This window comes from Pseudophryne corroboree (genome assembly GCF_028390025.1).
Source record: "Pseudophryne corroboree isolate aPseCor3 chromosome 3 unlocalized genomic scaffold, aPseCor3.hap2 SUPER_3_unloc_56, whole genome shotgun sequence".
Lineage (NCBI taxonomy): Eukaryota > Metazoa > Chordata > Amphibia > Anura > Myobatrachidae > Pseudophryne > Pseudophryne corroboree.
Genome location: NW_026967548.1, coordinates 21,719 through 82,666, shown reverse-complemented (window position 1 = coordinate 82,666; position 60,948 = coordinate 21,719). Strand labels below are relative to the sequence as shown.

The following is a 60,948-nucleotide window of genomic DNA, read 5'->3' as shown; positions in this document are numbered from 1 at the left end:
GCTGCCTTGTGGGAATGATAGAAGGAAGGCGGAGCTCAGACCAGGGGAAAATGGCCGCCGCTCCTGACGTCACTACACGGCCAGGGATCCTATTGCTGCTGCCGGACTGGTCTACAAGAAAATGGCCGCCGGCCTCCTGCACTGAGGACATATATGTTAATAGTCATTACAGAGGGCTGGGGTGTAGGAGGGGAGGCACCAGTCACTAGGAATCAGCTTGTGCCAATCACTCTTTACTTCCGGCCTGTGCATTCCACCTTACTTCCGGACTGTGCGTTCCACCTTACTTCCGGACTGTGCGTTCCACATGCAGGAAGTGAGTTTTCACCGACAGCTGCAGCCTCCCAGTGTCCGTGGAGATCAGGTAATGGCGTCTTACTATACAGGGGGAGCAGCCTGTGGTGTCCTGTTATTATTATTATACAGGGGGAGCAGCCTGTGGTGCCCTGTTATTATTATTATACGGGGGAGCAGCCTGTGGTGTCTTGTTATTATTTATATACAGTGGGAGCAGCCTGTGGTGTCCTGTTATTATTATTATTATTATTATTATACATGGGTAGCAGTCTGTGGTTTCATGTTATTATTATACAGAAGGAGTAGCCTGTGGTGTCCTGTTATTATTATACAGGGTGAGCAACCTGTGGTGTCCTGTTGTTATTATTATTATTATTATTATGATGTCAGCTGCAGAGCATTACTACACCACTGGCAGTGTGACAGCTGCAGAGCATTACTACACCACTGGCAGTGTGACAGCTGCAGAGCATTACTACACCACTGGCAGTGTGTCAGCTGCAGGCTGAGCCCCTCATTTCCGTCCCCCCAGCAGTCACGTCACTATAATGGTGTAAAATGTGAAATGCCCGCTAGGATGGCGCCACGCGTATAACGACGGCCATCTGCTGTAGAGACTCCGGGTTGTATTATATAATGCCAGTATCAGAAGAGACTGATACATTTATTTATACTCATTATCATCTATACCTGAGATATCATACACCTCAGCGTAACACCCATTAGAATATGTTTTGGTCTATATTACTGTTTATATTGTTTTTATTTTCTTGGTTGCATCATTTGGATAGAGCGCTTACCTGGTATTCCCCACATTTGTCTCTGTATGAGGAGGCCGGCTACCCCTCTCCAGGTGGCTGCTAATCCTAAGGTGTATTCCATCACAGACCTGCCCAGCGCCAACAAACCTTGTGTTTTCATGCTGTGTGTGCTGCCAACATCTGCACCCATGCAGCAAGTAGGGGAGGGCAGCATCTAGAAGCAGGCACAGAGAGAGCTGCACTTACTCCTCCAGGGGGCTTCCTCGCTCATCCGGCTCAGGGGGCTCCCAGCAGCTCATCCTTCCTAGGCTGCAGAGGGTGTGGGTAGGAGGCAGGGGGCTGCGGGTCTAGCATGGTAGGAGCCTCTGGTATGAGAGGGCCGGGTTATAGCCTGCAGGCAGCTGGCACTGTACCCCGCTCGTGGCTGCTGCTGCTGACCCCGTCCGAGCCCCATCTCATGTTACTCCATGCGGCTGCTCCCCTGCCTGTCTCCTGCCGCCTTTCCCCTGCCTGTCTCCTGCCGCCTTTCCCCTGCCTGTCTCCTGCCGCCTTTCCCCTGCTTTGTCTCCTGCCGCCTTTCCCCTGCTTTGTCTCCTGCCGCCTTTCCCCTGTCTGTCTCCTGCCGCCTTTCCCCTGCCTGTCTCCTGCCTCTTTTCCCCTGTCTGTATCCTGCCTCCTTTCCCTTGCCTGTCTCCTGCCTCCTTTCCCTTGCCTGTCTCCTGCCTCCTTTCCCTTGCCTGTCTCCTGCCTCCTTTCCCTTGCCTGTCTCCTGCCTCCTTTCCCCTGCCTGTCTCCTGCCTCCTTTCCCCTGCCTGTCTCCGGCCTCCTTTCCCCTGCCTGTCTCCTGCCTCTTTTCCCCTGCCTGTCTCCTGCCTCTTTTCCCCTGCCTGTCTCCTGCCGCCTTTCCCCTGCCTGTCTCATGCCGCCTTTCCCCTGTCTGTCTCCAGCCGCCTTTCCCCTGCCTGTCTCTGGCTGCCTTTCCCCTGCCTGTCTCCTGCCGCCTTTCCCCTGCCTGTCTCCTGCCGCCTTTCCCCTGTCTGTCTCCGGCTGCCTTTCCACTGCCTGTCTCCGGCTGCCTTTCCCCTGCCTGTCTCCTACTGCCTTCCCCTGCCTGTCTCCTACCGCCTTTCCCCTGCCTGTCTCCTACCGCCTTTCCCCTGCCTGTCTCCTACCGCCTTTCCCCTGCCTGTCTCCTGTCGCCTTTCCCTGTCTGTCTCTGGCTGCCTGTCTCTGGCCGCCTTACCCCTGCCTGTCTTTTGCCGCCTTTCCCCTGTCTGTCTCCTGCCGCCTTTCCCCTGCCTGTCTCCTGCCGCCTTTCCCCTGCCTGTCTCCTGCCGCCTTTCCCCTGCCTGTCTCCTGCCGCCTTTCCCCTGCCTGTCTCCTGCCGCCTTTCCCCTGCTTTGTCTCCTGCCGCCTTTCCCCTGTCTGTCTCCTGCCGCCTTTCCCCTGTCTGTCTCCTGCCGCCTTTCCCCTGCCTGTCTCCTGCCTCTTTTCCCCTGTCTGTATCCTGCCTCCTTTCCCTTGCCTGTCTCCTGCCTCCTTTTCCTTGCCTGTCTCCTGCCTCCTTTCCCTTGCCTGTCTCCTGCCTCCTTTCCCCTGCCTGTCTCCTGACTCCTTTCCCCTGCCTGTCTCCTGCCGCCTTTCCCCTGCCTGTCTCCTGCCGCCTTTCCCCTGTCTGTCTCCGGCTGCCTTTCCACTGCCTGTCTCCGGCTGCCTTTCCCCTGCCTGTCTCCTACCGCCTTTCCCCTGCCTGTCTCTTGTCGCCTTTCCCTGTCTGTCTCTGGCTGCCTTACCCCTGCCTGTCTTTTGCCGCCTTTCCCCTGTCTGTCTCCTGCCACCTTTCCCCTGTCTGTCTCCTGCCACCTTTCCCCTGCCTGTCTCCTGCTGCCTTTCCCCTACCTGTGTCCTGCTGCCTTTCCCCTGCCTGTCTCCAGCCGCCTTTCCCCTGCCTGTCTCCTGCCGCCTTTCCCCTGCCTGTCTCCTGCCGCCTTTCCCCTGCTTTGTCTCCTGCCGCCTTTCCCCTGTCTGTCTCCTGCGGCCTTTCCCCTGCTTTGTCTCCTGCCGCCTTTCCCCTGTCTGTCTCCTGCCGCCTTTCCCCTGTCTGTCTCCTGCCGCCTTTCCCCTGCCTGTCTCCTGCCTCTTTTCCCCTGTCTGTCTCCTGCCTCCTTTCCCTTGCCTGTCTCCTGCCTCCTTTCCCTTGCCTGTCTCCTGCCTCCTTTCCCCTGCCTGTCTCCTGCTGCCTTTCCCCTGCCTGTCTCCTGCTGCCTTTCCCCTACCTGTCTCCAGCCGCCTTTCCCCTGCCTGTCTCCAGCCGCCTTTCCCCTGGCTGTCTCCTGCCGCCTTTCCCCTGCCTGTCTCCTGCCGCCTTTCCCCTGCTTTGTCTTCTGCCGCCTTTCCCCTGTCTGTCTCCTGCCGCCTTTCCCCTGCTTTGTCTCCTGCCGCCTTTCCCCTGTCTGTCTCCTGCCGCCTTTCCCCTGTCTGTCTCCTGCCGCCTTTCCCCTGCCTGTCTCCTGCCTCTTTTCCCCTGTCTGTATCCTGCCTCCTTTCCCTTGCCTGTCTCCTGCCTCCTTTCCCTTGCCTGTCTCCTGCCTCCTTTCCCTTGCCTGTCTCCTGCCTCCTTTCCCCTGCCTGTCTCCTGCCTCCTTTCCCCTGCCTGTCTCCTGCCGCCTTTCCCCTGCCTGTCTCCTGCCTCCTTTCCCCTGCCTGTCTCTTGCCTCCTTTCCCCTGCCTGTCTCTTGCCTCCTTTCCCCTGCCTGTCACCAGCCGCCTTTCCCCTGCCTGTCACCAGCCGCCTTTCCCCTGCCTGTCTCCGGTCGCCTTTCCCCTGCCTGTCTCCGGTCGCCTTTCCCCTGCCTGTCTCCTGCCGCCTTTCACCTGCCTGTCTCCTACCACCTTTCCCCTGCCTGTCTCCTGCAGCCTTTCCCCTCTCTGTCTCCTGCAGCCTTTCTCCTCTCTGTCTCCTGTCGCCTTTCCCCTGCATGTCTCCTGCCACCACCTACCCTACAGCCTCATGCCAGTTTACTGCCACCCCCACCCTGCCGCCCCCCTGCCTGTCTCCAGCCGCCTTCCCCCTGCCTGGCTCCTGCCGCCTTTCCCCTGCCTGTCTCCTGCCGCTTTCCCCTGCCTGTCTCCTACTGCCTTCCCCCTGCCTAGCTCCTGCCGCCTTTCCCCTGCCTGTCTCCGGCCGCCTTTTCCCTGCCTGTCTCCTGACGCCTTTCCCCTGCCTGTCTCCTGCCGCCTTTCCCTGTCTGTCTCCTGCCACCCCTTATACTAACAGAACAAAATCTAAGTTGCTCAAATCAATTAGGAAGTACAATTCAGGTGCATGAAAGGGAGGGGGTAGTCTGGCTAGAAATACATTGGGGATAAACCCCTGGTGTCCCCCAGCACACCGAGCTGTACCTGTACCAAGACATGAAAGACTATATATATATATAATAGAAATCCAGAGGTCTTAGTTACATACAGTTTGGGTGTGGGGTGCGGTTCCCCCTGGATTGGTGGGGCTGGGCTGCTCTGGGGTAGCACACTGCGAGATCTTATTTAGCACCCCCGTAACACATTTATTAATCCTTCTGGTCTTTTAATTACACTCTCACTAGTATATTAATTTTTGTATATAGATTTTGTTTTCCTTTTATTAACACATACTAACACTTTACCTTCTCGCGTTGTGCTGCCCTGGGGTAGCTGGCCTTTGCCGGTTTGTGGGGTTCTGCACCCCGGGCCCAGACCTAGAGATAGGGACCACCAGCATCAGAGGAGCCATGTCGGGGCCTGGTGGCTTATCATACGTTTGCAAACTGTATGTAACTAAGACCTCTGGATTTCGATTATATGTATATATATATATATAGTATTTCATGTCTTGGTACAGGTACAGCTCGGTGTGCTGGGGGACACCAGGGGTTTATCCCCAATGTATTCCTTCCACCCCTTGCCTGTCTCCTGCCGCCATTCCCTTGCCTGTCTCCTGCCGCCATTCCCTTGCCTGTCTCCGGCCGCCATTCCCTTGCCTGTCTCCTGCCGCCTTTCCACTGCCTTTCTTCTGCAACCTTTCCCCTGCCTGGCTTCTGCCGCTTTTCCAGGAGACCCTATCCCTTCACAATGTACTGAACATCAGCTCATTGTGACTGCACCCACAATAGTGCTACAATCTAGATCAGGCCCACTATACAGTACAGCCTTATGGGGCTGGGTCACAGGAACCTCGGAGACACTGACCAGGACTCTATAGCTATAAGGGAATAGGAGACTTAATGGCCGCTCTATTCCACATTTACTATGTTACATGTGCAATATGTTTTATGTATTATGTTTATTCCAAGGAACTCCAACTGTGAGGAACGGAGTCTTTATTACACATCACACGTTCTGTATTCTCTCTGATTCACCGAGGATGGACAAGGACAGGAGTCACAGGACTGAGAGGATAATAAATATCACCCTGGAGATCATCTACCTGCTGACTGGGGAGGTGAGTGGATCTGGGAGCGTCACAGTGACCTTATATCTATAGTAATAATACAGGGACATGACTGGGGAGGTGAGGGGAACTGGGAGCATCACTGTGACTACTTATATCTATAGTAATAATACAGGGACATGACTGGGGAGGTGAGGGGATCTGGAAGCGTCACAGTGAACTCATATCTATAGTAATAATGCAGGGACATGACTGGGGAGGTGAGAGGATCTGGGAGTGTCACAGTGACATTACTTATATCTATAGTAATAATACAGGGACATGACTGGGGAGGTGAGAGGATCTGGGAGTGTCACAGTGACATCACTTATATCTATATTAATAATACAGGGACATTACTGGGGAGGTGAGAGGATCTGGGAGTGTCACAGTGACATCACTTATATCTATAGTAATAATACAGGGACATGACTGGAGAGGTGAGGGTATCTGGGAGTGTCACAGGGACATCACTTATATCTATAGTTATAATACAGGGACATGACCAGGGAGGTGAGAGGATCTGGGAGCATCACTGTGACCTTATATTTCTAGTAATAATACCGGGACATGACTGGGTAGGTGAGAGGATCTGGGAGCATCACTGTTATTTCTATATTAATAATACGTATACGACTGAAGAGGTGAGGGGATCTGGGAGTGTCACAGTGACATCACTAATATCTATAGCAATACAAGGACATGACTGGGGAGGTGAGGGGATCTAGGAGAGGCACAGTGACGTCACTTATATATAGTAATAATACAGGGACATGACTGGGGAGGAGAGGGGATCTGGGAGCATCACAGAGACATCACTTATATCTATAGTAATAATGCAGGGACATGACTGGGGAGGTGAGGTGATCTGGGAGCGTCACAGTGACATCACATATCTATCGTACCAATACAGGGACATGAATGGGGAGGTGAAGGGATCTGGGAGTGTCACAGTAACATCACTTATATCTATAATAATAATACAGGGACCTAACTTGGGAGGTGAGGGGATTTGGCAGCCTCACTGTGACATCACTTATATCTATAGTAATAATACAGGTATATTACTGGGGAGGTGAGGGAATCTGGGAGCATCACAGTGACATCACTTATATCTATAGCAATAATACAGGGACATGACTGGGGAGGTTAGGGGATCTGGAAGTGTCACAGTGACATCACATATATCTCTAGTAATAATACAGGGACATGACTGGGGAGGTGAGGGGATCTGGGAGCGTCACAGTGACATCACTAATATCTATAGTCATAATAGAGGGACATGACATGGGAGGTGAGGGAATCTGGGAGCGTCACAGTGATCTAACTTATATCTATAGTAATAATACAGGGATGTGACTGGGGAAGTGATGGAATCTGGGAGCGTCACAGTAACCTAACTTATATCTATAATAATAAGGGGACATGACTGGGGAGGTGAGTGGAATTGGAAGCGTCACTGTGATGTCACATATATCTATAGTAATAATTCAGGGACATGACTGGGGAGGTGTGGGGATCTGGGAGCGTCACAGTGATGTCACTTTTATCTATAATAATAATTCAGGGACATGACTGGGGAGGTGAGGGTATCTGGGAGTGTCACAGTGACATCACTTATAGCTATAGTAATAATACATGGACATGACTGGGGAGGTGAGGGGATCTGGGAGCATCACAGTGACTTCACTTATATCTATAATAACAGGATTTTAATACCTACCGGTAAATCCTTTTCTATAAGTCCATAGAGGATGTTGGGGACACCAAAAGAAACGTGGGATATAGACGGATCCGCAGGAGACATGGGCACTTTAAGACTTTTAAAGGGGCGTGACCTGGGTCCTCCCTCTATATCCCTCCCCAGACTCAGTTTGGAACTGTGCACGGTGAAATGGACATTTTGAGGAAAGGACTTAACAAACAAGATGAGCATCATACCAGCTCACGCCATAAACATGCCGAATAACATGGCATTCAACTGAACACATTTCAACGGACATGAACAAAATTCAACAACAAGCTGAAGAAACCATAACACAGTATGTGTGTAACCAGAACTAAACTGCAGATACAGTATGCACTGGGACGGGCGCCCAACATCCTCTATAGACTTATAGAAAAGGATTTACCGGTAGGTATTAAAATCCCATTTTTTATTACGTCCTTTGAGATGTTGGGGACACCAAAAGAACCATGGGATCATACCAAAGCTCTATAACGGGCGGGAGAGTGCGGACAACTCTGCAGCACAGATTGACCAAACTTTAGGACTTCATCGGCCAAGGTATCAAACTTGTAAAACTTAGCAAACATGTTTAACCCCGACCAAGTAGCTGCTCTGCAAAGTTGTAATGTCGAGACACCCCGGGCAGCCGCCCAGGACGAGCCCACCTTTCTAGTGGAATGGGCTTTTACCGATTTAGGTAACGCCAAACTTGCCTTGGAATGAGCCTGCTGAATCGTGTGACATATCCAGCGGGCAATAGTCTGCTTGGAAGCAGGATACCCAAGTTTATTGGGAGCATATCGCACAGACAGAGACTCTGTTTTTCTAACTGGAGCTGTTCTGGCAACGTAAATTTTCAAAGCTCTTACGACATCCAGAGACTTTTCCTCAGCCAAAGTGCCAGTTGGTTAATATGAAAAGAGGAAACCACCTTTGGCAGAAATTGTTGCTGAGTTCTCAATTCTGCCAGTTTCGAAGAAGATGCTTCGCTTGTAGAAGGCCATTGTAAATGGCCCTCAACTCCAGCACGTTTATGTGAAGAAGAGTTTCCTGACTTGACCATCTTCCTTGGAAGGTCACCCCTTGTGTGACTTCTCTCCAACCTCGGAGACTTGCATCCGTGGTCAGTAGGATCCAGTCTTGGATCCCAAATCTGCGTCCTTCTAAGAGGTGAGAGCTGTGGAGCCACCACAGGAGTGAGATCCTGGTGTTGGGGGATAGAACTCTCCTCCGGTGCATATGGAGGTGGGATCCAGACGATTTGTCTAACAGGTCCCACTGAAATACTCTGGCATGGAACCTCCCAAATTGGAGGGCCTCGTATGCCACCACCAGAGACTGTTGGTGGTTTCAGAATGAGTTTTACCAAACTCTGAATTTCCAGTGCTTTCTCCGTAGGGAGGAACACTCTCAGCTGGACCGTGTCCAGAAACATATCCAAAAATGACAACCGAGTTGTTGGAACTAATTGTGATTTCGGCAGGTTCAAGAGCCAGCCGTGCTGTTGTAGAAGCGACAGAGACAGTGTAATGTCCTGTACCAGTTTTTCCTTGGCTCTCGCCTTTATCAGGAGATCGTCCAAGTACGGGATAATTGTAATCTTTTTCTGAGGAGAACCATCATTTCAACCATGACTTTTGTGAAAATCCTCGGAGCCGTGGACAGGCCAAATGGCAACGTTTGAAATTGGTAGTAAGTATCCTGGATTGCACACCTGAGATAACTCTGATGAGGGGGATACATGGGAACATGAAGGTAGGCATCCTTTATGTCCAAAGACACCATGAATTCCCCCTCCTCCAGGCTGGAGAACACCGCTCAGAGAGATTCCATCTTGAATTTGAATTTCTTCAGGAAAAAATATAGAGATTTTAGGTTGAGGATTGGTCGTACCGAGCCATACGGCTTTGGCACTCCAAATAGGCTTGAATAAAACCCTTCCCCTTTTTGCTCCCGGGGGACCGGGATCACAACCTGATTTTGACATAATTTTTGTATTGCTCCACAGACTAGAGCTCTGTCTGGAAGCGAAACTGGTAAGGGTGATTTGAAAAAACGACGGGGGGGGGGGGGGGGGGGGGTGACGTCACGTCTTGAAATTCCAGTTTGTACCCTTGGGTCACAATTTGTAACACCCAAAGGTCCAGGTCCGAGCGAACCCAAACCTGACTGAAAAGCCTTAGACGTGTCCCCACCGGTGCAGTCTCCTGTCGGGGAGACCCGGCGTCATGCTGTGGATTTGGCGAAAGCCGAGGAGGACTTCTGTGAACTCGAGGAAGCGGGAGTTCTCTTGCCCCTTCCTCTACCTCTGGTTGCGAGGAAGAAGTTACCTCGGCCTTTTCTATATTTGTTGGGCCGAAAGCACTGCATTTGATAGTGTGGTTTCTTCTGTTGCGCAGGAGCATTAGGTAAATAAGTAGACTTACCTGCAGTGGCCGCTGATACTAAATCAGTAAGGCCATCACCAAACAGTTCCCCACCCTTAAAGGGAAGGGACTCCATGTTTGTCTTGGAATCCGCGTTAGCATTCCATTGATTAGTCCATAGCGCACGCCTAGCCGCAATAGACATAGCATTAGCCTTAGCCCCAGGAGGCAGCATCTCTTGCAGCCTCTTTCAAGTACGCAGCCGCGTCCCTGATATAACCAAGCGTCACTAGGATGCTATCTCTATCCAGAGTATCCAAATCAGCAGATAAACTTTCAGCCCATTTTTCAATGGCGCTACTAACCCACGCTGACGCAATAAGCGGTCTAAGCTGCGTCCCCGTGGTAGTAAATATAGCTTTTAAAGTAGCCTCCTGCTTACGATCAGCCGGCTCCTTAAGAGTCGTCGACTGAGCTGCAGGGAGCGCTACCTGTTTTGACAAGCGTGCTAGGGCTTTGTCTACTGTGGGTGGTGTTTCCCACTTATCCCTATCCACTGCGGGAAAGGGGTACGCCACCGTGGTCCTGTTAGGAATGAGAAATTTCTTATCTGGTGTATTCCAAATGCCATAAAAAAGGTCATTTAGTTCAAAACAAGGAGGAAAAGAAACCGAGTGTCTCTTTTCTTTGTAAATAAGGACCCTCGTTTCTGGTGTAAAGGGGTCCTCGTCAATACGTAACATGTCTTTGACAGCCACAATCATATATTGAATACTCTTAGCCAATTTAGGATCTAATCTAGAATCGGCATAATCGGCACCGGTATCAGAGTCCGTGTCGGTATCTGTGTCATCTAATTGATCAACACTACGTTTCAGTGACCCTTGTAATAAAGCGTCATCTACTGATCTCTTCCAAATCTGCAGTTGAGAGTCAGATTCAGTAAACTTTTAATTTAACAGTGTAACATTAGCATTTAAAGCATTTAACCAATCAGCTGTCGGCGGTCCCGAAAGGACCCCTAAAACATTTGGTGTCTCCAATAAATTATCCCCCTGAGAGGAAAATTCGGCCTCAGACATGTTGTCTCCCTAACAGCACCCAAAGAAAAGCCTGTGAGGGAACAAAAGGAAAGGAGCCAGCTCACACCCCAGCGCCAAAGTGCATGTCTGAAAACACCCTCAAGTGTCACAGAGCTGCAGCGCTATATATCTGTATAGAAATAATCTGCTCCCCTCATTTTTATAGCCCCTGGTACTTGTCTGCTGTGAGGAAGGACCAGCGCTGCTGCTTGGAGGAGGAAATGGCGCTGAGTGAGCCTGGAGGAAGAAGCCCCGCCCCCAACATGGAGCGCTTCTTCCCGCTTATTTTTACATGTTTATCCTGGCGGGGGTTTTGCGGGCAGTGCCAGGGCACTGTACAGATTTGCCAGCCTTATTTATGAGGTATTTCTCTTACATTCTAGAGGATGCTGGGGACTCCGTAAGGACCATGGGGATAGACGAGCTCCGCAGAAGCCATGGGCACTTTAAGAAAGACTTTAGGTATGGGTGTGCACTGGCTCCTCCCTCTATGCCCCTCCTCCAGACCCCAGTTTGATACTGTGCCCAGAGGAGACTGGGTGCATTACAGGGGAGCTCTCCTGAGCTTCCTGTCAGAAAGTATATGAAAGTATATTTATTAGGTTTTTTATTTTCAGGGAGTCTGCTGGCAACAGACTCCCTGCATCGAGGGACTGAGGGGAGAGAAGCAGACCTACTTCTGTGAGTTTCAAGGTCTTGTTTCTTAGGCTACTGGACACCATTAGCTCCAGAGGGAGTCGGAACACAGGTCTCACCCTGGAGTTCGTCCCGGAGCCGCGCCGCCGTCCTCCTCACAGAGTCGGAAGATAGAAGCCGGGTGAGCATGAGAAGAAGACTTCAGAGGCGGCAGAAGACTTCAGATCTTCACTGAGGTAATGCACAGCAGTAAAGCTGTGCGCCATTGCTCCCACACACCTCACACACGGCAGTCACTGTAAGGGTGCAGGGAGCAGGGGGTGGCGCTCTGGGCAGCAATATAACCTCATTTTCTGGCAAAAGTAGACATATACAGCTAGGCACTGTATATATAAAGAGCCCCCGCCAGTTTTTTATATATTTTAGCGGGACAGAAGCCCGCCGCTGAGGGGGCGGGGCTTCTTCCTCAGCACTCACCAGCGCCATTTTCTCCACAGCACAGCGCTGAGAGGAAGCTCCCCGGACTCTCCCCTGCTTATCCACAGTGAAAGAGGGTTTTAAAGAAGGGGGGGGGGCACATAATTTGGCGCAAAAATAAAGTTAGAGCGCTATCTTGGTAAACATATTGTGTGTTTTTCCCTGGGTCATTAGCGCTGGGTGTGTGCTGGCATACTCTCTCTCTCTGTCTCTCCAAAGGGCCTTGTGGGGGAACTGTCTTCAGATAAAAGGATTCCCTGAATGTGTGGTGTGTCGGTACGCGTGTGTCGGCATGTCTGAGGTAGAAGGCTCTTATAGGGAGGAGGTGGAGTAAATGACTGTGGTGTCTCCGTCGGCAACGCCGACACCTGACTGGTTGGATATGTGGAATGTTTTAGTGCTAATGTAAATTTATTGCACGGAGTCTTGGGAATGTACAGGCGTCAAACCCTGCCTTTCCCCTATGTCACAGGGACCCCCGGGGGCTCAAAAGCGCCCACTATCCAAAATAGTAGACACTGACGCCGACACGGATTCTGACTCCAGTGTCGACTAAGATGATGCAAAGTTACAGCCACATTTGGCAAATAGTATGCAATATGGACTTTCCAATGGGACCTACTGGACAAGTGGTCCGGGTCACATCTAAAAATGTATCAGTTGATCACTCTGTCCCTCAGAGCCAGGGTATCTCTCCTGTGGAGGCAACAGAGTGCTCACCTTCTAGAAGGCCGCAGGTTCGGCATTCAGGACTGGATCCTGGTGACCACGGACGCGAGCCTCCGAGGTTGGGGAACAGTCACACAGGGAAGAAACTTCCAAGGTCTTTGGTCAAGTCAAGAGACTTGTCTTCACATCAATATCCTGGAACTGAGGGCCATATACAACGCCCTACATCAAACGAAGACCTTACTTCGCGACCAACCAGTTCTGATCCAGTCAGATAACATAATTGCAGTAGCTCATGTAAACCGCCAAGGCGGCACAAGGAGCAGAGTGGCAATGGCGGAAGCCACCAGGATCTGTGCGGAAAATCATGTAAGCGCACTGTCGGCAGTGTTCTTTCCGAGAGTGGACAACTGGGAAGCAGACTTCCTCAGCAGAAACGACCTGCATCCAGGAGAGTGGGAACTTCATCAGGAAGTCTTCGTACAGATTGCAGGTCAGGGGGGGACTGCCCCAGATAGACATGATGACATCCCACCTCAACAAAAAGCTACAGAGGTATTGCGCCAGATCAAAAGACCCTCAGGCAGTAGCTGTAGATGCCCTAGTGACACCGTGGGTGTTCCAGTCGGTCTATGTGTTTCCTTCTCTTCCTCTCTTACCCAAGGGTTGAGAATAATAAGGAAAAAAGGGGAGTGCAGACAATTCTCATTGTACCAGATTTGCCGCGAAGGGCCTGGTATCCTGATCTGCAGAAGATACTCACAGAAGATCCGTGGCCTCTTCCTCTAAGGGGCCCTGTCTGTTCCAAGACTTACCGCGGCTGCGTTTGACGGCATGGCGGTTGAACGCCGGATCCTAGCGGAAAAAGGTATTCCGGATGAGGTCATTCCTACTCTGATAAAAGCTAGTAAGGACGTGACAGCTAAACATTATCACCGTATATGGCGAAAGTATGTTTCTTGGTGTGAGGCTGGGAATGCTCCTACGGAAGAATTCTATCTGGGCCGTTTCCTTCACTTCTTACAAACTGGAGTGAATTTGGGCCTAAAAGTAGGCTCCATTAAGGTTCAGATTTCGGCCTTATCCATTTTCTTTCAGAAAGAATTCGCATCTCTCCCAGAAGTACAGACTTTTGTCAACCAGTTCAAACGGTGGAGTTAAAATATCTCACTTAGAAAGTGGTCATGTTGTTAGCCTTGGCTTTGGCTAGGCGAGTGTCAGAATTGGTGGCTTTGTCTCATAAAAGCCCCTATCTGGTTTTCCATATGGATAGAGCGGAATTGCGGACCCGTCCTCAATTTTTACCTATCTTTTCATATGAACCAACTTATTGTGGTGCCTGTGGCTACACATGACTTGGAGGATTCCGAGTCCCTTGATGTGGCCAGAACGGCTAGAGTCAGAAAAACAGAAGCACTGTTTGTCCTGTATGCTGCCAACAAGGGTGGCGCTCCTGCTTCAAAGCAGACTATTGCTCGCTGGATCTGTAACACGATTCAGCAGACTCATTCTACGGCTGGATTGCCGTTACCAAAATCGGTCAAGGCCCATTCCACGAAGAAGGTGGGCCCTTCTTGGGCGGCTGCCCGAGGGGTCTCGGCATTACAGCTGTGCCGAGCTGCTACTTGGTCGGGTTCAAACACCTTTGCAAAATTCTATAAGTTTAATACCCTGGCTGAGGAGGACCTCCTGTTTGCTCATTCTGTGCTGCAGAGTCACCCGCACTCTCCCGCCCGTTTGGGAGCTTTGGTATAATCCCCATGGTCCTTACGGAGTCCCAGCATCCTCTAGGACGTAAGAGATAATAAGATTTTAAACCTACCGGTAAATCTTTTTCTCGTAGTCCATAGAGGATGCTGGGCGCCTGTCCCAAGTGTGGACTACTTCTGCAAGACTTGTATATGGTTTTGCTTACTAAAGGGTTATGTTATAGTTTAATCGGTCTCGGACTGATGCTACGTTGTTTTCATACTGTTAACTGGTTAGTATATACACAAGTTATATGGTGTGATTGGTGTGGCTGGTATGAATCTTGCCCTTGGATTAAAAATCCTTTCCTCGTACTGTCTGTCTCCCCATGGCACAGTTTCTCTAACCTAAAGTCTTTCTTAAAGTGCCCATGTCTCCTGCGGAGCCCGTCTATCCCCATGGTCCTTACGGAGTCCCCAGCATCCCCTACAGACTACAAGAAAAAGATTTACCGGTAGGTTTAAAATCTTATTTTTTTACCTCCCCAGGGCGCCCCCCAGCGCCCTGCACCCAGCGGTGTGTACAGTCCAGGAGCCTGGCGCGCACTGAGCAAATCATGCTGCGCGGTACCTCTATATGCCGTCTTTGTTGAAGAGAAGATGTCTTTTCCTCACATACTCACCGGTCTTCTGGCTTGAAGAGGGGGGACGGCAAGCTGTGGGAGCGTGCATCCAAGAGAGCCTGGCGTTCATCTCCCCTCAGGAGCTGAAGGCATCCTGTCAGCAGCAGCAGAGCCCTGAAACTCATTAGAAGTGGGTCTAGACTGCTCTCGCCCCTTTCCCTCGAAGCAGGGAGTCTGTAGCCAGCAGACCTCCCCAAAATAAAAACCTAACATTAAGTCTTTTCAGAGAAACTCTGGGAGGGCACATTTTCTAAACTGAGTCTGGGAAGGGATATAGAGGGAGGAGCCAGGTCACGCCCCTTTGAAAGTCTTAAAGTGCCCATATTTCCTGCGGATCCGTCTATATCCCATGGTTCTTTTGGTGTCCCCAACATCCTCAAGGACGTAATAGAAAATAATAATAATTATAATAATAATAATAATAATAATACAGGGACATGACTGGGGAGGTGAGTGGATCTGGGAGTGTCACACTGACATCACTTATATCTGTAGTAATAATACAGGGACATGAATGGGGAGGTGAGGGAATCTGGGAATGTCACAATGATGTCACATATAGCTATAGAAATACACAGGGACCTAACTGGGGAGGTAAGGGGATCTGGGAGTGTCACAGTAACATCACATATCTATAGTAATAATACAGCGACCTGACTGGGGAGGTGATGGAATCTGGGAGCGTCATAGTAACAACTTATATATAGATTGTAAGCTTGCGAGCAGGGCCTTCCTACCTCTATGACTGTTATCACCCAGTTTGTTATTGTTATTTCAAATTGTAAAGCGCAACGGAATTTGCTGCGCTATATAAGAAACTGTTAATAAATAATAAATAGTAATAATACAGAAACATGACTGGCGAGGTGAGGGGATATGGAAGCGTCCCTGTGATGTCACATATGTCTATAGTGATGATACAGGGACATGACTGGGGAGGTGAGGGGATGTGAAAGCGTCACTGTGATGTAACTTATATCTATAGTAATAATACAGTGACATTACTGGGGAGGTGAGGGGATCTGGGAGCGTCACTTTGACATAGCATATTTATAGTAATAATTCAGGGACGTGACTAGGGAGGTGAGGGGATCTGGGAGAATCACAGTGATGTCACTTTTATCTATAGTAATCAGGCACATGATTGGGGAGTTGAGGGTGTCTGTGACTGTCACAGTGACATCACTTATATCTAAAGTAATAACACAGGGACATGACTGGGAAGGTGAGGCGATCTGGGAGCGTCACTGTGACATCACATCTATCGTACTAATACAGGGACATGACTGGGGAGGTGAGGGGTTCTGGGAGCACTACAGTGACATCACTTATCTATAGTAATAATACTGGGACATGACTGGGGAGGTGGGATATGGGAGCGTCACAGTGACATCACTAATATCTGTAATCATAATAGAGGGACGTGACTTGGGAGGTGAGGGAATCTGGGAGCGTCACAGTGACCTAACTTTTATCTATAGTAATAATACAGGGACAATAATGGGGAGGTGAGGGAATATGGTAGTGTTAACTGTAACATCACTTATTTTTAGTAATAATACAGGGACATGACTGGGGAGGGTGAGGGGATCTGGGAGTGTCACAGTTACATCACTTATATCTATAGTAATAATACAGGGACATGACTGGGGAGGTGAGGGGATCTGGGAGTGTCACAGTGACTCACATCTATAGTAATAATACAGGGACATGACTGGGGAGTTGAGGGGATCTGGGATTGTCACTGTGACATCACTTATAGCTATTGTAATAATACGAGACCATGACTGGGGAGGTGAGGGGATCTAGGAGCGTCACTGTGAAGTCACATATCTATAGTAATAATACAGGGACATGACTGGGGAGGTGAGAGGATCTTGGAGAGGGGCAATGATGTCACATATCTATAGTAATAATACAAGGACATGACTGGGGAGGTAAGGTGATCTTGGAGTGGCACAGTGATGTCACTTATATCTATTGTAATAATACAGAGACGACTGGGGAGGTGAGGGGATCTGGAAGCGTCACTGTGAAGTCATATATCTATAGTAATAATATAAGGACATGACGGGAGGTGAGGAGATCTGGGAGCGTCACAATGACCTCACTTATATCTGTAGCAATAATACAGAGATGTGACTGGGTGGGGTGAGGGGATCTAAGAGTGTCACAGTAATGTCCCTTTTATCTATAGTAATAATTCAGAAACATGACTGGGGAGGTGAGGGGATCTGGGAGCTATACAGTGACATTACTTTTATCTATAGTAGTAATACAGGGACATGACTAAGAAGGTGAGGGGATCCGAGAGCATTACAGTGACGTCACTAATATCTATAGTCATAATACAGGGACATGACTGGGGAGGTGAAGGGATTTTGGAGCTTCATAGTGACGTCACTCATATCTATAGAAATAATACAGGGACATGACTGGGGAGGTGAGGGGATCTGGGAGGGTCACTGTGACTCACATCTATAGTAATAATACAGGGACATGACTGGGGAGGTGAGGGGATCTGGGAGCATCACTGTGACATCACTTATATCTATAGTAATAATACAGGGACATTAATGGGGAGGTGAGGGAATATGGTAGCGTAACTGTAACATCACTTGTTTTTAGTAATAGTACAGGGACATGACTGGGGAGGGTGAGGGGATCTGGGAGTGTCACAGTGACATCACTTATATCTATAGTAATAATACAGGGACATGAATGGGGATGTGAGGGAGTGTAGTAGCATAACTGTAACATCACTTATTTTTAGTAATACAGGGACATGACTGGGGAGGTGAGGGGATCTGGGAGGGTCACTGTGACTCACATCTATAGTAATAATACAGGGACATGACTGGGGAGTTGAGGGGATCTGGGATTGTCACTGTGACATCACTTATATCTATTGTAATAATATGAGAACATGACTGGGGAGGTAAGGGGATCTGGTAGAGGCGCAATGATGTCACATATCTATAGTTATAATACAAGGACATGACTGGGGAGGTAAGGTGATCTAGGAGCGTCACAGTGACGTCACTCACATCTATAGTAATAATACAGAGACGTGACTGGGGAGGTGAGGGGATCTGGGAGCGTCACAGTAATGTCACTTTTATCTATAGTAATAATACAGGGATATGACTGGGGAGGTGAGGGAATCTGTGAGTGTCACAGTGACATCACTTATATCAATAGTATTAATACAGGGACATGACTGGGGAGGTGAGGGGATCTGGGAGCGTCAATGTGACATCACATATCTATAGTAGTAATACAGGGACATGACTGAGAAGGTTAGAGGATCCGAGAGCATTTCAGTGACGTCACTAATATCTAAAGTCATAATACAGGGACATGACTGGGGAGGTGAGATGATTTAGAAGCGTCACTGTGAAGTCACTTATATCTATAGTAATAACAAAGGGACATGACTGGGGAGGTGAGGGGGGGTCTGGGAGTGTATATATTGATATTTGATGTCTCCTCCATTACTCAGGATTACACAGTAGTGAAGAAGACATCCAATGAGTGTGAGATACTCAACAGCCATCCCCGTGTGTCAGGAGGACTGAGTAGAAGCCAGAGCCCCATCCCAGTGCCTCCACCTGACTCACTAATACATGAGAGACCCAATGACCAAAAGATCCTGGAGCTCACCAACAAGATCATTCAGCTGCTGACTGGAGAGGTGACTGCTGGGAATGGGGCATTATACAGTAACACCAGGGGATGTGTCTGGGTGATGACTGGAGAGATGACTGCTGGGAATGGGGCATTATACAGTAACACCAGGGGATGTGTCTGGGTGATGACTGGAGAGGTGGCTGCTGGGAATGGGGCATTATACAGTAACACCAGGGGATGTGTCTGGGTGATGACTGGAGAGGTGACTGCTGGGAATGGGGCATTATACAGTAACACCAGAGAAAGTGTCTGGGTGATGACTGGAGAGGTGACTGCTGGGAATGGGACATTATACGGTAACACTAGGGGATGTGTGTGGGTGATGACTGGAGAGGTGACTGCTGGGAATGGTACATTATACAGTAACACCAGGGGACGTATCTGGGTGATGACTGGAGAGGTGACTGCTGGGAATGAGGCATTACACAGTAACACCAGGGGATGTGTCTTGGTGATGACTGTGTCACTCTGTGTCAGGTTCCTATAAGGTGTCAGGATGTCACTGTCTATGTCTCCATGCAGGAGGGGGAGTATATAGAGGAACACAGGGGTCTGTACAAGGACGTGATGATGGAGAATCACCGGCCCCTCACATCTCTGGATAAGAGGAGACTGTCATGTATTGTACAGGGGAGAGCAGGTATGGGGCCCCTTATATACACACACCATTTGATAATCACATATATACACCATACTCATTCACTGTTTGTCTCCTACAGATGGGCCCAGTAACAGAGATACCCCAGAGAGATGTCCCTGTCCTCTGTATTCCCAGGATTGTACAGAGGAGAATCACAGGACCCCACAGGAGGATCAGGTAGGTGGGATCTAGGGTCTCCCCAATAAACCAAAGTGACTGTCACTATATTTGTGTAGAGGAGCTGTGTGTCATTATATTTGTCTTGTTTACATAGGGTGAAGCCCAATTAAATAATATTAAAATCAAAGCTACAGAGGGAGAAGAAGAGACGTATGTGACTGATAAGGAGGCAGAAGATATAGAGGGAGAAGAAGAGACGTATGTGACTGATATAAAGGCAGAAGATATAGCGGGAGAAGAAGAGACGTATGTGACTGATATGAAGGCAGAAGATATAGCTGGAGAAGAAGAGACGTATGTGACTGATATAAAGGCAGAAGATATAGATATAGAAGGAGAAGAAGAGACGTATGTGACTGATATAAAGGTAGAAGATACAGAGGGAGAAGAAGAGACATGTGTAACTGATATAAAGGCAGAAGATATAGCGGGAGAAGAAGAGACGTATGTGACTGATATAAAGGCAGAAGATATAGAGGGAGAAGAAGAGACGTATGTGAGGGGTGATCTGCAGTGTAAGGAGGAGGAGATCCCTACAGATATCAGCACAGGTGAGTAATAAACACTTATTACAGAAAAGAGTCACATATTCTCCTTGCTCAGTCACTACAGCAATCTCTTATCCTACACCCTCCTCTGTCAGTACAAACTAATGAGGAATTTGTTTTTTCCCAGTATGGAGTCAGGAGCCATCACCTCTATTATACTCCTGCTCTCCCCCCTCACATCATGTCACTGTGCGTTACCAGCCCAAAGATCTGACCATTCTCTTCCCCACACTCTCTGGGGTATATTGTACATCAGTAGCCATCAGCCCCTATTATACTCCTGCTCTCCTCCTCACATCATGTCACTGTGTGTTACCAGCCCAGATATATGACCAGTCTCCTCCCCACACTCTATGGCAGGCATTCCCAACCACGGTCCTCAAGGCACACCAACAGTGCAGGTTTTAGTGATATCCAGGCTTCAGCACAGATGGTTAAATCAAAATAACTGAGGTACTAATTAAGTCACCTGTGTTCAAACCTGGATATCACTAAAACCAGGACTGTTAGTGTGCCTTGAGGACCGAGGTTGGGAAACACTGCTCTATGGTGTATCTCATACATCAGAAGACTTCAGACCCTATTATACTCCAACTCTCCCCTTTACATCATGTCACTGTGTGTTACCAGCCCAGAGATCTGACCAGTCTCCTCCCCACACTCTCTGGTGTATCTCATACATCAGGAGCCTTCAACCCCTATTCTACTCCTGCTCTCCCCTCACATCATGTCACTGTGTGTTACCAGCCCAGAGATCTGACCAGTCTCCTCCCCACTCTCTCTGGTGTATCTCATACATCAGCAGCCATCAGCCCCTATTATACTCCTGCTCTCCCCTCACATCATGTCACTGTGTGTTACCAGCCCAGAGATCTGACCAGTCTCCTCCCCACACTCTCTGGTGTATCTCATACATCAGGAGACTTCAACCCCTATTATACTCCTGTTCTCCCCTTCACATCATGTCACTGTGTTACCAGCCCAGAGATCTGACCAGTCTCCTCCCCACACTCTCTGGTGTATCTCATACATCAGGAGCCTTCAACCCCTATTATACTCCTGCTCTCCCCTTCACATCATGTCACTGTGTTACCAGCCCAGAGATCTGACCAGTCTCCTCCTCACACTCTCTGGTGTATCTCATACATCAGGAGCCTTCAACCCCTATTCTACTCCTGCTCTCCCCTCACATCATGTCACTGTGTGTTACCAGCCCAGAGATCTGACCAGTCTCTTCCCCACACTCTCTGGTGTATCTCATACATCAGGAACCTTCAACCCCTATTATACTCCTGTTCTCCCCTTCACATCATGTCACTGTGTTACCAGCCCAGAGATCTGACCAGTCTCCTCCCCACACTCTCTGGTGTATCTCATACATCAGGAGCCTTCAACCCCTATTATACTCCTGTTCTCCCCTTCACATCATGTCACTGTGTTACCAGCCCAGAGATCTGACCAGTCTCCTCCCCACACTCTCTGGTGTATCTCATACATCAGGAGCCATCAGCCCCTATTATACTCCTGATCTCTCCCTCACTGTGTTACTAGCCCAGAGATCTGACCAGTCTCCTCCCCACACTCTCTGGTATATCTCATACATCAGGAGCAATCAGCCCCTATTAATCCCATGGTCTTCTTATCATGTCACTGAGGTCAGGTAGGATTTGTTTTCTATAACTAACATGGTGTTGAGTCTCCGCGATAAGAAGACAAGCTGAGAACTGAGCTCTCTGCCCTAGAACGCCAGTCTCCTTTTTCAAGTAGGCCGTGACATTGGTCTTCAGCACACGGATGACTAATGCATTATAGGAGGTCACTGGATTCAGTGGACCATGCTGTAATTAAGAAATGGAACCTTTTAATAGTTCTTATTTTCTAAAGCAGAGTAATGTGAAGTGTATGTGACAGGATGGTCTTCATTCCTTAATATAGGTACTCCATTCCTAGTATGTCTGCAAGTAGAGACCTCATAGATAGAAAACTTCATACTTCATGAGCAAACAGATTGATTATGGGGAGTGATATTCTGTACAGATGTCCTGGAGAAGGTATCCAGACAATCCCTGTTATACAGAGTGGAGATCATGTAAAGAGGGATAGACACCTTGATAGAAGAATGGTCCGGTTACGCCCCTTGGCTAGAGGATCGGTCCGGTTACATCCCTTGGCTAGAGGATCGGTCCGGTTACGTCCCTTGGCTAGAGGATCGGTCCGGTTACGTCCCTTGGCTGGAGGATCGGTCCGGTTTTGCCCCTGCACTAGAGGATCGGTCCGGTTTTGCCCATGCGCTAGAGGAACGATCCGGTCAGGCCCCTGGGCAGCAGGTGATCACTAAAAAAGCCTAGTTATTCTCCCATTTATAGCGGATCTTTCTCCTGGAGAAAAATAAAGTGATACTAAAATTCTCAGGTGAAAATGACTGTGTATTCTCATTATCTATAACGTCCGCAATTTAAAGACCTAAGAAACTGTAGGTTAGTAAGACAGTACAACAGGAGACTACTTAGAAAGCCCTTTCGAATGTGTTCTTCTAGCACCACACAACTGCACAGTACGCAGACATTTGGCCGCTTTATCAAAAATCAGTGAGAAATGGATGAAGTATTGAATTCCATCAGTATTCAAAGGGAAAAGTCTTTATACAGGACTCCATCAATCCTAGATTAGAGTTAATGTCTATGCACGGTTGTCGACTGAATAAGTCTTCTCTACATCCTACAGATCAGAAAGGCTGAAAAAATACTCTCTCTAATATCCATTAAGGGATATTGGGGAATTAGTACGATGGGGTATAGATGGGGACCAAAGGAGCCGTGCACTTTACATTTCTTCCACTGGGTGTGCTGGCTCCTCCTCTCTGTGCCCCCTCATACAGGCAGTTTATAACAATGTGCCCTCAGGAGAGGATGCCACTCTGGAGCTCCAGAAGATTTTCTTCAGTTTTATTTTGAACTTTATTTTCGGGATGCTGTTTGGGCGTCAGTATACCTGCACCGTGTGAGTTGGGGGGGGGGGGGTTCCGGTCTCTTCAGGCGTCAGAGCTGCCTCCCCGCTGCAGGACACTGTCCTGAGAGGTTGTTGGTACCGCAGGGCATTGCGCCTTGTTGGTCGCAATTGCAGCACGCCGCACACCCCTAACGTAGCCTGAAGGTCAGAAGAGTGGTGAGTACAAACTGGGGGCCCTGCTAGGGGAGTCCCCTGGTTCTTGGTGCGGTGCTATGGCAGGGGCGGCATACGGGACCCTCCCTTAGGGGGACCTGCTATAGCCCCCCTGTGTACACTGGCAGCGGTGGTGAAATCAATGTGATGTTTCACACTTATAAGGAGACTTTGCCAATATAAATATCTACACAGCTATGGCGCCATTACACGGTTCGGAGATACCCCAGAGCGGGACCAGCAGCGTTTTGGCACCTTCCTCTGCTCACTGCTGCAGCAGCAAGGACACACAGTTCCTCCAGACAAATGGGGGAGAGCCGCTATTATTACACAATTAGAGTCCTGAAAAGGACAAGAACTCCGGTGTTCACCGTGATATAAACACAGCCTGCAATCTTACTGAGTCTGACAGGCTTGGGTGTGCTGTCCCTCTCACTCTCTGTCTCCTCACATACAGTAAGGGCAGGCTTGCTATGTAATAACGTGTGTGTGTGTGTGTGTGTGTGTGTGTGTGTGTGTGTGTGTCTGAGTGTTGTCTACTGTAAACATGGTAAAACACCAATTATGCAGTGTATGTCGCAACAGATTCTCTCCCTCTATAGATGGTTCCCTATCATGTGAACAATGCAGTCAGTCTTCCCAAGTTAGTGAGGAAGTCAGGCGTCATCCTGGCTCGGTGCCATAAAGACTATGATGGCAGACATGTCATCTCAGCTTACTGCTAATACTCAGAAGACAACTGCAGCAGGCTGTAACAGACCTGATGCAAATACCCCCCTCCCTAATTCAGGGCCACATAAACGTGGGCTGCCTGAGTAACTCTCAGAATCTGAGGAAGTGGTACAGGAGGAGGGGGAGGAATTAGATCCTACTACTGAGGATTCTACTTCTGCACATGGTATTGAACCCCTCATTGCTATCAGGAATGTATTAAAAATCCCTTTGGATGATGCTGCAGTACCGCAGTTGTTTTTCCTAGCACAGAAAAAGCTCAGTGTCACCTTCCCTGATTCTCCGGAACTAGATGACATATTTAAGAAAGCCTGGAAAAACCCTGATAAAAATAAAAAATATCAGGTTACAAAATGGTTTTTGCACACTTCCCCATTTACACCTGAAGGTAGGAAGAATTGGGAAGAACCCCCAGCTGTAGACATATCAGTCTCCCGTTTCTTAAAAAGAGGTGGTACTACCAGCATCTGGCTCCTTTACATTATAGATCCCTGGGGATAGGAAAATAGAGACTACACTAAAGTCTATTTACACAGCGGCTGGTGTATCACAAAGACCCGTGCTTGTGGGTTCCTGGATGACACATGCCAGTCATACATGGCCAACTCAAATTCAAGAGGGCCTTGCTGGGAATATGTCCCTGGTCACTACGGTGACCCTCATAAAACACATTCAAGAGACTGCAGGCGTCCTGTGTGACTCTCAAAGAAATAGGCGCTATTAATACTAGGACTACTGCCATGGCAGTGTCAGCGCTCAGAGCTTTGTGGCTGCGTCACTGGATAGTGGATGCAGATTCCAAGCACAGTGTGGAGTCTCTTCCTTAGGGGAGTTGGATACATGGATTTCTAAGGTTACTGCAGGAAAATCCACATTTCTCTTTTCTGGGGCCGTCTAACCAGTCCTTTTGGACAACAAGGTTTAGATCAAGAGTCAGAGGCGCCTGCACTGCAGCGAGAAGCACCAGAAGTAAGGCAAGAAAACCAGCCACTGCATGTTCTCAGGAACAAAGCACCAGTTCAGCTTCCACGAAGGCCTCAGCATGACGCCCCCCCCCCCCCCACACACACATACACACCGAGGGGATCTCAAGGTGGGACCTCGACTGCGTCACTTCAGCTGCATCTGGGAAAGCTCCTGCCAGGATACCTGGGTACATGACCTCATTGCTCAGGGCTACAAGCTGGAGTTCAGCAGTGCTCCTCCCCAACGATTTTTCAAATCAAGCTTACCAGCTTTGGAGGATACACGAGTTACGATGCAACAGGCCATCCTAAAGCTGGCCCAGTCCCAAGTCATTGTTCCAGTGCTGCTACTACAACAAGGAAAGGGTTACTACTCCAACCTGTTTGTGGTACCAAAACCGGACGGTTCGGTAAGGCCCATTCTGAATCTAAAATCCTTAAACCGTTACCTAAAGGTTTTCAAGTTCAAGATGGAATCCTTGCGAGCAGTGATTGCGGGTCTGGAAGAATGGGAGTTCATGGTCTTGTTGGATATAAAGGATGATTATGTCCATATCCCGATTTGGCCACCTCATCAGGCCTGTGGTTTGCCCTGTTGATCGATCACGACCAGTAACAGGCACTACCCTTCAGCCTGTCCACAGCTCCGAGGGTCTTCACGAAGGTGATGGCGGAGATGCTGTTCCAGCTACGAATCCAGGGTGTCAATATTGTCCCTTACCAGGGAACTTCTAGTGCTCAATATAGACTGCACTATTCAGCTTCTGTCACAACATGGGTGGATCCTCAATTTACAGTCCCACCTGGAGCTTACTCAGCGGCTCCTATTCCTGGGAATGTTTCTGGACACCGTGGCTCAGAAAGTGTTCCTCCCAGAGGACAAAGCAAGGACACTCCAGGAGATGTTCCGAGTGGTCCTACGGCCTACTCTGATATCCATCCATCTTTGCATAACATTGTTGGGAAAGATGGTAGCCTCATACAATGCCATCCAGTATGGAAAGTTCCATGCCAGAACATTTCAATTGGTTCTCCTGAGCAAGCGATCCAGATCACATCTTCAGATGCACCGGATAATACGTCTGTCGCCTCATGCCAGGATCTCCCTCTTGTGGTGTCTACAGTTCTCAAACCTGCTGGAAGGTTGAAGTTTCGGGACTCAGGATAGGAGTCTGAGAGGATGGGGAGCTGTCACCCAAGGGGCTTAGTTCCATGGCAGGTGGTCAGCCCACTAAGCCCTACTTCCAATCAACATTATGGAACTTTGAGTGATCTACAATTCTCTGATTCAGGCCTCTCTCTACTCAGGGATCGAGCGATCCAGGTTCAGTCATACAAAGCCATGGCTGTGGCTTAAATAAATCGCCAAGGAGGGACATAAAGCAGAGCCTGCATGCGAGAAGTGTCAAAGATACTCCTCTGGGAAGAAAGAAATGCAATGTCCACCATCTTCATTCTGGGGGTGGACAACTGGGAAGCGAACTTCCTGAGTCGTCACGATCTCCACCCGGGAGAGTGGGGTCTCCACCAACAGGTGTTTTAACAGATCATCGACCTGTGGGGCTGCCCACAGATGGACATGATGGCTTCTCTACTCAACAAGAAGCTTCGCTGGTATTGCTCAAAAACCAAAGACCCTCAGGCGAGAGCAATAGATGCGCTGACGTCCCCTTGGCCTTACCAGATGGTCTACCTGTTGCCTCGATTCCATTGCTCCCGAGGCTGCTAAAGCGATTCAGGAATCAAGGAGTCCAGGCAATTCTGATTGCCCTGGATTGGCCTCTAAGGACGTGGTATGCAGATCTTCTGGACATGTCCGTCGCAGACCCTTGGCCTCTGCCAATGAGAAGAGATCTTCTGCAATAAAGACCGTTCGTCTACCCGGACTTACGGCGAATTCGTTTGACGACTTGGAGGTTGAACGGAACATCCTAGCTCACAAAGGCCTTTCCAAAAAGTTTACTGTAACTATGGCTCAGGCCAGAAAGCCTGTGACGTCAAAACACTATCATCATATCGGGAGAATATATCTTTTAGTACGAGGAACGCACGTATCCACCTGCAGAATTCTTACGTTTCCTGCAGGCTGGTGTGAATAAGCTCTCTCAATTTTCTTTCAGAAGAAGTTGACAGTGTTGCCAGAAGTTCAGACCTACTTGCACGGGGTACTACACATACAACCTCCGTTTGTGCCGCCCACGGCACCTTGGAAATTGAATGTGGTGTTGGAATTTCTACAGTCCTCCTGACTTGAACCTCTGATGATGGTAGAAGACTAGTACCTCGCGTGGTTACTTGCCCAGGCTTCTGCTAGGCGTCTCTCAGAATTCTGGGCCCTATTGTGTAAAAGTCTCTACTTGGTCTTTTATGAAGACAGAGCGGAGCTCAGGACTAGTCAACAGTTCCTACCGAAGGTTGTCTCTGAGTTCCACCTGAATCAACTGATTGTTGTCCCATCAAGTTCTGGTGCTGCTGCTCCTCCGGAGAAATTGGATGCTGTGCGAGCCTTGAAGATCTATATCAAGAGAACGGCTCTAGCCAGAAAGACAGATTCACTGCTTGTGCTCTATGATGTGCAGAAAAAGGGTTGCCCTGCTTCTAAGCAGTCCATTGCTCATTGGATTAGGCAGACTATCCAACAGGCCTATGTGCCGGCAGCCTTACCTGTTCCACAGTCTTTGAAGACCCACTCTACAAGATTGGTGGGGTACTTTTGGGCGGCTGCCCGTGGAGTCTCGGCCCTGCAACTTTGCCGAGCCGCTACCTGGTTCGGGAAGAACACCTTTGTGAAGTTCTACAAGTTTGATACACTGGCAAAAGAGGTTACCCAGTTTGGGCAGGTGGTGCTGCAGACGTCTCCACACATTCCTACCCTTTCTAGAAGCTTTGGGACGTCCCCATCGTACTAATTCCCCAATATCCCTTATGGATGTTAGAGAAAAGAGGATTTTTACACCTATCGGTAAATCCTTTTCTCGTAGTCCATAAGAGATATTGGGTGCCCGCTTCAGTGCGTGGACTTGTCTGCAGGTTTCTCTTCATAGTTACCTGTTCATCTGTTGCTGTTTTTGTTACCAGCCATTGCTAGTCATTTTATGTTGATGGTGTGCTGGTGTGACCGCGGGTAACCCCACCGCTGACCGCAAAGTTCCCACCATTGAAACTAATGGAGGTGCTGTGCGTTGCGCTGTCTGCCAGCTCAGACGCGCATAGGGAATCGGGAAAGTGCTAGGATGTGGCGCTCCCTGATTGCCCGAAGAGACTCTCTGTGACAGGAGTCACAGGGGGTCTCAGCATTCGGAGAAAGGGGTCCCATGTGTAAACATGGGACCCCTTTCAGTCCGTGTGGAGCGGGTATGCGTTTTTTTGTTTTGCCAAGTACGTGGATTACAATAAAAGAACAGGACACTGGATCAGGTAAGTATATAATTTTATTTTCAGGTACCACGGACGTCGACAGACGGAGACGTGGCCATAGTCGGCGTGTCAACATAGGTAAGTATGTATGTGTCGGCATGTATGTAATAAAGTTTTACTTTCAAGGTGTGTGTGTCCTGTTTTTATTTGGGTATTTTTTTTTGCAGTAGAACTACAGGTACCAGCGGGCCCGTTTCCCCCCGCATGCTGGTACTTGTGGTTCTCCAAGTACCAGCTTGCGGGGGAGGCTTGCTAGGACTTGTCGTTCTTCGGCAAAAAACAATATTCTTTCATTTTTACACATGGCTATCAGCCCTCCATCCGCATCACTTGGATGGGGGGACAGCCTCGGGCTTCACCCCTGCCCTTGGGTGGCTGGGGGGGACCCCTTGATTGAAGGGGTCCCCACTCCTCCAGGGTACCCCGGCCAGGGGTGACTAGTTGGATATTTAATGCCACGGCCGCAGGGAGCGGTATAAAAGTGTCCCTTGGCTGTGGCATTATCTGTCCAGCTAGTGGAGCCCGGTGCTGGTACAAAAAATACGGGGGACCCCTACTCTTTTTGTCCCCCGTATTTTTTGGACCAGGCGCAGAGCCTGGTGCTGGTTGTTAAAATATGGGGGATCCCCTGTAATTTTTTTACCCATATTTTGGCAACCAGGACCGGCTTGAGCCCGAGGCTGGTTATGCTTAGGAGGGGGGACCCCACGCATTATTATTTTTTTGGTTTTTAACCCATTCCATAAAAAAATATATATATTTTAAAAAATATATAAATAATACTTGTGCCTCCTAAAGAGCCAACCCAAGTACCTAATCCCTTCTAATATAAGTAGATATGCTATTAACAAAAAAAAACATGTTTTTTAAAATTTGTATTACATTCTGCCAGCAAAGTGAGGCGGATTGAAAATGAAGAATGTACTATCAAAAAGCACTGTTGTTGAATTTACATTCTTCAATTGAATATACTTTTGTCGAAAAGCCGCGTTTGTACCATTGCAGAAATGTCGAATTTGTCAAATGTCGAATTTTAAAAAGTCGAATTTTAAAAGCCCTTTTTTTTTTCTGACGAAAAGTACTGTATTGCATTGTCTAATTTTTTTTGGGGGGGGGGGCAAAAATTCCAGTTTTTCGACATTTTCGGGAATTCGACCGCAATTGCATATACCCCTAAGTGTCCCAGAGAGTCGTCTTCTCCTCTTGTTTACAAGATTAATATTGTTACAGAAAATGTCACATTTCCATAATGTATTTTATTTCCAGCAGATGGACACACAAGCAGGAATATCTCAGAAGGACATCTAATGTTATCCCCGGATTGTGACATAAAAGATAATGACAGTAGACAGGATTCTCCAGGAGATAACGCCATTACCCCAATTATACATCCAGCTCTATCAGCTGGTCCCACTGATCCTGGGAAATGTTCTCCTGATCACTCTGATATTGGTGCATCTGTTCCAGCTCTGACAGTAGATACAGAGTTTTTCTGTTCTATAGATGCCAAATGTTTTACACAGAACACAAAACCTATTACCGCACACACAGGTAAGGCAGGTGAGAGGCCACTGAAATGTTCAGAGTGTGGGAAATGTTTTACATACAAATCACAACTTGTTATACATCAGAGAAGTCACACAGGTGAGAGGCCATTTTCTTGCTCTGAGTGTGGGAAATGTTTTATCCTGAAATCACAACTTGTTACACATCAGAGAGGTCACACAGGTGAGAGGCCATTTCCATGTTCTGAGTGTGGGAAATGTTTTGTATGCAAATCAGATCTTATTCTACATTACAGAAGTCACACAGGTGAGAAGCCATTTTCTTGCACTGAATGCGGGAAATGTTTTGCACAAAAATCACCTCTTGTTACACATCAGCGAAGTCACACAGGTGAGAAGCCATTTTCTTGCTCTGAGTGTGGGAAATGTTTTATCCAGAAATCACAACTTGTTAAACATCAGAGAAGTCACACAGGTGAGAAGCCATTAGCATGTACTGAGTGTGGGAAATGTTTTGCATGCAAATCAGATCTTGTTCTACATCAGAGAAGTCACACAGGTGAGAAGCCATTTTCTTGCACTGAATGCGGGAAATGTTTTGCACAGAAATCATCTCTTGTTCTACATCAGCGAACTCACACAGGTGAGAAGCCATTTTCTTGCTCTGAGTGCGGGAAATGTTTTATACGGAAATCACAACTTGTTCCACATCAGAGAAGTCACACAGGTGAGAGGCCATTTCCATGTTCTGAGTGTGTGAAAAGTTTTGCACACAAATCAGCTCTTGTTACACATCGGCGAAGTCACACAGGTGCGAAGCCATTTTCTTGCTCTGAGGGCGGGAAATGTTTAGAATTCACAACTTGTCACACAGGTGAGAAGCCATTTCCTTGTTCTGAGAAATAAATCAGCTCTTGTTGCACGCAATAGACATCACTCAGGTGAGAAACCATTTTAGTCTTCTGGAGTATACTAATTGCCATGCATTCAAGGTTCTTCTCCTATCTCCTATGCTTTTTGCAATATACATGCTACCACTGCTATGTCGATGACCTGTCTCTTGCTCCGGGTACTGAGAACCCACTACCAATCCTAAATGGTTGTCTAGCTGAGCTCCATCTGTGGGTGATGCCAGTTGGCTGTGACTCAGTCCTGGTGAAACAGGTCTTTATGGTAGAAGCTCACCAACAAACGGCAGGGCTACAGCTCAGCTTTGTTACCAACCATACTTAAACTTGAGCGTTCAGAGTTACAAAATGCTGATCCTTTGTGGAATCTTGGTGTCCTGGTTAGTGGAGTGACACTTAGACATCAGTATCTGCCAAAATCAGATCCTCATCTGAGGAACATAGCCAGACTCCAGCACTTATTTCCCTCAGAAGATCTACCTACAGTCATACATGTACTTGTATCATCACACATAGACTACTGCAATGTCCTCTACCTGGGTCTCCCAGCAATAGAATTGCACCGCTTGTAGCTTGTACAGAATGCAGCAGCCAGGCTGTTACCTAACCAGCCCGTTCCTGCCACATAACACCCATTCTCTGCTCCCTCCACCGGCTGCCTGTAAGATGGTGACTCTGGGCCTAATTCAGGTTGGATTGCAGTGTGTGATCCAAACAGAATCATTGAGAAAAAGTTGCGGACGCAGAAAATGTGATTGGTTCTTGTTAATCAGGCAGAGGCGGTCCAGGGTAAGGCGGCAATGCTCCATTTCCATGGAGAAGATGGATCATTGCAAGTGCAGTGTGGCGCAAACAGGTGTGATTACGGTGGCTGCATGACATCACAATCGAGAAGAACGCAGTGGGGATCCTGCGGGCCGCAGAAGGATAGTTCAGTAGTTTCTAAAATGAAGAAGAAATTGTGAAGTGATCGCAATTTCTGCATCAAGGGGGAGGCGCCGTTCAGCATACTGGACGGCCTTGCCCTGCGATAGACGGCCTCCAGTCTGCTAGAAAAAGGATTGCTAATTAGCAGCATCTGCCTCCTTACTGACTTACTGTAGGCCCCTATTACACAATCTTACTGACTCTCCCAGCCCTACATGACCAGGGTCCATGTACCAGAAGCAGCTTCTGCCTCCTTACTGACTTACTGTAGTTCCCTATTACAGAATCTTACTGACTCTCCCAGCCCTACATGACCAGGGTCCATGTACCAGAAGCAGCTTCTGCCTCCTTACTGACTTACTGTAGGGTCCTATTACAGAATCTTACTGACTCTCCCAGCCCTACATGACCAGGGTCCATGTACCAGAAGCAGCTTCTGCCTCCTTACTGACTTACTGTAGTTCCCTATTACAGAATCTTACTGACTCTCCCAGCCCTACATGACCAGGGTCCATGTACCAGAAGCAGCTTCTGCCTCCTTACTGACTTACTGTAGGACCCTATTACAGAATCTTACTGACTCTCCCAGCCCTACATGACCAGGGTCCATGTACCAGAAGCAGCTTCTGCCTCCTTACTGACTTACTGTAGGCCCCTATTACATAATCTTACTGACTCTCCCAGCCCTACATGACCAGGGTCCATGTACCAGAAGCAGCTTCTGCCTCCTTACTGACTTACTGTAGGCCCCTATTACATAATCTTACTGACTCTCCCAGCCCTACATGACCAGGGTCCATGTACCAGAAGCAGCTTCTGCCTCCTTACTGACTTACTGTAGGCCCCTATTACATAATCTTACTGACTCTCCCAGCCCTACATGACCAGGGTCCATGTACCAGAAGCAGTTTCTGCCTCCTTACTGACTTACTGTAGGGCCCTATTACATAATCTTACTGACTCTCCCAGCCCTACATGACCAGGGTCCATGTACCAGAAGCAGCTTCTGCCTCCTTACTGACTTACTGTAGGCCCCTATTACACAATCTTACTGACTCCCAGCCCTACATGACCAGGGTCCATGTACCAGAAGCAGCTTCTGCCTCCTTACTGACTTACTGTAGGCCCCTATTACATAATCTTACTGACTCTCCCAGCCCTACATGACCTGGGTCCATGTACCAGAAGCAGCTTCTGCCTCCTTACTGACTTACTGTAGGCCCCTATTACATAATCTTACTGACTCTCCCAGCCCTACATGACCAGGGTCCATGTACCAGAAGCAGCTTCTGCCTCCTTACTGACTTACTGTAGGCCCCTATTACATAATCTTACTGACTCTCCCAGCCCTACATGATCAGGGTCCATGTACCAGAAGCAGCTTCTGCCTCCTTACTGACTTACTGTAGGCCCCTATTACACAATCTTACTGACTCTCCCAGCCCTACATGACCAGGGTCCATGTACCAGAAGCAGCTTCTGCCTCCTTACTGACTTACTGTAGGGTCCTATTACAGAATCTTACTGACTCTCCCAGCCCTACATGACCAGGGTCCATGTACCAGAAGCAGCTTCTGCCTCCTTACTGACTTACTGTAGGCCCCTATTACACAATCTTACTGACTCTCCCAGCCCTACATGACCAGGGTCCATGTACCAGAAGCAGCTTCTGCCTCCTTACTGACTTACTGTAGGCCCCTATTACATAATCTTACTGACTCTCCCAGCCCTACATGACCTGGGTCCATGTACCAGAAGCAGCTTCTGCCTCCTTACTGACTTACTGTAGGCCCCTATTACATAATCTTACTGACTCTCCCAGCCCTACATGACCAGGGTCCATGTACCAGAAGCAGCTTCTGCCTCCTTACTGACTTACTGTAGGCCCCTATTACATAATCTTACTGACTCTCCCAGCCCTACATGATCAGGGTCCATGTACCAGAAGCAGCTTCTGCCTCCTTACTGACTTACTGTAGTTCCCTATTACATAATCTTACTGACACTCCCAGCCCTACATGACCAGGGTCCATGTACCAGAAGCAGCTTCTGCCTCCTTACTGACTTACTGTAGGCCCCTATTACACAATCTTACTGACTCTCCAAGCCCTACATGACCAGGGTCCATGTACCAGAAGCAGCTTCTGCCTCCTTTCTGACTTACTGTAGTTCCCTATTACATAATCTTACTGACTCTCCCAGCCCTACATGACCAGGGTCCATGTACCAGAAGCAGCTTCTGCCTCCTTACTGACTTACTGTAGGCCCCTATTACATAATCTTACTGACTCTCCCAGCCCTACATGACCAGGGTCCATGTACCAGAAGCAGCTTCTGCCTCCTTACTGACTTACTGTAGTTCCCTATTACAGAATCTTACTGACTCTCCCAGCCCTACATGACCAGGGTCCATGTACCAGAAGCAGCTTCTGCCTCCTTACTGACTTACTGTAGGACCCTATTACAGAATCTTACTGACTCTCCCAGCCCTACATGACCAGGGTCCATGTACCAGAAGCAGCTTCTGCCTCCTTACTGACTTACTGTAGGCCCCTATTACATAATCTTACTGACTCTCCCAGCCCTACATGACCAGGGTCCATGTACCAGAAGCAGCTTCTGCCTCCTTACTGACTTACTGTAGGCCCCTATTACATAATCTTACTGACTCTCCCAGCCCTACATGACCAGGGTCCATGTACCAGAAGCAGCTTCTGCCTCCTTACTGACTTACTGTAGGCCCCTATTACAGAATCTTACTGACTCTCCCAGCCCTACATGACCATGGTCCATGTACCAGAAGCAGCTTCTGCCTCCTTACTGACTTACCGTAGGCCCCTATTACATAATCTTACTGACTCTCCCAGCCCTACATGACCAGGGTCCATGTACCAGAAGCAGCTTCTGCCTCCTTACTGACTTACTGTAGGCCCCTATTACATAATCTTACTGACTCTCCCAGCCCTACATGACCAGGGTCCATGTACCAGAAGCAGCTTCTGCCTCCTTACTGACTTACTGTAGGCCCCTATTACATAATCTTACTGACTCTCCCAGCCCTACATGACCAGGGTCCATGTACCAGAAGCAGCTTCTGCCTCCTTACTGGCTTACTGTAGGCACCTATTACATAATCTTACTGACTCTCCCAGCCCTACATGACCAGGGTCCATGTACCAGAAGCAGCATCTGCCTCCTTACTGACTTACTGTAGGCCCCTATTACATAATCTTACTGACTCTCCCAGCCCTACATGACCAGGGTCCATGTGCCAAAAGCAGCTTCTGCCTCCTTACTGACTTACTGTAGTCCCTATTACACAATCTTACTGACTCTCCCAGCCCTACATGACCAGGGTCCATGTACCAAAAGCAGCTTCTGCCTCCTTACTGACTTACTGTAGTCCCTATTACACAATCTTACTGACTCTCCCAGCCCTACATGACCAGGGTCCATGTACCAGAAGCAGCTTCTGCCTCCTTACTGACTTACTGTAGGCCCCTATTACTGAATCTTACTGACTTTCCCAGCCCTACATGACCAGGGTCCATGTACCAGAAGCAGCTTCTGCCTCCTTACTGACTTACTGTAGGCCCCTATTACATAATCTTACTGACTCTCCCAGCCCTACATGACCAGGGTCCATGTACCAGAAGCAGCTTCTGCCTCCTTACTGACTTACTGTAGGCCCCTATTACAGAATCTTACTGACTCTCCCAGCCCTACATGACCAGGGTCCATGTACCAGAAGCAGCTTCTGCCTCCTTACTGACTTACTGTAGGCCCCTATTACATAATGTTACTGACTCTCCCAGCCCTACATGACCAGGGTCCATGTACCAGAAGCAGCTTCTGCCTCTTTACTGACCTAGTTAATTCCATATGTTGATGAAGGACTGTTAGTAGTACCATAAATCCCCAAGCAGTGCTTGGATGTGGTAAAAAGGTGGGTGGCAGTGGGGAGTCAGGGTGATGGCAGCAGTGGGGGAGAGATGGTGGGTGGAAGGAGACGGCGGGTGGCAGTAGTGGAAGGAGATGGCGGGTGGCAGCAGTGGGGGGAGACAGAGCGGTGGCAGTAGTGGAAGGAGACAGGATGCGTGGCAGTAGTGGGGGGGAAACAGGGCGATGGCAGTAGTGGGGGGAGTCCAAACAAACAAAATGAGGGTGTGGCACTGCGCTAATGGAGAAATCTGTAATTCGCTATACCTAAATTGCTGCTGTAGGGAAATGTGGAATCACTACCTAATCCCACTCTATAAACACAGGGTACAAAAAGGATATCCCCAGCGCAAGCTAGAGCAAATAAAAATAATAAATACCACTATATATATATATATATATATATATATATATATATATATATATATATATAGTAAATATTCTTTATTGAAAAAGGTAAGTAATGCAAATCTGGTATATAATAAAAGGGTCTTTATATATCTCTAAAAATGGTTTGGCTTGAATTAAATTCTACTAGCAGAGTATATGGGAAAGTTGACTTGCCTATTACCGGTAAACATACAGACAAATTAACACACAACATGAAACATAAAACATGATAAAATAATGCCCGGAATGGATATATGGGGAAAAAGCTCAAAGGATTCGTTCCTGAGGTTCTGTGTCCAGATGGGAGCTATTAATTAATATAGATAGATAAAAATATGTGAATTAAAGATATGAAATAAAGTAGTTTAAAAGCAAAAGATTTCCGGTGTGATTTTGGCTCTTGTCCCATTTTGACAAATCATTTGAATAGTGGGATGATATTACTGGGAGGGGGGGGGGGTCTCTTTCTGTGTAAAGAAAGTTTTATTTGTTGGTTTTACATAAATTGTCTGTTCAAATGTTTTTTACTTGTATGTGAATTAGGGTTGTTGTATTTGAAAAAATAAACTTACCTGACCCTTGCCTGGAAATGTCCATGTATGAAGGTATGGGAGATACCTGCTGCAGTCCCTTCTACTTACATTTGGGAGGTCCGGTTGTTTTGAGGGAATTAGTAGCAAATAGTAAATAATACATTGGCTCCATAACGTCTCGCTGACCCTCTGATTTTTACAAACGTTACATAAAATGACATTTGCATTAACCATTAATTAAACAAGAAAAACACTTTTTTTTTTTTACCAAAAAACCTTTATATATAAAAAAATAGAAGAAAATCACCAATTCTGGTCTGGATTCAATGCTAGTCCTATCAGGAGAACAAGTGTCTTTTTTGAAAGGACTAGGCCAACAGTAACCAGTAGAGGAATCAGGCGTATCCCACAGAATATCAGTGCTGCCACCATACATTGGGTATAGAAGATAAAGGGCAGATTTCTGAACAGTGCTTTTAGAAGGAACACAAGAAGTGCATAGATCACAATGATCAGAAGTCCGGGACAATGAGGTGAAGAAACCAACGCTGTGGTTCTAATGACATATTTACATATTCATCACAGATAACGAAATACATACCAACACGTTCAACAAACCAGTGGACGTCAATAGCTTCATACTAGCCTCCAGCTGTCACCACCCAAACTGGTTGAACAGTATCCCAGTAGGCCAATTCAAAAGACTCAGGAATAACTGCTCCCGAGTCAGCGATTATGAGACACAAGGACAAGAACTAAGTTTAAAGTTTAGTGAAAAACAGTATGATACAGAAAAGGTACAGACAGCATATACCATGGTTAATGGAAATGATAGGCCTCCCCTGCTACAATTAAAAGAGACCAGAACATAAAACAGAAGAAGAGATCCTTTTCATAACAATACACAAAACAAGCAAATCAGATTAAAAAGATAAACAAACACTTGCCGATACTTCAAGATGAAACACTAGCAGATATCATACCTCCAAAAGTAGTGTTCCGGAAAGCGCCAGACTTTAAGAAGAAGCTGGTACACAGCCACGTACCACACAAAAAACAAACTACTATGGCAGAACACATAAAAAGGGGGGCTTCTACCACTATGGGAACTGCATGGGAGCAAGACAACAAAAGCTAGAAGCACCACACCTACCCAAACAGTAATGTCTGTTTCTCTTTCATCCACTAGGGGACACTGGAACAGCATTATACAGTAGGGCAGTGGTTCTCAAACTCGGTCCTCAGGACCCCACACAGTGCATGTTTTGCAGGTCACCCAGCAGGTGCACAGGTATATTAATTACTGGCACATTTTTAAAGGTTCGCAGGTGGAACTAATAATTTCACTTGTGATTCTGTGAGGAGATCTGCAAAACATGCACCGTGTGGGGTCCTGAGGACTGAGTTTGAGAACCTGTGCAGTAGGGTGTGAAGCTTGCAACCAGAGGTGTGGCACAATCTAAAAATTAGCATTGTCTGCACAGCCGGCTCCTCCCCCTTCATGCCCCACATCCCTCAGTTTGAAAAATTGTGCTAGGAGGAAAGACGCACAGAAGGGAGCTCCTGCTCCACAAAGATTTTTTTTAAGATTGGCCCAATCCCACCTACATAAAAGTAGGGTTCAGGAATTCACTGAGGGAAGACAGGACCAATCCATCCTAAATCAAAGGAGGGTGCAGGCTTCCCCAGAAGAAGGAAGACAGGCTGCGTCCACCTAACAAAAGAGGGACAATAGTCTTAAGTATAGAGAGACAAGGATCCCTGCTAAAGGGATCTATCTCCACAGGAAGAATCCAACGCATCATTACTATGAGTAGATAGTTTGCATATCTGAAGGAAAAGTTATACAGAAGCTGCGCTGCTGCTTACGACTCTTCACTTTTTATAGCCAGGCAGACTAGCAGCGCAGCATCCCCCGCTACCCCACCCTCCTCCGGATCCAGACAGGCTAGCCTGGCGGCGTACTCCGCTCCCACTCTCCACCCTCCGGCTCCGTGTCAGACTGATATAGGCGTGCTGCGGCTGCCAGCCGCAGCACCCACAGTTTCTTGCTCAGCCTCTCAAACAGTGCACGGCTGGATCCCTTCACAGCGCTGCTTACTTCCACCAGCAGTCACGTGGAGGGTCCAGCAAGACGCGGCGGGGAACTCGGCTTGAGGGGCAGTGCTCAGTTGGGAGTGGAGAGCCTGAGCGCTGACAGGTATGCTCAGTGGCTCAAGTGTAGATTGACTCAATATAGGGACCCGGGTGTGTGTCTCCAGTGCTCCAATGTTATTTAAGGAGTCTGGGGCCAGGACAGGAGGCGCAGGAAGGCGCTGGGGGTTAAATATAGTGATCTGTATGTAATATTTCAGTGGTCGCAATCTTTTAAAAAAGTGAAGAGGCGCCAAGATGCAAAACAGGGGAAGCTATACACCCCCCATAGTGGAGCCATATTTCTTGACCAGTTAGAGCAGGAGGAGGGGTCAGTATAGAAATACACTCCCTCTTATGGTTGCTTGTAGATAGGTGTGTGATGCAGAGGATTCCATGTCATTTTAAATCAAGCATGTTTATACTTTATATATTTTCAAAGGACTTCTAAAACAAAGATCCTGGGAAAATACAGGGAACGGCTGGATATCAGCCCCGACCTCAGATCTGAATCACATCTGGGTGTGCGGGGGTTGCAATGAGGCTGTTGTTTAACATAACTGTTTTTGGTTTTCTCTCTTTCTTGCTATCTCTCAGGGAATCCAGCCAGATGAATCCAATGGACGTTTGTTCTCGTCATCTACTACGATATTCCGTTGCCTATTATAAAGATGACAGGCGAGGTATTGTGTGGAAGTTGTATTTTCAGCATCCAATGCACAAACCAAGAACGCTAAGACTTACTACCAGCAGGATAACTCCAGTTACCTTTGTGTCCATCTAATTATATGTTCGTGTATGTATGTGTACATACATATATATATATATATATATATATATATATATATATGTATGTATACATATTGTCGAAGTCGAAAAAAATATTGCAGTACACACATCACATACAAACTACACACAGATGGCCTCCGTGGTATGGGTATTTACGGTAAAGTTTGTGAACGCATGGAAAAGCTATCAAAACACATTACATATTTAATCCAAATAGTGCACAATGTACACATAGGGGTAAATTTACTAAGATTCGTAGTTTCCAAAATCATGTCCAAGTTCAATCACGAATGACATCGACAGTGCAAAATTGCAACTTTTTGAATTGATTACGACTAATTTACTAAGCTGTCGTATTCGTATTTTCCGTATCTTCCGATGTCGATGTCATTCGTGCTTTTCTGCTGTAGATTGCGGCCGCGTTTGCTATTTCGCGGCCGCGTTGTTGTGTTTTTTTTACGACTGCATCACAAGTCTGTTACGGCAGTGATTTGGAAATTGCTGCCGCGTTTTTACTCCTAAGTTTCGTTTACGTCACGCGGCCGTGATTGGTTGTATTCGTGAAGGAGGAGTGTCTGTGCATATTACTATAAAAACGCCCCAAACACTCCGCACCTCGTGGGTTTAGCTAGTGGAGAGGAGAGAGGAAGGTGTATTTGGAGTTGGTGAGTTTGGTGGAGTTTTTGGTGGATTTGGAGAGGAGTTTGGTGATTGTTGAGTGCTGTACTGTGTGTGTTAGTAGTCTTGTGATCTTTGTAGTATTGTTTTTTCACAGTTTGTCATTTTTTTTGTCCTTGTTTTTTTTTTACAGTCTTTTGTCATTGTTTGTGAGTGAGTGAGCGTGTGTGTTGGCTGTGTGGTGTGTAGTAGGAGTAGTGGAGGAGTGTGTTTTGTGTTTTGATTTTTCAGTGTTTTTTGTTGTTTGTCATGTCCGACTCAGAGGTCAGTGTGGTGGCGGAGGTTAGTGAGGTGGAGGCTGGTAGTGAGGTGGAGGCTGGTAGTGAGGTGGAGGGGGGTAGTGAGAGGGAGGAGGTTAGTGAGGAGGAGGAGGAGGGGGTGCCTGTTGCTGTATTTTCCAGTGATAGTGATGGTGTTGTGGCTCCGCAGCCACGCACCACTACCAAGACTGGCAGGAATATAAAGTTCAGCTATGCTGAAAACATGGCTTTGGTGCGTGAGCTGATGAAGCACCATCGCCAATTGTTTGGTCAGGATGCTGGCAAGGTGTCCTCCCGCAGGAAGTCTGTCCTGTGGGGGCAAGTAATACTTGCTGTGAATAGTGAGGGTGTGGTGAGGCGGACTGAGGACACGTGCCGCAAGCGATTTTATGATATTAAGCGGCGTGTCAAGGCCAAGATGGCCAAAGAGGCCAAATCGGCATGGAAAACCGGAGGTGGGCCACCTTTCCGTGCAAGCTATCGGGACTGGGAGGAGCCTGTGCGGGCATTGATTCCTGTAGAAGTGGTGTCTGCTACTCATGTCCGGGATTCGGACCGACCCACGCAGGATGGTAAGTTTGATTTGTTATATTGTTTTTAAAATGTCCGTAAAATGTAGATAATGTCATTTTTAAAGGGTAAAGGATGCATATTTTTTTAATAAACATATTGCAGGCCTATGCTCCCTTAAGGTGTGTTTGTGTTTAGAATGTGCTTTTTTCACCTTGCCTAGGCTATTTGTTCAATTAAATTTAGTGCAAAATCATGTGCAGTGTTTTTTATAAATTAAAGCAATATTTTGTTTTTTTTGGCGATAATGCTTGAACATGTGTGTTGTCTGTTTTTTTAAAAATGGTATTTTTTAAAAAATAACAGAAAAGCGGTGCAATTTTTGAAACATTACATTTTTAAAACATTTGCAAGTAGTCAATCTCTGCAATATCTGAGTCAAAATTCAAAAATGTAACATATTTATTGTGTGCCACATCATGTACATTTGGATATTCAACTCAAAATCATGAAGCTAGAAGCTCTTAAGCTGAAATAATTTGTTTAAACAATACCTAATAGATGGTTACAGTACAATAATGCTTTGCAGTGGTTGTTTTTACCCAAAGCATGGTAATAATGTTTGGGTCACTTTTTCAACAGTCACACAGACCAGCCGCCCAGACAGGCCTCAGACAAGTCAGGATGAGGCTGGGATTGCAGGTAAGTCTTCACTGTAGTCACATATTCTGAAAACACATAGAAGTTCAAAATATTAATTATTTTATTTGCACATAGGTTCTGCTTCTGGAAGCCGACCTCCTGTAAGGCGCCCATCACAGGGCTTGGGCCACTTACCCAGGAGGCCAAGTAAGACACGGCGTCTTGGCTCGGATTCTGCGGCTCCATCATCCCCACCCAGGCGAAGACTTTCGGCAGTGTCACCCCAGCCACCACTGGCACTATTGGCGAGTTCTCAGAGTGATGAGCCCCGATCACCTCAGTTATCTGGTGAGTAAAATCAGAAATTAAACACATAAGCAATAATATACACAGTACAGTTAATATGTTGTTAGTTGGTTTGGAGTTTACATGTTTTCTAGAACAAGCAATGTGTTGTTCCGTCTTCAATTGCTAAAGGTGCTTTAAAAATATTATATAAGGTCTTAGTGGATGTTCTTGACAACATCTTTTTTAGAAAAGTTTTTTTTTTTTTTAAATTAAGCACACACACGTGCACATTTTTCAAAAATATGAATACAATTAAATATTAAAAAAAATATCCACAACATTATAGTGTTCACACATCGCCCCTGTCCAGTATGTAGATGGCTTACTTGCTCGGCTCCTCTGGACTATACAGGTAAGTAGTCTATATCGTGGTCAGGGGAGGGAATCTAACAGTGTAATGGTGTGGAGGGGAGTTAGTTAGGTGAGGATTATGCAAATCTGTCTATGTTTGCGCCTGTGTTGGTATATATTTTTAAATAGCTACAAAACATTATAAGTTGGTAAAATCAAGTGTAAAACATTTAAAAATGGAGTATTATGAATGTAGTAATGTGTAGCATTAGCCTTGATAAAAATTACACAATAAAACATTGCATGTTGCCCACCCCATACAGAGCACAGCTTGATGGCCGACGTGGACCAGCAGGGCCAAGACCAACAGCCAACCATCACACTGCAACTTACACCTGTTGACCCAAGCCAGCCAATACAGTTGCAGGATATCCCCCAAGCATCCATCAGTCCCCAACTGGCACAAGCTCCGCCCCCAAGCCAAATTCCTGATGATTTTTGGGCCAGTTGGACAAGCCAACAGGCCCAAAGCAATGCCAGCCTGACCGCACATACACAACACCTTGCCAGTCTGCCCCATCATCTACCGCGTATTAGTCGCAACCTCGGGCAGACTGATAGTACAAGTAGGGCGAATGGCTACCTCAATGGAGCAAATTAGGGCTGACAACAGCCAAATGCTTGCACATTTATCCCGCATCATAGATGAGCAACAGCGCCATCAGCAGGCACTCGTTCAGCTCATTCAACACAATCAAGTGGTGAATGAGACCTTATCCAGGATTGTAGCCAGCCACACTGCTACTAACACTCAGCTGATTGCCAGCCTAAATAATTTAAGCAGCAATATTTCTTTGATGGGAGCTCAGCAAGTAACCTCCAGCTCGGGGACCACGACCCCTATCCAAACGCCAGTAACCTCCCCTGTTCGGCGTTCCTCAAGAGCACGTGCCAGTGATCCAGCACCCAGCACACACAAGCGCAAAAAGTAACAACAATGTTAATTAACAAATAAAATTTGGTATTTGACAAACACACAACTTCCTGTGTCCGTCTCCAACATTGTCGAAGCAGCTCGGTATGTATGTATGTTTTGCATGGGAAATGACAGAAAATGTTTTTTTAGCATAAACTAAGCACAATGTACACTCCACTCTAAACACCAAACAGTAAGTTACAAAACACACAATAGAAAGTAGTGCAAAGTGTTTAGTCAAGGATAATTACAGCCTAATAAAACTGACCTGTAAAATATCGCAGGATCACTTCTTGCCGTACCTGCCTCCCTACATTTGTACTCACACTGTCACCAGATGGATCTAACTCCTCTGCTTGCTGACTGCTTTCTCCCTCATCATGTGCAAGATGTTGACTTAAACACAGATTATGGAGAAAACAGCAGCAGAACACAATTCTAGTCACCTTTGAGGGACTATACAACAAAAGGCCCGCAGATTTATCCAGACACCGAAACCGTGACTTCAGCACACCAAAACATCTTTCTATCACATTCCGCGTAACCTTATGTGCATGATTGTAACTGTGTTCAGCAGGAGAATCAGGTTGGGACAATGGAGTAAGGAGCCAAGAGTAGCAGCCGTAACCCCCATCACCTGAAAAACAGATATAGTCAACATTAGTACATATGTAAGATTATTCTTTCACCTCATCCAAACTCTAGTTTGTGGTTAAAAGACATACACACAAAACATTTAAAACATACCCAACAGCCAGCCATCAGGCATTTGTCCGTCCTCAAATTTATCAAAGAGCGATGACTGACTGAGGATGAAGGAGTCATGGCAGCCACCAGGGTAACCTGCAACAACACTCATAATTTTCATGTTTGCATCACAGACCACCTGGACATTAGTTGATTGTGCCAGATGCCTATTAGTATATATATATATTGGCGGCCCTTAGGTGATCTCAGCTGAACGTGTGTGCAATCTATGGCCCCCAGCACATTGGGCATGCCAGCAAGCTCATAGAAAGCTACCCTGACAGCACTCCACTCCGACTCCTCGGTAGGGAAGCAGATTGAGGCTTTAATGTGTGGCTCCAACACATCCAAAACCTGAGTGGACATTAAAGAAGCTAAGGTGAGTGTCATGTTAGGTATTCTCTACAATACTGTGTTGTTTCAACTTCCAGAAGCAACACTTAGACATAACCGCATATGTATTTTTAGACTCACCTGCATCAAATATCTAGAAAAGGTGGGCTGTGAGATACCAATGACGTCGCCTGCCACAGCCTGGAAGCTCCCAGTAGCCATAAAGTGTAACACAGCCAGGAGTTTGTGCAGGCCTGAGACAGAGCGTGAGCGTGCTGTCTCAGGGTCTATGCCCAGTTTGACAAGGTCATACAGGTGGAAAATGTTGTTTCAATTTAGGCGGAACATCTGTATGACCCTATCATCGGACAATGCATTTAAGTTTAAACGCCCTCTAAAAAAACGAGGCTGGCGCAGCCTCCGCGGTACCTGGACAACCTGTTGACCATGTTCACTTACCTGGGCCTGATTCCTGGTAGCCTCATGGAGCAGTCTAAGGTATCCCACAGCAAACCAAAAAAGAGTTGCATACACCACAGCAGCCATTTCAGAGAGAGAGAAGTTCAGAATGTGCCTGAAACACTTTTATAGGGCCAAACATTCAGGTGTGAGTAATGGCTAATTGAGTACACATGTAAACGCGGTTTTCAAAGGCTGTCGCGTTTTTTTTTTAGTAAAAAAATACGAATTGTAATTTTTCGCGGCCGCGAATGCATTTTCGCGGCAGCAATTACAATTACGAATGGATAGTAAATGACCGAGATTCATATCTAAACAGGCGTAATTTGACCGATGGTGTATTGATTCGTAATTTTGAACTTGGACTTGCAAAAAATTACGATTGCCATCATCACTGCCGTGATTAGTGTTTAGTAAATTACCGAGATGACACTTTGAAGAAAAAACGCAATCTCGGTCAAAATCGGGAGCTTAGTAAATTTACCCCATAGTCCTTTCTCCCATGACGCAGCAGGAGCAGCCCCACCGACACATAGTCCTTTCTTCCATGAAACAGCAGGAGCAGCCCCACCGACACATAGTCCTTTCTCCCATTAAAACAGAAGGAGCAGCCCCACAGACACATAGTCCTTTCTCCCATGATACAGCAGGAGCAGCCCCACCGACACATAGTCCTTTCTCCTATGAAACAGCAGGAGCAGCCCCACCGACACATAGTCCTTTCTCCCATTAAAACAGGAGCAGCCCCACAGACACATAGTCCTTTCTCCCATGAAACAGCAGGAGCAGCCCCACCGACACATAGTCCTTTCTCCCATGAAGCAGCAGGAGCAGCCCCACCGACACATAGTCCTTTCTCCCATGAAACAGTAGGAGCAACTCCACCGACACATAGTCCTTTCTCGCATGAAACAGCAGGAGCAGCCCCACCGACACATAGTCCATTCTCTCATGAAACAGCAAGAGCAGCCCCACCGACACATAGTTTTTTCTCCCATGAAACAGCAGGAGCAGCCCCACCGACACATAGTCCTTTCTCCCATGAAACAGCAGGAGCAGCCCCACCGACACATAGTCCTTTCTCCCATGAAACAGCAGGAGCAGCCCCACCGACACATAGTCCTTTCTCGCATGAAACAGCAGGAGCAGCCCCACCGACACATAGTCCTTTCTCCCATGAAACAGCAGGAGCAGCCCCACAGACACATAGTCCTTTCTCCCATGAAGCAGCAGGAGCAGCCTCAGAGACACATAGTCCTTTCTCCCATGAAACAGCAGGAGCAGCCCCACCGACACATAGTCATTTCTCCCATGACGCAGCAGGAGCAGCCCCACCGACACATAGTCCTTTCTCCCATGATACTGCAGGAGCAGCCCCACCGACACATAGTCCTTTCTCCCATGAAACAGCAGGAGCAGCCCCACCGACACATAGTCCTTTCTCCCATGAAACAGCAGGAGCATCCCCACCGACACATAGTCCTTTCTCCCATTAAAACAGAAGGAGCAGCCCCACAGACACATAGTCCTTTCTCCCATGAAACAGCAGGAGCAGCCCCACCGACACATAGTCCTTTCTCCCATGAAACAGCAGGAGCAGCCCCACAGACACATAGTCCTTTCTCCCATGACGCAGCAGGAGCAGCCCCACCGACACATAGTCCTTTCTTCCATGAAACAGCAGGAGCAGCCCCACCGACACATAGTCCTTTCTCCCATTAAAACAGAAGGAGCAGCCCCACAGACACATAGTCCTTTCTCCCATGAAACAGCAGGAGCAGCCCCACCGACACATAGTCCTTTCTCCCATGAAGCAGCAGGAGCAGCCCCACTGACACATAGTCCTTTCTCCTATGAAACAGCAGGAGCAGCCCCACCGACACATAGTCCTTTCTCCCATTAAAACAGAAGGAGCAGCCCCACAGACACATAGTCGTTTCTCCCATGAAACAGCAGGAGCAGCCCCACCGACACATAGTCCTTTCTCCCATGAAGCAGCAGGAGCAGCCCCACCGACACATAGTCCTTTCTCCCATGAAACAGCAGGAGCAACTCCACCGACACATAGTCCTTTCTCCCATGAAACAGCAGGAGCAGCCCCACCGACACATAGTCCTTTCTCTCATGAAACAGCAAGAGCAGCCCCACCGACACATAGTCCTTTCTCCCATGAAGCAGCAGGAGCAGCCCCACCGACACATAGTCCTTTCTCCCATGAAATAGCAGGAGCAGCCCCGCCGACACATAGTCCTTTCTCCCATGAAGCAGCAGGAGCAACCCCACCGACACGTAGGCCCTCATTCCGAGTTGTTCGCTTGGTAAATTTCATCGCATTGCAGCGATTTTCCGCTTAGTGCGCATGTGCAATGTCCGCACTGCGACTGCGCCAAGTAAATTTGCTATGAAGTTAGGATTTTTATTTACGGCTTTTTCTTCGCTCAGGCGATCGTAGTGTGATTGACAGGAAAAGGGTGTTTCTGGGCGGAAACAGGCCGTTTTATGGGCGTGTGGGGAAAAACGCTACCGTTTCCGGGAAAAACGCAGGAGTGGCTGGAGAAACGGGGGAGTGCCTGGGCGAACGCTGGGTGTGTTTATGACATCAAACCAGGAACGACAAGCACTTAACTGATCGCAGATGCCGAGTAAGTCTGAAGCTACTCTGAAACTGCTAAGAAGTTTGTAATCGCAAAATTGCGAATACGTCGTTCGCAATTTTAAGATGCTAAGATTCACTCCCAGTAGGTGGCGGCTTAGCGTGAGCAACTCTGCTAAAATCGCCTTGCGAGCGAACAACTCGGAATGACCTCCATAGTCCTTTCTCCCATGAAGCAGCAGAAGCAGCCCCACCGACACATAGTCCTTTCTCCCATGAAACAGCAGGAGCAGCCCCACCGACACATAGGCCCTCATTCCGAGTTGATCGCTCGCAAGGCGATTTTAGCAGAGTTACACACGCTAAGCCTACGCCTACTGGGAGTGAATCTAAACTTCTTAAATGTGCGACCGAAGTATGCGCATTATTGCGATCACAAACGAGTTAGCAGTTTCTGAGTAACTCCAGACTTACTCTGCCTGTGCGATCAGTTCAGTGCTTTTCGGTCCCGGCTGACGTCATAAACACACCCAGCGTTCGGCCAAGCACTCCCACCGTTTCTCCAGACACGCCTGCGTTTTTTCCGGAAACGGTAGCGTTTTGAGTCACACGCCCTTAAAACGCCGTGTTTCCGCCCAGTAACACCCATTTCCTGTCAATCACAATGCGAACGTCGGAGCGAAGAAAAAGCCGTGAGTAAACTTACTTTCTTCCTAGCAAAATAACTTGGCGCAGTCGCAGTGCGAACATTGCGCATGCGCACTAAGAGAATTCTCACTGCGATGCGATGAAAAACTCCGAGCGAACAACTCGGAATGAGGGCCATAGTCCTTTCTCCCATGAAACAGCAGGAGCAGCCCCACCGACACATAGTCCTTTTTCCCATGAAACAGCAGGAGCAGCCCCACCGACACATAGTCCTTTCTCCCATGAAACAGCAGGAGCAGCCCCACCGATACATAGTCCTTTCTCCCATGAAACAGCAGGAGCAGCCCCACCGACACATAGTCCTTTCTCCCATGATACAGCAGGAGCAGCCCCACCGACACATAGTCCTTTCTCCCGTGAGCAGCCCCACCGACACATAGTCCTTTTTCCCATGAAGCAGCAGGAGCAGCCCCACCGACACATAGTCCTTTCTCCCATGAAACAGCAGGAGCAGCCCCACCGACACATAGTCCTTTCTCCCATGATACAGCAGGAGCAGCCCCACCGACACATAGTCCTTTCTCCCGTGAGCAGCCCCACCGACTCATAGTCCTTTCTCCCATGAAACTGCAGGAGCAGCCCCACAGACGCATAGTCCTTTCTCCCATGAAGCAGCAGGAGCATATCCACAGACACATAGTCCTTTCTCCCATGAAGCAGCAGGAGCAGCCCCACCGACACATAGTCCTTTCTCCCATGAAACAGCAGGAGCAGCCCCACCGACACATAGTCCTTTCTCCCATGATACAGCAGGAGCAGCCCCACCGACACATAGTCCTTTCTCCCATGAGCAGCCCCACCGACACATAGTCCTTTCTCCCATGAAGCAGCAGGAGCAGCCCCACCGACACATAGTCCTTTCTCCCATGAAACAGCAGGAGCAGCCCCACCGACACATAGTCCTTTCTCCCATGAAACAGCAGGAGCAGCCCCACCGACACATAGTCCTTTCTCCCATGATACAGCAGGAGCAGCCCCACCGACACATAGTCCTTTCTCCCATGAAACAACAGGAGCAGCCCCACCGACACATAGTCCTTTCTCCCATGAAGCAGCAGGAGCAGCCCCACCGACACATAGTCCTTTCTCCCATGAAACAGCAGGAGCAGCCCCACCGACACATAGTCCTTTCTCCCATGAAGCAGCAGGAGCAGCCCCACCGACACATAGTCCTTTCTCCCATGAAGCAGCAGGAGCAGCCCCACCGACACATAGTCCTTTCTCCCATGAAACAGCAGGAGCAGCCCCAAAGACACATAGTCCTTTCTCCCATGAAGCAGCAGGAGCAGCCCCAGAGACACATAGTCCTTTCTCCCATGAAACAGCAGGAGCAGCCCCGCTGACACATAGTCCTTTCTCCCATGAAACAGCAGGAGCAGCCCCACCGACATATAGTCCTTTCTCCCATGAAACAGCAGGAGCAGCCCCACCGACACATAGTCCTTTCTCCCATGAAGCAGCAGGAGCAGCCCCACCGACACATAGTCCTTTCTCCCATGAAACAGCAGGAGCAGCCCCACAGACACATAGTCCTTTCTCCCATGAAGCAGCAGGAGCAGCCCCACAGACACATAGTCCTTTCTCCCATGAAACAGCAGGAGCAGCCCCACCGACACATAGTCCTTTCTCCCATGAAACAGCAGGAGCAGCCCCACAGACGCATAGTCCTTTCTCCCATGAAACAGCAGGAGCAGATCCACAGACACATAATCCTTTCTCCCATGATACAGCAGGAGCAGCCCCACAGACACACAGTCCTTTCTCCCATGAAACAGCAGGAGCAGCCCCACCGACACATAGTCCTTTCTCCCATGATACAGCAGGAGCAGCCCCACAGACACACAGTCCTTTCTCCCATGATAAAGCAGGAGCAGCCCCACCGACACATAGTCCTTTCTCCCATGAAACAGCAGGAGCAGCCCCACCGACACACAGTCCTTTCTCCCATGAAACTGCAGGAGCAGCCCCACAGACGCATAGTCCTTTCTCCCATGAAGCAGCAGGAGCATATCCACAGACACATAGTCCTTTCTCCCATGAAGCAGCAGGAGCAGCCCCACTGACACATAGTCCTTTCTCCCATGAAGCAGCAGGAGCAGCCCCACCGACACATAGTCCTTTCTCCCATGAAGCAGCAGGAGCAGCCCCACAGACACACAGTCCTTTCTCCCATGAAACAGCAAGAGCAGCCCCACCGACACATAGTACTTTCTCCCATGATACAGCAGGAGCAGCCCCACCGTCACATAGTCCTTTCTCCCATGATACAGCAGGAGCAGCCCCACAGACACACAATCCTTTCTCCCATGATACAGCAGGAGCAGCCCCACGGACACATAGTCCTTTCTCCAATGAAGCAGCAGGAGCAGCCCCACAGACACATAGTCCTTTCTCCCATGAAGCAGCAGGAGCAGCCCCACCGACACATAGTCCTTTCTCCCATGAAGCAGCAGGACAGCCCCACAGACACATAGTCCTTTCTCCCATGAAGCAGCAGGAGCAGCCCCACCGACACATAGTCCTTTCTCCCATGAAGCAGCATGACAGCCCCACCGACACATAGTCCTTTCTCCCATGAAACAGCAGGAGCAGCCCCACCGACACATAGTCCTTTCACCCATGAAACAGCAGGAGCAGCCCCACCGACACATAGTCCTTTCTCCCATGAAACAGCAGGAGCAGCCCCACTGACACATAGTCTTTCTCCGCTGAAACAGCAGGAGCAGCCCCACCGACACATAGTCCTTTCTCCCATGAAACAGCAGGAGCAGCCCCACCGACACATAGTCCTTTCTCCCATGAAGCAGCAGGAGCAGCCCCACAGACACATAGTCCTTTCTCCCATGAAGCAGCAGGAGCAGCCCCACCGACACATAGTCCTTTCTCCTATGAAACAGCAGGAGCAGCCCCACCGACACATAGTCCTTTCTCCCATTAAAACAGAAGTAGCAGCCCCACAGACACATAGTCCTTTCTCCCATGAAACAGCAGGAGCAGCCCCACCGACACATAGTCCTTTCTCCCATGAAGCAGCAGGAGCAGCCCCACCGACACATAGTCCTTTCTCCTATGAAACAGCAGGAGCAGCCCCACCGACACATAGTCCTTTCTCCCATTAAAACAGAAGGAGCAGCCCCACAGACACATAGTCCTTTCTCCCATGAAACAGCAGGAGCAGCCCCACCGACACATAGTCCTTTCTCCCATGAAGCAGCAGGAGCAGCCCCACCGACACATAGTCCTTTCTCCCATGAAACAGCAGGAGCAACTCCACCGACACATAGTCCTTTCTCCCATGAAACAGCAGGAGCAGCCCCACAGACACATAGTCCTTTCTCTCATGAAACAGCAAGAGCAGCCCCACCGACACATAGTCCTTTCTCCCATGAAGCAGCAGGAGCAGCCCCACCGACACATAGTCCTTTCTCCCATGAAACAGCAGGAGCAGCCCCACCGACACATAGTCCTTTCTCCCATGAAGCAGCAGGAGCAGCCTCAGAGACACATAGTCCTTTCTCCCATGAAATAGCAGGAGCAGCCCCGCCGACACATAGTCCTTTCTCCCATGAAGCAGCAGGAGCAACCCCACCGACACGTAGGCCCTCATTCCGAGTTGTTCGCTTGGTAAATTTCATCGCATTGCAGCGATTTTCCGCTTAGTGCGCATGTGCAATGTCCGCACTGCGACTGCGCCAAGTAAATTTGCTATGAAGTTAGGATTTTTATTTACGGCTTTTTCTTCGCTCAGGCGATCGTAGTGTGATTGACAGGAAAAGGGTGTTTCTGGGCGGAAACAGGCCGTTTTATGGGCGTGTGGGGAAAAACGCTACCGTTTCCGGAAAAAACGCAGGAGTGGCTGGAGAAACGGGGGAGTGCCTTGGCGAACGCTGGGTGTGTTTATGACATCAAACCAGGAACGACAAGCACTTAACTGATCGCAGATGCCGAGTAAGTCTGAAGCTACTCTGAAACTGCTAAGAAGTTTGTAATCGCAAAATTGCGAATACGTCGTTCGCAATTTTAAGATGCTAAGATTCACTCCCAGTAGGTGGCGGCTTAGCGTGAGCAACTCTGCTAAAATCGCCTTGCGAGCGAACAACTCGGAATGACCTCCATAGTCCTTTCTCCCATGAAGCAGCAGAAGCAGCCCCACCGACACATAGTCCTTTCTCCCATGAAACAGCAGGAGCAGCCCCACCGACACATAGTCCTTTCTCCCATGAAACAGCAGGAGCAGCCACACCGACACATAGTCCTTTCTCCCATGAAACAGCAGGAGCAGCCCCACCGACACATAGTCCTTTCTCCCATGATACAGCAGGAGCAGCCCCACCGACACATAGTCCTTTCTCCCGTGAGCAGCCCCACCGACACATAGTCCTTTCTCCCATGAAGCAGCAGGAGCAGCCCCACCGACACATAGTCCTTTCTCCCATGAAACAGCAGGAGCAGCCCCACCGACACATAGTCCTTTCTCCCATGAAACTGCAGGAGCAGCCCCACAGACGCATAGTCCTTTCTCCCATGAAGCAGCAGGAGCATATCCACAGACACATAGTCCTTTCTCCCATGAAGCAGCAGGAGCAGCCCCACCGACACATAGTCCTTTCTCCCATGAAACAGCAGGAGCAGCCCCACCGACACATAGTCCTTTCTCCCATGATACAGCAGGAGCAGCCCCACCGACACATAGTCCTTTCTCCCGTGAGCAGCCCCACCGACACATAGTCCTTTCTCCCATGAAGCAGCAGGAGCAGCCCCACCGACACATAGTCCTTTCTCCCATGAAACAGCAGGAGCAGCCCCACCGACACATAGTCCTTTCTCCCATGAAACAGCAGGAGCAGCCCCACCGACACATAGTCCTTTCTCCCATGATACAGCAGGAGCAGCCCCACCGACACATAGTCCTTTCTCCCATGAAACAGCAGGAGCAGCCCCACCGACACATAGTCCTTTCTCCCATGAAGCAGCAGGAGCAGCCCCACCGACACATAGTCCTTTCTCCCATGAAACAGCAGGAGCAGCCCCACCGACACATAGTCCTTTCTCCCATGAAGCAGCAGGAGCAGCCCCACCGACACATAGTCCTTTCTCCCATGAAGCAGCAGGAGCAGCCCCACCGACACATAGTCCTTTCTCCCATGAAACAGCAGGAGCAGCCCCACAGACACATAGTCCTTTCTCCCATGAAGCAGCAGGAGCAGCCCCAGAGACACATAGTCCTTTCTCCCATGAAACAGCAGGAGCAGCCCCGCTGACACATAGTCCTTTCTCCCATGAAACAGCAGGAGCAGCCCCACCGACATATAGTCCTTTCTCCCATGAAACAGCAGGAGCAGCCCCACTGACACATAGTCCTTTCTCCCATGAAGCAGCAGGAGCAGCCCCACTGACACATAGTCCTTTCTCCCATGAAACAGCAGGAGCAGCCCCACATACACATAGTCCTTTCTCCCATGAAGCAGCAGGAGCAGCCCCACAGACACATAGTCCTTTCTCCCATGAAACAGCAGGAGCAGCCCCACCGACACATAGTCCTTTCTCCCATGAAACAGCAGGAGCAGCCCCACAGACGCATAGTCCTTTCTCCCATGAAACAGCAGGAGCAGATCCACAGACACATAATCCTTTCTCCCATGATACAGCAGGAGCAGCCCCACAGACACACAGTCCTTTCTCCCATGAAACAGCAGGAGCAGCCCCACCGACACATAGTCCTTTCTCCCATGATACAGCAGGAGCAGCCCCACAGACACACAGTCCTTTCTCCCATGATAAAGCAGGAGCAGCCCCACCGACACATAGTCCTTTCTCCCATGAAACAGCAGGAGCAGCCCCACCGACACACAGTCCTTTCTCCCATGAAACTGCAGGAGCAGCCCCACTGACACATAGTCCTTTCTCCCATGAAGCAGCAGGAGCAGCCCCACTGACACATAGTCCTTTCTCCCATGAAGCAGCAGGAGCAGCCCCACTGACACATAGTCCTTTCTCCCATGAAGCAGCAGGAGCAGCCCCACCGACACATAGTCCTTTCTCCCATTAAACAGAAGGAGCAGCCCCACAGACACACAGTCCTTTCTCCCATGAAACAGCAAGAGCAGCCCCACCGACACATAGTACTTTCTCCCATGATACAGCAGGAGCAGCCCCACCGTCACATAGTCCTTTCTCCCATGATACAGCAGGAGCAGCCCCACAGACACACAATCCTTTCTCCCATGATACAGCAGGAGCAGCCCCACGGACACATAGTCCTTTCTCCAATGAAGCAGCAGGAGCAGCCCCACAGACACATAGTCCTTTCTCCCATGAAGCAGCAAGAGCAGCCCCACCGACACATAGTCCTTTCTCCCATGAAGCAGCAGGAGCAGCCCCACTGACACATAGTCCTTTCTCCCATGAAACAGCAGGAGCAGCCCCACCGACACATAGTCCTTTCTCCCATGAAACAGCAGGAGCAGCCCCACCGACACATAGTCCTTTCTCACATGATACAGCAGGAGCAGCCCCACCGACACATAGTCCTTCTCCCATGAAACAGCAGGAGCAGCCCCACCGGCACATAGTCCTTTCTCCCATGAAACAGCAGGAGCAGCCCCACCGACACATAGTCCTTTCTCCCATGAAACAGCAGGAGCAGCCCCACCGACACATAGTCTTTCTCCCCTGAAACAGCAGAAGCAGCCCCACCGACACATAGTCCTTTCTCCCATGAAACAGCAGGAGCAGCCCCACCGACACATAGTCCTTTCTCCCATGAAGCAGCAGGAGCAGCCCCACCGACACATAGTAATTTCTTCCATGAAACAGCAGGAGCAGCCCCACCGACACATAGTCCTTTCTCCCATGAAACAGCAGGAGCAGCCCCACCGACACATAGTCCTTTCTCCCATGAAACAGCAGGAGCAGCCCCACCGACACATAGTCCTTTCTCCCATGAAACAGCAGGAGCAGCTCCACCGACACATAGTCCTTTCTCCCATGAAACAGCAGGAGCAGCCCCACCGACACATAGTCCTTTCTCCCATGAAACAGCAGGAGCAGCCCCACCGACACATAGTCCTTTCTCCCATGAAACAGCAGGAGCAGCCCCACAGACACATAGTCCTTTCTCCCATGAAGCAGCAGGAGCAGCCCCACCGACACATAGTACTTTCTCCCATGAAGCAGCAGGAGCAGCCCCACCGACACATAGTACTTTCTCCCATGATACAGCAGCCCCACCGACACATAGTCCTTTCTCCCATGATACAGCAGGAGCAGCCCCACAGACACATTGGCCCTCATTCCGAGTTGTTCGCTCGGTATTTTTCATCGCATCGCAGTGAGAATCCGCTTAGTGCGCATGCGCAATGTTCGCACTGCGACTGCGCCAAGTAACTTTACTATGAAGAAAGTAAGTTTACTCACGGCTTTTTCATCGCTCCGGCGATCGTAATGTGATTGACAGGAAATGGGTGTTACTGGGCGGATGCACGGCGTTTTAGGGGCGTGTGGCTGAAAACGCTACCGTTTCCGAAAAAAACGCAGGAGTGGCCGGGGAAACGGTGGGTGTGCCTGGGCGAACGCTGGGTGTGTTTATGACGTCAGCCAGGAACGACAAGCACTGAACTGATCGCACAGGCAGAGTAAGTCTGAAGCTACTCAAAAACTGCTAACTCGTTTGTAATCGCAATATTGCGCATACGTCGGTCGCAATTTTAAGAAGCTAAGATTCACTCCCAGTAGGCGGCGGCTTAGCGTGTGTAACTCTGCTACATTCGCCTTGCGAGCGAACAACTCGGAATGAGGGCCATAGTCCTTTCTTCCATGAAACAGCAGGCGCAGCCCCACAGACACATAGTCTTTTCTCCCATGAAGCAGCAGGAGCAGCCCCACCGACACATAGTCTTTCTCCCCTGAAACAGCAGGAGCAGCCCCACCGAAACATAGTCCTTTCTCCCATGAAGCAACAGGAGCAGCCCCACCGACACATAGTCCTTTCTCCCATGAAGCAGCAGGAGCAGCCCCACCGACACATAGTAATTTCTCCAATGAAACAGCAGGAGCAGCCCCACCGACGCATAGTCCTTTCTCCCATGAAACAGCAGGAGCAGCCCCACCGACACATAGTCCTTTCTCCCATGAAACAGCAGGAGCAGCTTCACCGACACATAGTCCTTTCTCCCATGAAACAGCAGGAGCAGCCCCACCGACACATAGTCCTTTCTCCCATGAAATAGCAGGAGCAGCCACACCGACACATAGTCCTTTCTCCCATGAAACAGCAGGAGCAGCCCCACCGACACATAGTCCTTTCTCCCATGATACAGCAGGAGCAGCCCCACAGACACATAGTCCTTTCTCCTATGAAACAGCCGGAGCAGCCCCACCGACACATAGTCCTTTCTCCCATGAAACAGCAGGAGCAGCCCCACCGACACATAGTCCTTTCTCCCATGAAATAGCAGGAGCAGCCACACCGACACATAGTCCTTTTTCCCATGAAACAGCAGGAGCAGCCCCACCGACACATAGTCCTTTCTCCCATGAAACAGCAGGAGCAGCCCCACAGACACACAGTCCTTTCTCCCATGATACAGCAGGAGCAGCCCCACCGACACATAGTCCTTTCTCCCATGAAACAGCAGGAGCAGCCCCACCGACACATAGTACTTTCTCCCATGAAGCAGCAGGAGCAGCCCCACCGACACATAGTACTTTCTCCCATGAAGCAGCAGGAGCAGCCCCACCGACACATAGTACTTTCTCCCATGATACAGCAGGAGCAGCCCCACAGACACATAGTCCTTTCTCCCATGAAACAGCAGGAGCAGCCCCGCCGACACAGGAGCAGCCCCGCCGACACATAGTCCTTTCTCCCATGAAACAGCAGGAGCAGCCCCACCGACATATAGTCCTTTCTCCCATAACAGCAGGAGCAGCCCCACCGACACATAGTCCTTTCTCAAATGAAGCAGCAGGAGCAGCCCCACCGACACATAGTCCTTTCTCCCATGAAACAGCAGGAGCAGCCCCACCGACACATAGTGCTTTCTCCCATGAAGCAGCAGGAGCAGCCCCACCGACACATAGTCCTTTCTCCCATGAAGCAGCAGGAGCAGCCCCACAGACACATAGTCCTTTCTCCCATTAAACAGAAGGAGCAGCCCCACAGACACACAGTCCTTTCTCCCATGAAAACAGCAAGAGCAGCCCCACCGTCACATAGTCCTTTCTCCCATGATACAGCAGGAGCAGCCCCACAGACACACAGTCCTTTCTCCCATGATACAGCAGGAGCAGCCCCACCGACACATAGTCCTTTCTCCAATGAAGCAGCAGGAGCAGCCCCACAGACACATAGTCCTTTCTCCCATGAAGGCAGCAGGAGCAGCCCCACCGACACATAGTCCTTTCTCCCATGAAGCAGCAGGACAGCCCCACCGACACATAGTCCTTTCTCCCATGAAGCAGCAGGACAGCCCCACCGACACATAGTCCTTTCTCCCATGAAACAGCAGGAGCAGCCCCACAGAAACATAGTCCTTTCTCCCATGAAGCAGCAGGAGCAGCCCCACAGACACATAGTCCTTTCTCCCATGAAGCAGCAGGAGCAGCCCCACTGACACATAGTCCTTTCTCCCATGAAACAGCAGGAGCAGCCCCACCGACACATAGTCCTTTCTCCCATGAAACAGCAGGAGCAGCCCCACCGACACATAGTCCTTTCTCCCATGATACAGCAGGAGCAGCCCCACCGACACATAGTCCTTCTCCCATGAAACAGCAAGAGCAGCCCCACCGACACATAGTCCTTTCTCCCATGAAACAGCAGGAGCAGCCCCACCGACACATAGTCTTTCTCCCCTGAAACAGCAGGAGCAGCCCCACCGACACATAGTCCTTTCTCCCATGAAACAGCAGGAGCAGCCCCACCGACACATAGTCCTTTCTCCCATGAAGCAGCAGGAGCAGCACCACCGACACATAGTCCTTTCTCCATGAAACAGCAGGAGCAGCCCCACCGACACATAGTCCTTTCTCCCATGAAACAGCAGGAGCAGCCCCACAGACACATAGTCCTTTCTCCCATGAAGCAGCAGGAGCAGCCCCACCGACACATAGTCCTTTCTCCCATGAAGCAGCAGGAGCAGCCCCACCGACACATAGTACTTTCTCCCATGATACAGCAGGAGCATCCCCACAGACACATAGTCCTTTCTTCCATGAAACAGCAGGAGCAACCCCACCGACACATAGTCCTTTCTCCCATGAAACAGCAGGAGCAGCCCCACCGACACATAGTCCTTTCTCCCATGATACAGCAGGAGCAGCCCCACAGACACACAGTCCTTTCTCCCATGATAAAGCAGGAGCAGCCCCACCGACACATAGTCCTTTCTCCCATGAAACAGCAGGAGCAGCCCCACCGACACACAGTCCTTTCTCCCATGAAACTGCAGGAGCAGCCCCACAGACGCATAGTCCTTTCTCCCATGAAGCAGCAGGAGCATATCCACAGACACATAGTCCTTTCTCCCATGAAGCAGCAGGAGCAGCCCCACTGACACATAGTCCTTTCTCCCATGAAGCAGCAGGAGCAGCCCCACCGACACATAGTCCTTTCTCCCATGAAGCAGCAGGAGCAGCCCCACAGACACACAGTCCTTTCTCCCATGAAACAGCAAGAGCAGCCCCACCGACACATAGTACTTTCTCCCATGATACAGCAGGAGCAGCCCCACCGTCACATAGTCCTTTCTCCCATGATACAGCAGGAGCAGCCCCACAGACACACAATCTTTTCTCCCATGATACAACAGGAGCAGCCCCACGGACACATAGTCCTTTCTCCAATGAAGCAGCAGGAGCAGCCCCACAGACACATAGTCCTTTCTCCCATGAAGCAGCAGGAGCAGCCCCACCGACACATAGTCCTTTCTCCCATGAAGCAGCAGGACAGCCCCACAGACACATAGTCCTTTCTCCCATGAAGCAGCAGGAGCAGCCCCACCGACACATAGTCCTTTCTCCCATGAAGCAGCATGACAGCCCCACCGACACATAGTCCTTTCTCCCATGAAACAGCAGGAGCAGCCCCACCGACACATAGTCCTTTCACCCATGAAACAGCAGGAGCAGCCCCACCGACACATAGTCCTTTCTCCCATGAAACAGCAGGAGCAGCCCCACTGACACATAGTCTTTCTCCGCTGAAACAGCAGGAGCAGCCCCACCGACACATAGTCCTTTCTCCCATGAAACAGCAGGAGCAGCCCCACCGACACATAGTCCTTTCTCCCATGAAGCAGCAGGAGCAGCCCCACAGACACATAGTCCTTTCTCCCATGAAGCAGCAGGAGCAGCCCCACCAACACATAGTCCTTTCTCCTATGAAACAGCAGGAGCAGCCCCACCGACACATAGTCCTTTCTCCCATTAAAACAGAAGTAGCAGCCCCACAGACACATAGTCCTTTCTCCCATGAAACAGCAGGAGCAGCCCCACCGACACATAGTCCTTTCTCCCATGAAGCAGCAGGAGCAGCCCCACCGACACATAGTCCTTTCTCCTATGAAACAGCAGGAGCAGCCCCACCGACACATAGTCCTTTCTCCCATTAAAACAGAAGGAGCAGCCCCACAGACACATAGTCCTTTCTCCCATGAAACAGCAGGAGCAGCCCCACCGACACATAGTCCTTTCTCCCATGAAGCAGCAGGAGCAGCCCCACCGACACATAGTCCTTTCTCCCATGAAACAGCAGGAGCAACTCCACCGACACATAGTCCTTTCTCCCATGAAACAGCAGGAGCAGCCCCACAGACACATAGTCCTTTCTCTCATGAAACAGCAAGAGCAGCCCCACCGACACATAGTCCTTTCTCCCATGAAGCAGCAGGAGCAGCCCCACCGACACATAGTCCTTTCTCCCATGAAACAGCAGGAGCAGCCCCACCGACACATAGTCCTTTCTCCCATGAAGCAGCAGGAGCAGCCTCAGAGACACATAGTCCTTTCTCCCATGAAATAGCAGGAGCAGCCCCGCCGACACATAGTCCTTTCTCCCATGAAGCAGCAGGAGCAACCCCACCGACACGTAGGCCCTCATTCCGAGTTGTTCGCTTGGTAAATTTCATCGCATTGCAGCGATTTTCCGCTTAGTGCGCATGTGCAATGTCCGCACTGCGACTGCGCCAAGTAAATTTGCTATGAAGTTAGGATTTTTATTTACGGCTTTTTCTTCGCTCAGGCGATCGTAGTGTGATTGACAGGAAAAGGGTGTTTCTGGGCGGAAACAGGCCGTTTTATGGGCGTGTGGGGAAAAACGCTACCGTTTCCGGAAAAAACGCAGGAGTGGCTGGAGAAACGGGGGAGTGCCTTGGCGAACGCTGGGTGTGTTTATGACATCAAACCAGGAACGACAAGCACTTAACTGATCGCAGATGCCGAGTAAGTCTGAAGCTACTCTGAAACTGCTAAGAAGTTTGTAATCGCAAAATTGCGAATACGTCGTTCGCAATTTTAAGATGCTAAGATTCACTCCCAGTAGGTGGCGGCTTAGCGTGAGCAACTCTGCTAAAATCGCCTTGCGAGCGAACAACTCGGAATGACCTCCATAGTCCTTTCTCCCATGAAGCAGCAGAAGCAGCCCCACCGACACATAGTCCTTTCTCCCATGAAACAGCAGGAGCAGCCCCACCGACACATAGTCCTTTCTCCCATGAAACAGCAGGAGCAGCCACACCGACACATAGTCCTTTCTCCCATGAAACAGCAGGAGCAGCCCCACCGACACATAGTCCTTTCTCCCATGATACAGCAGGAGCAGCCCCACCGACACATAGTCCTTTCTCCCGTGAGCAGCCCCACCGACACATAGTCCTTTCTCCCATGAAGCAGCAGGAGCAGCCCCACCGACACATAGTCCTTTCTCCCATGAAACAGCAGGAGCAGCCCCACCGACACATAGTCCTTTCTCCCATGAAACTGCAGGAGCAGCCCCACAGACGCATAGTCCTTTCTCCCATGAAGCAGCAGGAGCATATCCACAGACACATAGTCCTTTCTCCCATGAAGCAGCAGGAGCAGCCCCACCGACAC

The 60,948-nt window shown here is 49.1% G+C and overlaps 1 protein-coding gene and 1 long non-coding RNA gene across 2 annotated transcripts; both read left to right on the top strand.

Annotated features, from left to right (window-relative positions):
• Positions 1-281: 281 nt before the first annotated feature.
• LOC134984456 (zinc finger protein ZFP2-like) lies at positions 282-32,174 on the top strand. The gene is made up of 7 exons (XM_063950033.1): positions 282-364; positions 5,387-5,535; positions 18,356-18,547; positions 19,066-19,183; positions 19,263-19,360; positions 19,458-19,914; positions 29,457-32,174. The coding sequence occupies exons 2-7, from the start codon at positions 5,458-5,460 to the stop codon at positions 30,596-30,598; spliced, it is 2,085 nt and encodes a 694-aa protein (XP_063806103.1). The 5' UTR covers positions 282-364; positions 5,387-5,457; the 3' UTR covers positions 30,599-32,174.
• Positions 32,175-41,399: 9,225 nt separating this feature from the next.
• Positions 41,400-43,068, top strand: LOC134984448 (uncharacterized). Its single transcript, XR_010191751.1, has 3 exons — positions 41,400-41,461; positions 41,537-41,749; positions 42,364-43,068. It is a non-coding gene; the product is annotated as an uncharacterized LOC134984448 (long non-coding RNA).
• Positions 43,069-60,948: the final 17,880 nt, after the last annotated feature.

Bases quoted from the DNA above. Each gene is read 5' to 3' on its own strand.
- LOC134984456 (XM_063950033.1), top strand. From the start codon at position 5,458: ATGGACAAGGACAGGAGTCACAGGACTGAGAGGATAATAAATATCACC. The intron at 19,361-19,457 runs GTAGGTGGGATC...TTGTTTACATAG, and splicing joins GGACCCCACAGGAGGATCAG to GGTGAAGCCCAATTAAATAA. The intron at 19,915-29,456 runs GTGAGTAATAAA...TATTTCCAGCAG, and splicing joins CCCTACAGATATCAGCACAG to ATGGACACACAAGCAGGAAT.